This window comes from Haliotis rubra, unplaced genomic scaffold (genome assembly GCF_003918875.1).
Source record: "Haliotis rubra isolate DU_JTF1 unplaced genomic scaffold, ASM391887v1 Scf587, whole genome shotgun sequence".
Classification (NCBI taxonomy): Eukaryota; Metazoa; Mollusca; class Gastropoda; order Lepetellida; family Haliotidae; genus Haliotis; species Haliotis rubra.
The window spans coordinates 359,293-431,381 of record NW_025767287.1 but is presented as its reverse complement, the minus strand read 5'-3'; the positions used below and the strand labels follow the sequence as shown (position 1 = coordinate 431,381).

The 72,089-nt window shown below is 40.1% G+C and overlaps 1 protein-coding gene across 2 annotated transcripts; it reads left to right on the top strand.

The window, feature by feature from the left end:
• Window positions 1-17,040: 17,040 nt before the first annotated feature.
• LOC124254933 (UDP-glucose 4-epimerase-like) lies at window positions 17,041-55,789 on the top strand. Of its 2 annotated transcripts, none has more exons than XM_046688775.1 (10): window positions 17,041-17,136; window positions 40,428-40,560; window positions 41,752-41,849; window positions 45,031-45,144; window positions 45,992-46,168; window positions 46,926-47,106; window positions 47,509-47,594; window positions 48,674-48,751; window positions 49,195-49,309; window positions 55,525-55,789. In XM_046688775.1, the coding sequence occupies exons 2-10, from the start codon at window positions 40,437-40,439 to the stop codon at window positions 55,587-55,589; spliced, it is 1,038 nt and encodes a 345-aa protein (XP_046544731.1). In that variant the 5' UTR covers window positions 17,041-17,136; window positions 40,428-40,436; the 3' UTR covers window positions 55,590-55,789. The 2 variants fall into 2 exon arrangements, with proteins under 2 accessions (XP_046544731.1, XP_046544732.1); XM_046688776.1 differs by having other exon boundaries at window positions 17,044-17,136; window positions 40,431-40,560.
• The last annotated feature ends 16,300 nt before the right edge of the window (window positions 55,790-72,089 follow it).

Below are 72,089 nucleotides of genomic sequence, written 5' to 3'. Positions count from 1 at the left end.
TCAAGAGAGTGCCTGGGTTCTCAACCGGGAGCACAGCCCTTCTGACACTCTGGGTAATGCAGAAGGCTGCAGTGTTGGGGAGCCTTCATATTCTCCGGAAAGTTCTTGGTGGGTTCGACTAGGCAGCGTTTCTTGGGATAAGTCCCATTCGCTGTTTGGGCTGCGTGTAGAGGGGGCAAGGGCCCTGAGCTGATGATGAGCCTTACCAGCCTGACTGTGCCAGGATTACCCGAACCCTCTCTGCTGCATACTATCTTTAATCTATAAAACATAATAATAATAATATGAAATGTCGACTTTGCATTGAATTCACGGAGACCGTCCAACACCTTGTCAGTGGATGCCCTTCCTTGGCACAAACAGCATATCTTAAACGACATGATGGCTTGGCTCGTTGCTTTTACTACCGTCTCCGACATGCCTCTGGCTTTGACTCCGGAGTCCATCCATGGTACGACCCTGAACATGTCCAGGGCGTCATGGGAAATGATGCTTTCAAACTTCTGTGGAATAGGCCCATATACAGCCTCAGAAGAATTCCAGCCAACAAACCTGATCTTGTCCTTTTTGATAAAGCCAATGAATTTATTTATATCATTGAATTTTCTGTCCCTTTTGACACCAATGTGATTGGCAAGATTAAGGAAAAGCATGATAAATATGCGGACCTCGCCTTTGAAATGTCTCGCTTGCATTCCAAGTACACTGTCGTCAGGCTCCCCATTGTTCTCGGTGCCCTTGGTTTGGTACCTCCCGATCTCTTGGCGCAGATCAGGAGAGTGCCTGGGTTCTCCACCGGGACTACAGCCCTTCTGACACTCTGGGTAATGCAGAAGGCTGCAGTGTTGGGGAGCCTTCATATTCTCCGGAAAGTTCTTGGTGGGTTCGACTAGGCAGCGTTTCCTGGGAGAAGTCCCATTCGCTGTTTGGGCTGCGTGTAGAGGGGGCAAGGGCCCTGAGCTGTTGATGAGCCTTACCAGCCTGACTGTGCCAGGATTACCCGAACCCTCTCTGCTGCATATTATCTTTAATCTGTAAAACATAATAAATATAATAATAGCCTGACTGTGCCAGGATCACCCGAACCCTCTCTGCTGCATTTTCAAAACATAATACTAGTAATAAGGGCCTGATGATGTACGCCTCTCTGTGGTGGGCCTAGGGGAATTTTATTCCCTGAACTAAACGTACATCACCCAGTTAGGGCTGATGCCCCGGCGTGTTGCGACCGTCGTAACCCAGGCTTGTTTGGTGGGGTTGTGAGCAGTCGTAACCCAGGGTTGTTTGGTGGGGTTGTGAGTAGTCGAAAGCCTTCGTCTTGGACGTTTTGGCTGCATTTCAAGACTACTTACAATTACAAGCATAAAGTCCCATGCAATTCCCCCTTTTGACGTATACCAAATGTCCCCGTGGCTATCCTCTCAGGTAAACAAATGGCCGTGTCCCACCCGTCGGGCCTTTCTCGAGCACCCCGTTTAATGACAGCTTGTTAATGATTCATCCCTGAAAGGTTGGTTGGGTGCAGTCGACCCGGGCAGATATTTACTGTTATAAGTAGTATTATGTGAAAGTATTTGTAAACTGCTGTACGTAACAGATAAGGGCGGTGTGGTTTTTCATGAGATATATGTATGATTTTGTTCTCGTCTTATGATCTTATCATTTTTTGAAAAATGAGTGAGTGAGTTAAAACTTTACGTCCCATCGGCAATTTTTCGGCCATACAGTGACGAGAAACATTTGGTTTCGCTATCAGAAATATCTGTCGCAAAGGACAGTAAAACATTGGCAAGTTATCACAATTGAATCGAAAAACTAACTATTTCAATAAATAAAAGACTTTATTTAACACGAAGATCAATATTACATGTAATATCACTAAAATACGAGCTATATACCACCAGTCACCAAAGCCAGACCACCTTACTGGGGATCATGGGGACTTACAGTACTTTGGCTTCCTGCATGAACCCCAGCAGGATATTAACCCATAACTTTGACCACTGGCAGTCGTAGGTAAGCTATCCATAAATCAAAACATGTCAAAATATGTGAGCATAAAATACTGGTTATCTGCCAAGTAGCACAATACAATTTAGACTAACATGCTATCATCAAAGGACAATCTGTTTACAATACTTCAACCCCATTTAATAGCACTGCTATAATAATATGAGTTATCAATTACGTCAACCATAGTTAAAATACATTCATTCAAAAGTAATTGTACAACCCTATTTCTTTAAATAACTTAGAATTAAATGAGAATCCAATTGACATTGCTAAAAAGATCTTGTAAGTTTGAGTAAGAGCTTGTAATAAGTGTCCCTCACGAGAGAAAATTCTACGCAGTGAAGCAAATAGTGCTTAACTGTGATTCTCTCATCACAAGGGATACAAAATGGAGGATCCTCTCCCTTCAACAAATACTCATGGGTAAAACGAGTATGACCAATTCGACATCGTCTCATTACAACTTCATCATGTCTGGATTGACATCCAAAGTAGGTATATCCTAAGGTTTGTTTAATTTCACGAAGTTTGCATTAAATGTTTAATATACTTTTTTATATAAGGTTTAAAATCAGAATATGGTATCAAGAGTGGAAAAACAGACTTTTCAAGAGCTGCTTTAGCTGCAGCATCTGCTTTTGTGTTGCCAACTATGCCGACATGGCTCGGACACCAACAAAAAACGATGTTGAACTGGGCAGTTGAAAGATCATTATATAACTCTAAAATATCAAAAACATGTGGATGACTATAAGATACATTTTTCAGAGCCTGAATGCATGACAATGAATCAGAAAAGATAATAAATTGTTTACTATTTGATTGGTGTTCTATATACTTCAAGGCTGTCAGAATAGCCTTAGCTTCAACAGTGAAAATTGAGCTATTATCAGGTATTCTTAAAGATATTGTTTTGGATCCAATGACAGCGACACTTGAAACCTTGCCACCATCCTTGGATCCATCCGTAAATACAGAACGATGAGAATCATATTTCATTCTCAGTTGTTGATATTCTTGTAGATAAACCAATTGATTTGTGTCTGACTTTTTAAATTGAGTCAGAGTTAGGTCCACGTTTAGCCTGATTAACTGCCAAGGAGGAGAAGGTAACAGCTGAAATGGCGCAATTATATCAAGGTCAAGATTAGCAGCTGAAATGTTTGGTTTGAGCCGTATACCGAGTGGAGGAACTAGTTTAGTATGTTCTGAAATAGTGCTTCATACTGTGGATTAAAAACTGATTCATAAGCTGGGTTCGATGGATTCGAACGTAATTTAGTAATATTCTGAAGAGATAATTTGGTACGGCGCAATTTGAGAGAAGGTTCATAAGCTTCCACGTACAGACTGTCACTTGGAGAGGTCCTGAAAGCTCCTATACAGAGTCTCAGGCCTTGGTGATGTATTGGATCTAATATTTCTAAATTACTTTTACATGCTCCACCATATATGATGGAGCCATAATCCAGCTTCGAGCGACTGAGGGACCTGTATAAGTGAAGGAGAGTAGACTGATCCCCTCCCCACTTGGAATTTGACACGCCTTTTAATAAATCCAGTGTCTTCAGACACTTGGCTTTAAGATATTTAATGTGTGGCTTAAAGGTAAGGTGACGGTCAAAGTTGACACCCAAGAACTTGGCTTCTTCTACTACCTAAATGGGAGTACCAGCAAGATATAGCTGGGGGTCACTATGCGGTTTATATATCCGGCAGAAATGAATGCAATTCGTTTTTGACTTTGAGAACTAAAAACCATTATTCATCGACCAAGCATCTATCTTATTGAGACAGAGTTGCAACTGTCTCTCAATAGTCCGCATATTTTTTCCTCGACATGACACATAAAAATCATCCCAAACAAAGACCCGCCAACAGAGTCATTTAAAACTTTCGATAAGCTATTAATGTTTATGCTAAACAACGTTACCGATAATATGCTACCTTGTTGAACACCCTGATCTTGATCATAAATGTCTCACAAAATGGATCGCACACGTACCTGGAAATGTCTAGTTGTTAAAAACTGTGATGTGAAATTAGGCATATGGCCTCTCAATCCCATTTCATGGAGGTCTTTTAAAATTCCATATTTCCAGGTGGTATCATAAGCTTTCTGTAAGTCGAAAAAAATCGATACGGCATGTTGTTTATTGACTATAGCGTTTTTCACAAATGTCTCCAATCTAACCAAAAGAGGGTAAAACGTCAGTGGTCTCTGTAGCTGGAATTTGATCAGCAGTTTGCGTACCAGATTCAGATGTTATGATGGGTTTAGGGCTGACAGAATTCACCCACGTCGAATCTGTCTGACACTGAACAGATACTGTCATTTTTGATACTGTGTGTCCTTTGGTCACACTTGCATACGTATCAAACTGCTCATTATTTGGTACAAGTTTCTTTGCCTCCGTGTACGTGATGTTTTTTGTACATTTTATTTTACTGATGTCCATTTCCCTTTTCCAGACTAGACAAGATTTACTGGAAGAAGAGTGAGAACCAGAACAGTTCTTACACTTATTAAAATCACTGGTACATTCTTCAGTGACATGAGTGGTTTCACTACAATGTGCACAGGTTATATTATCTTTACAGGAATTGACACCATGCCCAAATTTCTGACATTTAAAACACCTCAGTGGGTTAGGGATATATAGGTCAACATCTATTTTAAAGTATCCTGCTCTGACTGATTTTGCTGCAGCGGGAGATGAAAAGGAAAACAGGTATTTGTGTTGACTGTTTCAGTACCTTGATGCCTGGTGAACCTTTTCACAAATGTAACACCTTGGTCCCTCATTTCGTAAACAATATCCAGTTCTGACATATCATTGAATAGTTTATCCCGATCTCTAATAATTCCTCTGCTAGTATTGAGGGATTGTGAGGAGATACACTGACAGGGACAAATTCATCAATTGACAACAAGTTTGTTGCTTGTTGTCGTTTGGCACATTCAATGAGAATTGATCCAGTTCTCAACCGTTTGATATTTTTAACATCACCCGCGATTCCATGAATGCCCTTAGCAACAGCAAAAGGGTTAAGTTTAATTGGGGTTTTGTCAGGTGTTTCCATCACCAAGAATCGTGCCCAGTATTCAAACTGATTTTGAAATGGGATCGATATCGTCCGTCTCAGGATCATTTTCGAGCGTACGTTTGGACTTTTTAAGGGGAGTTTGGAAAGCCATGTTTGTGTGATTAAAGTTTCATCATCCTTACTCCCCACCCGCCACCAAGTGCCAACAAGGGCAGTATCTAACGCATGTGGATGTCCAACACAGATACCAGGGATATAAGGATGATATACACCAGTAGTAAGTTCTACCAGTTTGGCCCATGAGCCATCGCCTTCTTGCACCAGCATCTAGGCAAATTTGTTCAAATTTGAAAATCCATGTAACACATTATGTATACAAAAAACACACAGGTCAATAATATTTCCAAAACAACCAAGCCAAATAGTGACAGAGCAATGAAAATTAGGTGCTCAGGGCTCGGCATGACCAGCCGATTGATAGAAGCGGGCCAGTTTTACCAACCGTCTAGGTGAAGTAAGGGGCGAAGTGGTTTGTTGGGCAAAGGAATACTGTTTCTGGAACCAGTGCCCTCAAGCACGGTTCGTCACATCTTCCACCGTCCATTCAATATAATGTACATATTTCTTAACTCCTTTATTTTTGACAAGCCTAAACCTCTAATTAAACATCTTTGATAGAATGATTTAGTTTCACTGAGAAAATATCCTAAAACATGAAACACTTTCGATTTGCGTAGCGATCCTTTGTTTACGTAGGTTGTACGGCTCCACGTGCTGTCATCGAAGCCGACGGAGAGCAAACGATGCAACCAGTTTGATATCTAAATATGTACTGTCATAAATGTTACTGTCGCAGTTGTGGAAGAAATATATGTAACAATGTGAAACATTGTAAAGAACGCGCCGAAAAGCTTGCGTAAGGCCAGTCTCTTCTTATTATGAAGAGAAAAGTCCGGTCACGTGATATGCAAATTAGCCTGTGGCAGTGATGTTACGCTAAGTCATCACTGCGCCGGAGTGTGGTTTATATTATCTGGATCCAGTTCCGGTTGCTGCAAGTTCGTACACTTCCAAGTTTCAAAGTTTATTGTACAGTTAATTCGTTTTAACAGCCCAGGGTTCTCAACCGAGAGTGGGATACAGTAATGCAAAACTACGACACGGGGACACAGGATGATGAGCAAGGTATCCAGTCACAGTCAAGATGACAGTCGGTATCGCGTTGAGACCTTGTATTTTCAGTTCGGTGCTTCATAAATAAACTCGTTATTGGAAATTTATCTACTTGTTGTGTGATCCTTCTGCTTTTCGCCAGTTTCGATATTAATTATCTGTTAGGTCCTTGTGATATATTTTCACTAAACCTCGTCTCCGAGCTCTGGTATTTATTTTGTCACATTTTGTGACTGGTGGCAGCATCCATTTTCTTTTTGTAGTTTGTCTACTAGTACTTACCGACTAGTCCGTTACAATATAAACCGAGGTTAACATGTTGTTCTAATGTGTGGATCAAAAGGCAGTCTCTGAAATTATATATTTACGTAAAGTATACGTTAAAAGTAACTGCCATTTTTAATCTGGACTTGTAGAGTATTGTAGACTTACTATTAGCTGCCTGCATGTACGCCACTGTACGACTACAGTCATTACTTCAAACACTGTACTGGGCCCGCCTACAATATCACAGTTGATACTGAATACACAGCAATATTGAAGCAATCAGCAACATTGAATACACAGCAATATTGAAGCAATCAGCAACACTGAATACACAGTAGCATTGAAGCAGTCAGCAACACTGAATAGTAGTATGATTATTCTTTAAAAAGGCCACAGGCCCAGTATACAATTACTTCATCAATTCACATCGCAAAAACAGAGGTAGCGTCATGGTGGTACACATTCGATGCATTTATACATTATCGCGACACTGGACGAACTTGTTGCGCTTCTTAAAAGCAAGGAAAACATACTTGGCTTAACAAGTGACAATACTTGCATCTGTAGATGGCCAATGCAACATAGTCCTCTGCTGGTTGCCGGGTCACGTCGGCATAGCAGGTAACACAAAGGCCGATGCTGCAGTTAAAGCAGCTTTTGACAAGCCCTTATGTCCATTGCTAATCCCGTACAGTGATTTCAAACCCACGATCAAAAGTTATACTAGGGACCTTAGGCAAAAAAGGTGGGACACCCAAGTAGGAAGAAATAAACTTCATGAATGGAAGCCGACAATTGGTTATACCTACTTGGGTTGTCAGTCAAGACGTGAAGAGCCACAGTCGGTTTACTCATGACTATCTGCTGAAAGCGGATGGGGATGGACCTCCCATGTGTGTCTCTTGCGATGAAGTGTTCATCACCAAGCATATTCTGCTTGACTGTGTGGACTTTTCGAGTGCAAGGGATTCACATTATGATGAGAGAAATCTGAAAGATCTGTTTTCAGGCGTGATCGGGTATCTCATTGTTAGCTACCTGAGGGATATTGATCTGCATCATAAATTGTAACCAGGATGTGAATGACGGATTGCTTGTTTTTGAATTTGGTTCTGTGACGGTTTCTGTTTGTAAATAATCAACTCATTTGGACTTTGGACTTGAAATATCCATGAATACAGACTTGTTCTAGTCACTATATGGCTGGAATAATGCCGATGTAACGTAAAGCCCAACTCAACTCAACTCAACTGCGTCTGTGAAATGGATAGATTTGGTGGCGGAATCGTTATGGTATGGGGTGGTGCACACACGGAAGGTCTTCCCTTGTTGTCGTTCGAGGGAACTTAAATGGTGCCCAGTACAGGGATAAGATTTTGGAACCTGTCCTGCTTCCATTTATGCAGAGACATGGCCCTGGGCTGACGTTCCAACAAGACAACGCTAGACCGGATGCGGCAATTCTTACACAGACTTTTCTACGGAATGCCAGTATTCATGTTCTAGATTGGCCTTCGCGTAGCCCTGACCTCAATCCCATTAAACACATCTGGGACGAACTGGGTCGAGGTGTTCGTCGGCAAGTCAATCCACCACAGAGTTTGCAAGATTTTCAACGTCACCTCTTTGAGCAATGGTGACGTCTTCCTCGGGGTGTGTTACTAACGTTCTAAGATCCATGGGGAGACGTTGTGTGGCTATAAGAGACACTAGAGGAGGCAACAATCCTTGCTGAAGACCTCAATCGAATTGTTCTCCACCTTGCGAACTTCATTTTGGAGGGTACCTTGACATCATGAACGTTATCGCTGTTAAAGAGTTTCGGAGAGAATGTTTGTTTTCCTTTGATGTCCAAATGGCCAGTACACTGCATACAACTAAAACTATTTTCTTAAACCTAATATTAAAAACCCAGTCCAAAAAAGTGTCGATACACCGATTCGCAGGTGCGTATTTGAAGTCTCGTAATTTTCCCTTTGCCTGGCATTCACAGCTTCATTTTGCCTATCTACAAGTCCAGCATGAAGCAAATATAGACTTCCCGCTGTTCTTGGTCCACTGGCTTACTGGGGCTCAAATGTTTAAATGGAGTTATCGATGGTGACTGATAAGGTCCATCCTATCTCGGCCGACGAGAAAGCGATAGCACCAGATGAGAAAGATACACCATTGTGCTTTCCCGCTTTCTGACTTTCTCGCCTTGTTATATTGATGTCTCGTCTTGTTATATGCCTTCTTGCTCCATGGCTTTCTCGCTCTATCACTTTCTTGTTCTATTGCTTTCTCGCCTTGTTATATCGCTTTCTCGCTCTATCACTTTCTTGTTCTATTGCTTTCTCGCCTTGTTATATGGCTTTTTTGCTCTATCGCTTTCTTGCTCTAACGCTTTTTTGCTCTATTGTTTCCTTATACAAAGATGAGGTAACTCTGAGCGTAGCTTCTCAGCTTACTCTTAACAGGTAAAATTACACAGCATAAAATCAGCGCTTTAGAATCTTGTGACCCACAACAACCAAAAGTTCATTAATGTGACATTTTAATCAACTAAACCACATCCTTATAACAATACAAAACATTCCATTATAATGCTGGTAGACTGCTCTACAATACTACACAATACATTGAGGCATTAGCCATACCGTGACAAGGATGCGTTTTGGAGAAATGATATAAAAGGTATATGTTCAGAAGGTATAAGAAAATATTACATTCTTTGGTAAGAGATTGGAGTATGACCTTTATCATTGCGGGTGTCTTCGTAAACACAGAGATTCTAAATAGCTGATATGCCTGGAAAATGTGTATTCTGGAAGAATTAGAATTGACATGAAGGTTGTCAAAAAACTTTCAGAATTCTTCGTTTCGTCCGTTGAATAAATCCAACCTTTGCATAATTCAAGATGGACACTATAACCTAAGCTGTGATCCACGTGAGTAAATAAAAATATATACTTGAAATAAACAGACGTGAAATCTACTTTTTGTTCTGTTTCTTTCAGAGTGATATGTGATGATATGCCCTGGTCGGATGTCTCGAAGTTCGGATAACTCGATATTTTTTCTTGGTCCCATGAATATCGAAACAACGGTGCTCAACTGTACCTGATATGCTTGGAAATTGTGTATTCTGGATTCATTAGAATTGACGTGAAGGTTGTCAAAAAGCCGAAGGCAGTCATAAGAATGTTGTCTACTTCAAACAAATAACACAATTCACATATTGTTGATATAACTAGATATATAATATAATAGAATAGAATAATACTTTAATGCCTTTTCAGGAATTTGTGTTACATCAGCAGGGCTACTGACACATTAGAGAGATACCCAACTTCTTTGATTTAGGCATCTTCACATTTGTTTAAGAGAGATATGGTACTTGAATAAAGGATGTACGGACTCTCTTAGTTTTCACAATTGGAACTTTGTAGCGGCGGCCTGAAGGGAGGAGGTTGTATTCCGAATTTGAGTGAGTGAGTGAGTGAGTTAATATTTAACGTCACATCGGCAATATTTCAGCCATATCGTGACGAGAACATTCGATATTAGAATGAAATATATGTATATTATAAAAAACCTGCCGACGAAGGGCAGTAAAACAACTAGAATATCATAGATATGAATATAAAACTAGCGAACAAAGCCAAAATATTCCAATTAAAGAAGACAATACAATGTAAAAATGGGCTATAGATCGCCAACAACTGAAGGTAGATCACCATACTAGGAACCATCGGGACTTACATTACTTTTGCTACCTGCATGGACCCTAGTTGGATTTACACCATCCCTTCAGCCATTGGCGACAGAAGAGAAATCTAGACATAAATTAAAAGCACACATATTCTACGATTAAAAACCTGGTACACTTAAATTGACTTTGAAAGTTTTGGGACTTACGTACCCCCTCAGGAGGACAATAATTTTACGTTACGTCAACCCCCTTTGAGGGTACAGCCACTAACAATCTCAGTTACTAATATAAACTACCAACAATAAAATATTTAACTATTTACAAATCAGTCAACAAATCTATTTTTTTAAAATGCAATAACTAAATGAGAACTGACATTATTAAAAAAAGATCCTTCGAGTTTTGATTTGAAATAGATATCCCTTGTGATGGAATATTCAATGCAGTCAAGCAAGACATGCTTGACAGTGATCCTTTCATCACAAGGATACAAAACGGAGGATTTTCGCCTTTTAATAAATATTCATGAGTATATCTGGTATGGCCAATGCGACATCGTCGCATAATGACCTCCTCAAATCTGGACTGACAACCCAAGTAGGCGTAACCAATGTAGGGTTTTATTGCATGTAATTTATTAATACCTACTTGGTGTCCCACTTCTTTGCATCAGATCACGGATATAAGATCTTATAGCAGCTTTGTAATCAGAGTAAGGAATAAGAAGTGGTGTCACAGATTTGTTGAGTGCTGCCTTGGCAGCAAGATCGGCCATTGTATTCCCAGAAATGCCAACGTGGCTGGGTAACCAACAAAAGACGATGTCGCATTGGCCAGTAGCAAGCTCATTATATTATTCAATAATTTCTAATAAAAGTGGATGTTTACAAGAAATATTTTTAATAGTCTGAAGACAAGAAAGAGAGTCAGAAAAGATGATATATTGTTGATATTTAGTGTGTTTTTTAATATATTTTAAGGCTGTTAATATGGCATTTGCTTCAGCTGTAAAAATAGAGCTGTTATCTGGTAAACGAGAGGAGATTGTTCTGGATCCAATGACAGTGGCACATGCCACCGCGCCACCATCCTTGGACCCATCTGTAAATAAGGATTTGTATGTATTATATTTATTTTTTAATTGATTATATTCTTGTTTATATTGTAATTCATTAGTTTGAGATTTCTTAAACTTTGTCAGAGTTAGGTCAACTTCAGGCCTCACCAGTTGCCAAGGAGGAGAAGAAAGAAGACGGGAAGGAGCTATACTTTCCAGCTCAATGCCGGCTGCAGAAATGAAAGGCTTAATTCTGTGCCCAAGAGGCGGAACAAGAGAAGGTTTTTTATTGTATAAATCCTCATAGACGGGATGAAAGACACAGTTAAATGCAGGGTTAGACTCGCTAGAATATAGTTTAGTAATGTATTGTAAGGATAATTTTATCCGACGTTGAGTAAGAGAAGGCTCATCTGCTTCAACATATAGACTATCAATAGGAGAGGTTCTAAAGGACCCAAGACCTTGGTGGTGGACAGAATCAAGAAGTTTTAAGTTGCTTTTGCAGGCTCCACCATATACGATGGAGCCGTAATCAAGCTTCGAGCGGACCAATGATCGATATAGGTGGAGGAGGATAGCTTGATCCCCTCCCCACTTTGAGTTGGAAACAACTTTCAACAAATCGGGTGCCTTCGGGCATTTAGCTTTAAGTGATTTAATATGCGGCAAAAAGGTTAAATGGGGGTCGAAGATTAGACCCAAGAATTTGGCCTCCTTAACAACTTTGATGGGAGTGCCATATAAAGATAGTTCTGGATCTTTATGCGGCTTATATTTTCTACAAAAGTGTAGACAATTAGTTTTGGACTTGGAAAATTTAAAGCCGTTTTCAAGACACCATTTATTTATTTTATTTAAACACAACTGCAATTGCCGTTCAATAGTATGCATATTTTTACCACGACAAGAAATATTTAAATCATCCACAAAAAGTGATCCATCAATTGAATCGTTTAAAACCTTGGATAAACTGTTTATCTTGATCCTAAACAATGTGACAGACAAAATACTGCCTTGAGGGACACCCTGATCCTGATTATAATGATCAGACAGGGTTGAACCCACTCGGACTTGAAATTGTCTGTCTTTTAAAAACTGTGATATAAAGAGAGGCAAACGGCCTCTCAAACCGAAATCATGTAAATCCTTCAAAATGCCATGCTTCCAGGTCGTATCATAAGCTTTCTCAAGATCAAAGAAAATTGATACGGCATGTTGTTTATTTACTATAGCATTCTTAACAAAGGATTCTAAGCGTACCAAATGATCGATGGTACTACGATTTTTCCTGAAACCTCATTGGATATCTGTTATAAGGTGATTGGTTTCAAGATACCAAGTTAATCTGTTATTCACCATACGTTCCATGGTTTTACAGACACAGATAGTTAGAGATATTGGTCTGTAATTAGACGGATCTGTATGATCCTTGCCAGGTTTTGGTATTGGAACTACAATGGCATTACGCCACGAAGGAGGAAATTCTCCAGACGTCCATATTTGGTCAAATATATCTAAAAGTGTCATCAGACATGGTTCAGGTAAGTGTTTCAGTAGCTGGTAATGTATATTATCATCACCCGCTGCAGTGTCATGAGCTTGCTCAAGAGCAGTATGTAGCTCATGTAATGAAAACACTTCGTTATAATCTTCACCGTTATTTGATTTGAAATTAAATTTTGTCTTTTCCTTTTGTTTCTGATATCTCTGAAACTCAGGGACATAATTTGTCGATGATGAATTTTTGGCAAGGGTTTCGCCAATTTTATTTGCAATGTCAGATTTATCAGTTATCAAGTTATCACCATCTTTAATATGGTGTACAGCTGATTTTGAACCTTTGCCTTTTATTCGCTGAACCATGTTCCAAACCTTAGACATTGGCGTGCGCGAATTAATTTTGGAGACATAATTTCTCCAAGATTGTCGTTTGTTTTGTTTAAAGGTACGACGCGCCTTTGCATTGAGTATTTTAAATTTATTTAAATTATGGACAGTTGGATGATGGCGGAAATAACGCTCCGCCTTTTTCCTCGCTTTTCTGGCTTGTCTACAATCTGTATTAAACCATGGTTTTCGTACATGTGGAGTCGTGGAGGACTTGGGTATACACTCACCAGCTATTTCATTTAAAACATCAGAAAAGGTTTGAATGGGATCAGTTATATCACTGAAACATTCAGGTCGCAATTTAGATTGACATAAAGTTCGATATAAAGACCAGTTCGCCTTCGAAAAGTTCCATCTTGTATACGATGGAGAATCAGATGGAGTTATTTCTGAAAGTAAAGTTGGGAAGTGGTCACTTCCACAAAGGTCATTATGAACAGACCAATCAAATTCATTCAGGAGGTGTGAATCTGCAAGAGATGAATCCAAAGAAGAATAAGTGCCAGTTGCAGGATGAAGATAAGTGCTTGAATCATCATTAAATATGCACAGGTCATTATTGGAAATGAAGTCTTCAATTATTTTACCTTTAGTATTAATGTTAGTACTGCCCCAGAGTGGGTTGTGACCGTTTAGGTCACCCATGATAACACATGGCTTTGGGAGTTGATCATAGAGTGATTGAAGATCAGTCAGCTGAAGTGTCGATGAAGGTGGGATATACAGAGAGCACAATGTAAATGCTACACCCAGAGTAAGTCGCACTGCAACAGCTTGGGGATTAGTGTTAAGAGTAACAGGGCTGTGAATTACATCCTGTCGAATAAGGATAGTAGAACCTCCAGTGGCTCTATCACCCAGAGGGGAAAAATAATTATAGGCTTCAAACTGACGTAAGTTAAAATTATCTGTCTGTTTCAGATATGTCTCTTGCAGACAGAACGCTGATGGCGTTAAATCCTGGAGTAATAGCTGTATTTCATTAAAATTTGTCCGGAGTCCTCTACAGTTCCACTGCACGATATTGGTAGATAGACCTATCTTTTAGGCGGATTAATTGGGGATCTACCCTCGCACTGTTTTCGAGGGCGACAAGCCATGTGCCCTAGAGTGGACGTTTTCGGACACGTCCATGTCCTCAAGTGATCCTGTATTTATTAAATAACTTGATTTTATCATCTGACCCCTTGGGGGCTCTGCCACTTTGTTTCTTTGAATCTGGCTTCGGTTTGCCTTTGGTCTTAACAATTGGTTGAACGTTTGACGTTGATTGAGACCATTGAGTTGACTGAGAAGAGGCGCCACGGTCACGAGATGGTTCTGATTGGACTTGGGGCGTACCAGGAAGTGGTTCTGCAGTTTGTGTAGATATTGCAGGTGACAAAATCTGAGGAGAATCGGTTGTGAACCAGGTTAAATTCGTCTGACAGCTCACAGACGATTTGGTTAGTGGAGGAGTTGAATCAGACGATGTTTTGGCTATGGATGCATAGGATTCCTTAATTTCAGATCGTAAGACAAGCTTTTTGGCATCAGTAAAACTAATGTTTTGGGTGAACTTGATCTTATTGATCTCCATCTGCTGTTTCCAGATCGGACAATCTTTTGAGAATGATGAGTGATTTCCTGCACAGTTGATACATTTCTTAAAGTCACTGTCACAATCTTCTGTTGTATGTGTCTTCTCACCACAGTGAGCACACACAACAGACAATGTGCAAGTACTAACCCCATGACCAAACTTCTGGCATTTAAAACACCTGAATGGTTTCCTGGTTTTTACGTGTTGTAAAACGCTTAACGTATGTGACCCCTTGATCTTTCATTTCGGAAACAATATCAAGTTCAGACATGTCAGCAAACAATCGATCTCTATCTCTGATGATTCCTTTGCTGGTGTTCAGTGTTCTATGAGGAGAGACTGACACTGGAATGCCGACGAATGTTTCAGTTGACATCAGGTTATTAGCCTGCGATCTTTTGCTGCACTCAACGAGTAATGCACCTGAACGTAAACGTTTGATATTTTTTACGTCACCGGCAATGCCTTGTATGCCTTTCTGTATTGCAAAAGGGTTCAATTTTAATCTTGTGCTATCTCGAGTCTCAATCACGAGAAAACGTGGCCAGTAATCAATGGATGTGGACAGTCGTTGTTCGTTATCATCTGGATCAGTGTCAAGTGGACGTTTTGTTTTTAAGGGGTTTCTGTATGCCATGGTTAGTTTTTAATGGTTCATCATCCGAGCTCCCCACCCACCACGGAGTATCACAAGGACAATGCTAAACACAAGTGGGTCTCCAACTTGTAGCACCAAGGATACTCGGATGATATACTCAAGCAGAAAACTAAAAGATTAATTTTTCCACCAGATTGGCCCATGAGCCACCGCCTTCTGGGTATAGTACTCTAGGCAAATTACAAAAGTGAAATATGTTCAAATTCAAAAACAGAAACATGAAGCCAAGTCATTTCAGAAAACATTTTGCATAGTGTCTAAAACGTGGGTATCAAAATATACATACACAGGGCTTGGCATGACCAGCCGATTGATAGAACCGGGCCAGTTCTACCACCCGTCTAGGTGAAGTCAGGGCCGAAGTGGTGTGTTGGGCAAAGGAACACTGTTCCTGGAACCAGTGCCCTCAACCACCAGAATCCCGTCCTCCACCGACACAAGGGCGCAACCCACGGCAAACAGGTTGGTGGACCAAATATCCCCCCGGGTCCACAACGGGGGGTTGAAGGGCGCTTAGCGTGACCCAGCACCCACCACGAGGAGGTGGCCCTTCATGGGTGCCCCGAATTTAAGTAGTGAGTACGGTCAGATATGATTTTGACAGCTTGATTCACGATTTGCCGCTCCTAATGATGATAAACATTCAAATCTGACTCCAGCGATTTTAGTTGCAGTGTTAACAATTTTGTCTATTTTAGATTTGAGATACACTGAGAGAGACCCGTACCAACAATGGAAGGAAAATGTTAAAATACTCTGAATAAATGCATAAAAAGATGACATCACAGATGGGTTAACATTAAAAGATCTCAGTTTACGCATGAGATGGAGATTGTCCTCTTTGTACAGTTCTTCAGAATCAGTGTCGTTCAGTTTGCCGACAGTTAATTTGCTGCATCATCTGCGAACTTTACAGTTGAACAGGTTGAATTCGAGCTTGCACAATCATTAGTGTAGAGGGTGAAAAGAACAGGAGATATTACACAGCCTTGTGGTGCACCAGTGTTGGTGGTCCGTTTACTCGATACAGCCCCGTTAACTTTCACGTACTGTTGTCTGTCCACAAGAAAGTTTTCGATCCACTTGATGAGGTATGAGTTAACGCCCATGTCTAACTGACTGACTGAGTGAGTTTGGTTTTAGGCCGCTTTTAGCAATATTCCAGCTACATCACGGCGGGGGACACCAGAAGTAAGCTCCACACATTGTACCCATGTGGGGATTCGAACCCGGGTCTTCGGCGTGACGAGCCAACGCTTTAACCATTAGACTAACCCCCCACCCTCATGTCTAACAGTTTCTGTATCATGATATGTGGCTGGACAGTGTTGAACACAGATGAAAAGTCAAAGAGGATCCTAAGGTATGACTTAGGTGTCTCTAGATGTTTATAGACATTATTAAGGAGTGACAGTGTGGCATCAACAGGCGAATTGAAGCGTGTCCAGTAAGTCGTCAACTTCCTGACGAAGTTATTATATAACTAATAATTCTGACAAACACTAGCTACATGCATATGTTCAACGAAGTGAAGAACATTGCAAAGTATATCATTTCATACAAGATGTCAGTGTGAGGTTTCAGCAGACAGCTGATGCGATACGGTGACAGCCGTTGAATAAAGGATACAGTCACTCCGGTCTATTTAACTCAATCCCCTAAGATTTAGGTTAGCTGACACATCACAGTGAGCTCAAGGCACACGGCACAAGGAGCATCTCTCACTTGACTCTCAACAGATTCTGAAACAGGTATGAACAAATTTTGCATCTTGATTTCTTTGGTCACGAACAGTTTCCCAAATGTCCTGTCCTCAATCACATGATAACAGAACATATAAAGTCGTGTTGATCTCTACTGCTAATAGTATTGGCGCGAAGTAGTGACTTTATCATCAATATCATACACTAGTTACGAATAATTTAATTTATAACCTACGAACATATTGGTGTTCATATTTGTCATACGATGCCCTAGGCCAAAAGAACATTTTGTCACGGAGACGTGACGTCATGAACAAGGCTATGACGTCACGTTTCTTCTGTGACGTTGTGTTCTACAGCGGCGACGGCGGGTAGCCAACCTGTGTTTGAAACTAGATTAGGGTTTATTTTCCTCAATTTTAAAGACTTCGGTAATAAACAGAATATCATATTCGTGCCCAAATCATACTATGCTTACGACACTCGTGCCTAAATATCGGTATATCCCTCGCTCTCGCTCGGGAAAAACCAACACTTAGGCACTCGTGTCGTAAACATAGTAGATTCTATGACATGAGCACTAATATCCTCTATTTATATTCCTCAGTTTGACGATATCGGTAAAACGACTCCCAGATTGTATCACCTATTTCAGCACGGCTCTCTTGGGGGCTGCATAAATCGCCTTACACGCGCATGCCGCGCGACGTTGGATAGATGTGTCCTGTGGCTACACGGAGAATGTTTCCGTTTGTTTTTACGCAACTTTATAGCCGAGCAATTAAGGTTTCTGTGATTTTAAGCTGTGCGTTTTTCTTCCACGTAGGCCCCGGTGGAAGAAACTTGTTCCACCCAGCCTCCGGTGGAAGTCGCCTGCGCCATGGCATTTTTCAAGCCTTCTACTTTCTCATATCTATGCATGTTATACGTTCTTGGAAACCTTGGGAAACGCTCTCTCCAAATATGCAAACGTGAATGTTGTGCTGCCCCTGGTAACCAGTCCATATTGAAACTCCGACGTGATGTTTTGTGTAATTTTACTGAAGTTCAATTCTTCTGTGATATAGCTATTTTCGCCAACATCGCGCAGTCGTGATATAACGGCTACTGTTCTTACACATCACCTCAGAATATACATTTCTATAGCGCGTTTGAAAGCCTATTAAGGCGTGTTTTAGACAATGTATAATACGCACATGTTGCAGATTCAGTGGTGGAGCTATATGAGTATTAATGTGCGAACTGCAAAATATAAGGGACGTGATATAGATTGGCGGAATATAGATGAATTTGTACATCGGCTATACCGGCGGTGTTAATATTTACATCTATAGTGCATATGCAAGATCATTCATGTGGGATTCTGGGAATATGTAATATGTTGTTGTGCGACATTAGATAGTTGAGCAATACAGGAATGAACATGCTTGACATAACTAAAAAAGTACAAGCGTTTGGAATCTAACCATAACAGCATTACCTGTAGTGTTATTATTTATAATGTTAGTGTATCAGAAAGCCCTTGAAAATGCGGTTCTGCCAAGGTATAATGTGCATTCGAGTCACACCTGATAGTCGGGCTCTGCGCGCCGTTATATTTTGCTGAAACCGGATCAAATCTATGATCTGGCGTGCATGCTCCGTCGGCCCGTCGGCGTTATGACAGCTATTCTTTATCACAAAAGCCGCCTCTATTGTCACTTAATTAGCTTTATATCACACTCTTTATATCACATCTACGTATCATCATTGTTTTTATAACGTCTGTTTGACCTGTCCTCGTGGATTCGTTGTACATACATGCACATCTCTAGCTTCCTGTTTTTAATTATCACTTCATTAGCTGTCCATCACTCTGCTGTGTTTATTACTGTTTAGTCTGAGGCGTGGCAGATAATTTCCGGAGATGTACCACTAATCAGCAAATTTAATTTCGTCACCGTGAAGATATCCTCCTTTTTGATAAGCAGCTTTGTGATTTTATAATTTTGTCGCCCGACTGATTTCAACCTTGTGCATAGAATGCTTGGTTTCATTGGCATGGGCAATTCACACCTTTGGCGTGCCCTTGCCCCTCCAAATGGATCGTCATGCATAGCATGGAGATGGGCAATTCACAATTTCCTCCTCTCCCTTTAAAAACATCCGACTTGGTCACATGACAGTGAGCTTCATCTAAACCATTCCATTGGCTATCTGGCTGGGACGTGGTAATATAAGTGAATGCTCACAATATCATCATCACAGACCGAGTGTCTTAGTGGGACGATTACCAGTCGGCGTCGACGATCCCTATTGGCAAGTGAATTTTACTTTTTATTACCTTTTGCTTGTTTTAATAAGTCATCTACGCTGCTCAATATATCAAACTGATACATAGCATAACTGGGGTTCTAAAATATCCAAGTACAAAACTGTGACATCAAGGCCCTTTACTGTAGCCCTGCAGAAACATAGTATTACAGTGATTTTTTTTTGCCAATATGCCTTCCACAAATGTATCAGTGGTTTGTCGCGTGTGCAAAACATATTACAAAGGCGTTGCGCATTTAAAAAATGTTATCCTAACAGTTCTATTGCTGCTATAAACGCCATTCATGCCCAAAATCGCCGCCAAAGCGAGTCTTATACCGCTACTCAACTTGTATCCATGTCGGCTCTATTGGCATTTTGTGGCACATTCACAATAAACAAAACGCAAATCCCTGAGTACATCAGGGTACTAAACACTTTGGCCATACAATACAAGGAGAGGGCGCACCTCGTAGCCTCCTTCAAATAATAATCCAATGCCGAGTACCACTACTGGTTTAACTGGGTCGACCAGAAATGGTACTCGGTATAATTACCAACACAACTCAGTCAGGGCTAATCTAACTAACCCACACTTTCAGGGTTTAAGCAATATTTAACCAATATTCTTAAAAAAGCAGGGCGTAATGCTGGTGACACATGTCGCCGCGTTTCTAAGTTTTTCTATTTTATCCAAAAACAGGTATTCCCAAATAGTAATATGGCTTGTATCAATTTTGATATTTGAGCACGTAGATGAAATACATCATTTCAACATGGTGCATTTTCGCAAAACGGGTTTCGCAGTTGCAATTAAAATTACATGGCAGCAGTCAAATCCTTTCTCACCCACTGTCAAACATATGTTAAAACGTCACCCAGGTTTGCGATAATTTGCAGGTTTGCCAGGTGCTAAATTGTCATATACAGGTGTAAGTAAACAATATAAACGCGAGGAAAGCCCATAAATCTGTTGTAACATTCAGAGATAAAACCTGGCAAACCGCCATCCATTTCCGTTGCTCGCAAGGGTACACAGATCCCGCAAACAGACAGGAGGTGAGGGACATCCTGGATCGGGCCAAGGCAGATCGACAATCCGATGACGATCAGCGCCTGGTGATGCGGTACCTGTCTTGTGGGATAATTCAATCTTGGTCATGCCCAAAGACCTTCGGTGGCATCCTGTATGAAGTTGGCTGACTTTGATAAGGCATCGATCCGTTGGCGGCAGGTACCAAATTTCGTTCATGGAATACAAGACGTCCACGAGCTTCCTGGTCAGCATAACCCTTGTGCATGAGGAGTACAACATGTTCAGGGATTACCCGCCGCGTATATACGTGGTGACATGCCTGAAGATATCCAGCCGGAAAAGTCGCCTTTCTTCAGAAAGTGGACAATGGTACCGAAGTAGGGTAACATGTCCTCGAGCTGGCCCTGCTTCCAGGGCGAAATGAGGTTTCTTTTAAACCCAACGAGGGAAATAAACGTAGGACATTTACAGCCACGCCTGTCTGAAAAGCTTTGGAGACTGAGGTATAAGGCAGCATCCCGATGATGCTGCAAAGGTAAGATGGTTAGTGACTATCGCACATGGCCCAAAACAGTAAATAAATATTATGCTAAAACACCTCTTACAGGCTGCCAGGTGAGTGCATTTAAAGTGGGTGTCATCAAGCAAGCAGCTAGTGCATCAAACGACGGTGAGGGAACCCGCCTCGGCGTCCATTCCAAACAGCGCCCCAGCCATTGTAGCCCCAGCCCCAAACCCCAAAGGTGGGAAAGGAAAAGCGCAAAAATGAGAGGCAAAGACAAACTCATCAAGCCCAAAAAGGTAATAAAATTAGGTGGATAGTGGAAGGTAGGGGCGTGGAAAGGTAAAAGTAACAGGGAAAGATGATCAAACCATAATCAACTATAGGCTAGAAGTAATAGGATATAACCTTGTAATTCCATAACCTACCGTCAGTATTGACGCATTAGCCTTCTACAACAGTAAGGCGTCTGCTGTTCGAACTTAAGCTGTTGTGGGAATGGTGCAGGAAAATGAAAATGGCACCTTTAAAAGAGCAAACTCTGATGGTGAGTGCTGGGTTAATAGCGAATAGCTCTTAAATGTTACTTTTGGGGTGGTTCCAACGGAGCCAAGTGAATCACCATTGTCCAACTCGATGATACGTAGACGTACGGTGCATTTCCGTAAATATTATCATTCATTCATATGACAATGTATATGTATATATATTATATATGTTTAAAAGGTCGCTTTTTCAGCTATAATGTCTATATCCAAATTCGATGTCTCCAACCAATCTACATGTCGCTTGCTATTTTTCCCGCGTCATCCCCACCTATCAGCGGGCGTAATAAGTCCTTCATCCGTTAAAGCGATCCATAATATCTATAATGCATATGGAAGCCTCTTCTAACCGGTTTCCCTAATAACGTATAACACGTACATCTGCGACGATTTCCCATCTGGATTGCCAGTCGCTAGCAGCGAAAACCAGCGTATGTTCGTTTGGTAATTATTTCTATATCTGATGTTGATCCTTGACAGCCATAACATTCATTATGCATGGTTGATTCTTAATATCTATAACGCCTTTGAAAGGCCCTTCCAGTGCGCTTCTAACGATGTATAACATGCACATTTGCGCCAGCTGTGCAAAGGTACTATAGATGTCCGTATATAATGGTAATTTCCGGGTCCCCAGCAAGCTGGGCGGAAGATGCTTTCCAACATAAATCATTATGTAATGTTGGATTCTTAATATCTATAACGCATTTGAAAGCCCTTTATGAAAGTGCGCTTCAACGATGTATAATATGCGCATTTGCGACGTTGTGCAAAGGCACCAGTCTTGTTCAAAAATACAATGGTAATTTCGCGTCCCATGCGCAATCAGGGCGGAAGATGTTTTCCGCATAAATTCATTATGCAATGTTGATTCTTTGATATCTATAAACGCATTTGAAAGGCCTTTCTAGCCCCTCTATCACGTATAACATGCACATTTGCGCTCGCTGTGCAAAGGTCTTGTGGTTCGCGTGCATAATGATAATTTCCGTGCGCCATGTGCTAAGTGGGCGGAAGATGCTTTCCCACATAAATTCATTACGCAGAGTTGATTCTACTTCATCTATAACGCCTTTGGAAAGGCCTTCCAGTGCGCTTCTAACGATGGTTAACATGCACATTTGCGACGTTATGCAAAGGTAAATTCCAGTCTGTGTGAGCAATGGTCATTTCCGTGTCCCATGTGCTATGGGCGGAAGATGGTTTTTATCCCAAATTCATTATGCAATGTTGGGATTCTTGATATCCATAACGCATCTGAAAGGCCTTCCAGTGCGCTTCCTAACGATGCATAACAACATGCACATTTGCGCCGTTGCGCAAAGGTACCAGTCCAGTCTGTGTATACCGGTAATTCCGCGTCCCATGCGCAATCGGCGGAAGATGCCTTCCGCATAAATACATTATGCAATGTTGATTCTTAATATCCATAACGCCTTTGAAAGGCCTTCCAGTGCAGCTCTAACGATGCATAACATGCACATTTGCGACGTTATGCAAAGGCAAAATCCAACCATCCGTGTATAATGGTCATTTCCGGTGTCCCATGCCATGGCGGAAGAGGCTCTTTCGGTCCCAAAATCATTATGCAATGTTCGATTTCTTTTTGATATCTATAATGCATTTGAAAAGGCCTTTCCAGTGCGCTTCCTAACGATGCATAACATGCGCAACATTGCCGCTGCGCAAAGGTACCCAGTCAGTCTTGTTCACGTATAATGATAATTTCCGTGTGCCATGTGCTGGGAAGAAGATTCCACATAAACTCATTATTGCGTAATGATGGATTCTTAATATCTATAACGCCTTTGAAAAGGCCTTTCTAGTGCCCTTCTAACGATGTATAACATGCATACTTGCGCCACTGCGCTAAGGTCTTGTCTGGCGTATAATGATAATTCCGTGTGCGCCATGTGCTATGGGCGGAAGATGTCTTCCACATAAATTCATTATGCAATGTTGGATTGTAAAGACATTCATAACGGGTAATTTTGAAAGGCCATTCCAGCGCGCTTCTAAATTATGTATAACATGCAATAATTGCGTTGCCGTGCAAAGGTCTTGTTCCGCGCATAATGATAATTTCCGTGCGCCAGCGTGCTGCTGGGCGGAAGATGTTTTCCCACAAAAATTCATGCTGCAATGCTGTTCCTTAATATCTATAACGTATTTGAAAGGCCAAGCCAACGCGGCTTCTAATGATGTATAACATGCACACGCAGCCGCCAGCACGGTGTCTGCGTATGCAATGATAATGTCCGTGTGCCATGACACTATGGCAGGAAGATGTTTTCCACATAAACCTATTATGCAATGTTGATTCTTAATATCTATAACAACGCCTTTGGAAAGGCCCTTCTAGTGCCCTTCTAACGATGTATAACACGTACATTTGCGCCGCCAAAATGTCTGCCCCAGCGGCACGATAATTCCGTGTGCGCCATGGGCGGAAGATGTTTCTTCAATAAATCCACATGCGAGTTTAATTTTGAAGCATCTATATCGCATTTGAAAGGCCATCTATGCGCGCTTCTAACGATAACATGTACATCAAGTCGCCGGTGCAAAGGGTAAAAACAGTCTTGTTCGTGTATACAATGGTCATTTCCCAAAGCTAGCGTGCTGTGGGCGGAAGATGGTTTTTGTCCAAATTCATTATGCATACTACGATTCCACATCTATAACGCCTTGAAGCATCAGTGCTCTTAACGATGTAAAACATGCACATTTGCGCCTCAACCAAAGGTCTTGTTCGCGTATAACAGATAATTTCCGTGTGCCATGTGCTGCTGGGCGGAAGATGTTTTCCACATAAACTCATTATGCAAATGTTGGATTCTTAATATCTAACGCGCTCTAGTGCCCTTCTAACGATGTATAACATGCACACATTTACGCCGCTGCTTGAGGAGATTCTTTGTTAAGCGTATAATGATAATTTCCGTGTACTTATATGCTATAGGTGGAAGATATTTTCCACATAAATTCATTATGCAATGTTAGATTCTTTAATATCTATAACGCATTTGGAAAAGGCCTTTCCAGTGGGGCTTCTAACGATGTACTCTTGATGCAACATTGCGCCGTTGCGCAAAATTACCAGTCTTAATTAAGTATATGGTCATTTCCGTGTCCCGTATTGCTATGGGCGGAAGATGGTTTTGATGCATAAAATTCATTACATGCAATGTTGGATTCTTATATCTATAACGCGTTTGAAAGGCTTCCAATACGCTTCTAACTGATGTATGACATGTTACGACGCAGCCGCTGTGCAAAGGGTTTTGTTCGTATATGCCAATGGTCATTTCCCGTGTCCGGTATTGTATGGGCGGAAGATGGTTTTTGTGCATAACCATTCATTGTAATGTTGGATTCCTTTGATATCTATAACGCCTTTAAAAGTGCCTTTCCAGCAGTAGCTTCTAACGATGTATAAAGATGCACATTCACGCTGCTGCGCAAAAGAATTACTTTTAGATGTCCGTATATAATGGTAATTTCATTACTCCAATGCGCTATGGGCGAAGATCATTTTCCGCACAAATTCATTGGTACAATGTTGGATTCTTAATATCTATAACGCCTTTGAAGGCCTTTCAGTAGCTTCTAACGATGTATAACATGCACATTTGCGACGCTGTGCAAAGGTACCAATCTCTTGTTCGTGTATATGGTCATTTCCGTGTCCATGCTATGGGCGGAAGAGATGGTTTTGTCCCTAAATTCGTTATGCAATGTTGGATCCTCTTGATATCTATAACGCCTTTTTCTAGTGCCCTTCTAACGGCCGGTATAACATGCACATTTACGCCGTTGCGCAAAGGTACCAGTCTAGTTCGTGTGTGCATGGTAATTTCCGTGTCCCATAGTGCAATCGGCGGAAGATGCTTTCCGCATAAATTCATTATGCAAACGTTAGTTCTTAATATCTATAACGCCTTTGAAAGGCCTTTCCAGTGCGCTTCTAACGATGTATACGCACACCTATGCGACGGTGCAAAGGTGCCAATCTTGTTCGTGTATAATGGTCATTTCCGTGTCCCATGTGCTATGGGCGGAAGATGGTCTTTGGTCCCAAATTCATTATGCAATGTTGACTTTGATATCTATAACGCACGAAAGGCCTTTCCAGTGCAGCTTCTAACGATATTATAACATGCACATTTGCGACGTTGTGCAAAGGTACCAGTCTTGTTCGTGTACAATGGTAATTTCGCTGTGTCCCCATGTGCTATGGGCGAAGCGTGGCGCTTTCCACATAAATTCATTATGCAATGTTGGATTCTTAATATCTCACCGCGCATTTGAAAGGCCTTTACAGTGCGGCGCAACGATGTATAATATGCGCATTTGCGACGTTGTGCAAAGGTACCCAGTCTTGTTCGTGTAGCAATGGTAAATTTCCGTGTCCCTTGCAAAATCGGCGGAAGATGTTTCCGCATAAATTCATTATGCAATGTTGGATTCTTGATATCTATAGCACTTTGAAGAAGGCCTTTCCTGGTGCCCTTCCTAACGATGTATAACATGCACATTTGCGCCGCTGTGCAAGGTCTTGTTCGCATTATAATGATAATTTCCGTGTGCCATGTGCTATGGGCGGAAGATGTTTTCAAAATTCATTATGCAATGTTGAATTCTTAATATCTATAACGCATTTTGAAAGGCTTATTCCAGTGCGCTTCTAACGATGTATAACATGCTATTTGCGCCGCCGTGCAAGGTCTTGTTCGCGTATAATGATGTTTCCGTGTGCCATGTGCTATGGAGGCGGAAGATGTTTTTACCGCATAAGCTCATTATACGATATTTGGTTAAGCAATATCTATAACGCCTTTGAAAGGCCTTTCTGAATCGCCCTTCTAACGATGTATAACATGCACATTTGCGCCGCTGTGCAAAGGTCTTGTTCGTATAATATTTCCGTACTTAATAATGCTATGGGCGGAAGATGTTTTCCTATAAATTCATTATGCAGAGTTGGATTCTTAATATCTATAACGCATCGGCGCCGCACCAGCGGCGCTTCTAATCGATGTATAATGATGCACGCATTTGCGCCGTTGCGCAAAGGCACTGTGTTCGTGTATAACCGTTAAACTTTCATTATTGCCATGTGCTGTGGGCGGAAGATGGTTTTTGTCCCAAATTCATTATGCGTATTATTACGATTCTTATCACCTATAACGCGCTTGAAAGGTCTTTCAGTGCGCTTCAACGATGTGTAACATGCATTTGCGCCTGTCAAGGAACTTGTTCTGCGTATGGCAAACCATTTCGCGTGCGTATGTGCTATGGGCGGAAGATGTTTTCCACATAAACTCATTATTATGCAGTAATCTTACATATCTATAACGGTAGTTCTTCTAACGATGTATAACATGCGTTTACGCCGCTAAATGCAGATGTGACAGCGTATAGTGAATTTCGAAATGGCATGTAATGCTGGTAAAGTGATCGCGCACGCCGATTCATTATGCGAGCTGGATTCTTCAATATCTATAACGCATTTGAAGGCCTTTCCAGTGCGCTTTCTTCTAACGATGTATATACATGCACATTTGCGCCGTTGCTGAAATTACCTTAGTCTTGTTCGTGTATAATGGTGTTTCCGTATGCGTAGCTATGGAGCGGAAGATGTCTTTTATTCATAAATTCATTATGCAATGTTGGATTCTTAATATCTATAACGCGTTTTGAAAGGCGCTTTCAATGCACTTCTAACGATGTACAGCAGGCGCTTTTTATTTGCGCCGCTTGTGTGGTAAGGGTTCGTTCGTGGGCATAATGGTCGGGCTTCCCGTGTCCGATGTGCTATGCCGCGGCGAAGATGGTTTTATTGCATAAATTCATTATGCAATGTTGGATTCTTGATATCTAGTAACGCCTTTAAAGGCCTTTCCAGTGCGCTTCTAACGATGTATAGCATGCACATTTACGCTTTAACGCGCAAGGTAACTTTAGATGTCCGTATGTAATGGTAATTTCCGTCTCAATGCGCTATGGGCGGAAGATGCTTTTCCGCATAAATTCATTATGCAATGTTGGATTCTTAATATCTATAACGCCTGAAAGTGCCCCTTCCAGTGCGCTTCTAACGATGTATAACATGCGCATTCTTCGCGACGTTGTGCAAAGGTACCAGTCTTGCTTGTTCGTGTATAATGGTCATTTCAAATTGTCCCATGTGCTATGGGCGGAAGATGGTTTTTGTCCCAATTCATTATGCAATGTTGGAATTTCGATATCTATAACGCCTTTCTAGTGCCCTTCTAACGATGTATAACATGCACATTGTTTACGCAGCCGCATTACCGTTCGCGTATATTAATTTCCGTGTGCCATGTTATGGAATGGAAAGAATGTATCCACATAAACTCATTATGCAGAGTTAGTTCTTAATATCTATAACGCCTTTCTGAAAGCGCTTCTGGCGTGCCTCAACATGCACATTTTACGCCGCTGTGCAAAGGTCTTGTTCGCGTATAATGATAATTTCCGGTGTGCCATGTGTTATGGGCGGAAGATGTTTTCCCACATAAACTCATTATGCAGAGTTGGATTCTTAATATCTATAACGCCTTTAAAAGCGCCTTTCTAGTGCCCTTCTAACGATAGACATAACATGCACATTTGCGCCGGGCTGTGCAAAGGTCTTGTTCGCGTATAATGATAATTTCGATGTGCCATGCTATGGGCGGAAGATGTTTTCAACATAAACTCATTATGCAGAGTTAGTTCTTAATATCTATAGCGCCCTTGCTAACAGTGCCGGTGCTCAACGATGTTATGACATGCACATTTGCGCCGTTGCGCAAAGGTTCCAGTCTTGTTCGTGTATAATGGTCATTTCCTGTCCCATGTGCTATGGGCGGAAGATGGTTTTTGTCCTTAATTCGTTATGCATATTACGATTCTTAATATCTGCTACAACGCCTTTGAAAGGCCTTTCCAGTACGCTTCTTAACGATGTGTAACATGCACATTTGCGCCGCTGTGCAAAGGTCTTGTTCGCGTAATGATAATTTCGTGTGCCGTATTGCTATGGGCGGGAAGATGTTTTCCACATAAACTCATTATGCAATGTTGAATTCTTTAATGTATCTATAACGCATACCGAAAGTGCTTTCCAGTGCGCTTCTAACGATGTATAACATGCATTTGCGCCGCTGTGCAAAGGTTTTTCTGCGTATAATGATAATTTCCGTGTGCCGTAATGCTTTATGGGCGAATGTTTTCCACATAAACTCGTATACAATATTTAGTTCTTTAATATCTATAACGCCTTTAGAAGGCCCTGCCCTTCAATTCATGCTGTATAACATACACATTTGCGCCGCCGTGCAAAGGTCTTGTTCGCGCATAATGATAATTTCCGTGTGCATAATGCTATGGGTGGAAGATGTTTTCCACGCAAACTCCATTATGCAATGTTGAATTCTTTAATATCTATAACGCATTTGAAAGGCTCCTTCTGAGTGCACCCTTCTAACGATGTATAACGCGTGCATTTGCGCCGCCGTGCAAAGGTCTTTGTTCGCGTATAATGATAATTTCCGTGTGCCATGTGCTATGGGTGGAAGATGTTTTTTCCATAAATTCATTATGCAATGTTGGATTCTTAATATCTATAACGCATGAAAGGCGCTTTCCAGTGCGCTTCTAACAATGTATAACATGCACGTACGGTGTATTTTACAAACGTGTACTCCACACATCTGAAATTGCCGCCGTCTGTGGTCTTCGTGTCACCTGCGCCATCAGCAGATGTAGTGTTCAGCTATAATTTATATGTCCATGGTCCGATTTTCACTATGTCTAATGCAGTCGAAGCCCTCGAAAGTACGCTCCGCTAACGACGTATAACTCCAGACATGTGCGATGTTCTGTTGAGACGTTACGCACGTCGGTTTATACCGCCGCTTCTTGTGTGGTCGGCCTTCAAATGCGCCCTTGTTCAGTCTTGCCTTATTGCCCGTCCTTTGTTTGTTTCTATCTCCGTTATACCTATCTGCAACAAACCTGTATTGGTATCATTAGAAGCTCTTTCTGACGTCGGTGACGGTGTTGAACACAGATTGGATCTATCCTGAAAATTCAAAATATATATTGTACAAATTGTTTGTAAAATCGTCATATTTTGCAATACTTCACGCACGAAATCCTATATAACTTTTCTGTCCAAAGTCAGAAATCAAATTAGCTTATATTGCCAGAAAGCCCATTTAATGGCGGAGGTGCATGCAAAAGGGCGTTTGTCTAACCCTTCAAATAAAGTATTTATTAACTTTTAAAAATGCATAGTACTCTCAGGCGAAAGTCTAACTATCCAACGTATTTACGGGTATTCTATATATGGGGACAAGAGCCAGGCTGGCCACTGGCTCAGAAATTTGCCTATGTTCCCGGGCAAGACGATGCGACGGGCACGGCGATGTGAAAATTGCGACGCTGCCGTCCACGTCTGCCCACGGAGATCCGGAAAGATGGGGGGACCTGAGGTAGTGCATGGCGGGATAATTCCGACCTCCACCATGATCAAGCTTTCGTTGCCTTGGTGTTTAGCTTTGTGTAACGGCGCGCGACGTTACTCATGCTATTCGTCATTGGTTCTCCCGAAGATGCTCGATGCGGCCACGGTGTAGCAGAACTGAAACACATTGAGTCCGGGCAGGGGCTCAGAGGCGACTTGGCAGTAAGCAAGGGCAAACGGTGGTGGATTTCTCCTGGAAGCAGGACGAAATGCTGGTGTTGCATGGGAGTGAAGGGGCGACCCTAGAGGAGAGGCTATGACGGCGAAACGGTAGCTGGCGCAGGCAAACCAGTTCGAGTCCGGGCAGGGGCTCAGAGGCGACTTGGCAGTAAGCAAGCGCAAACGGTGGTGGATTTCTCCTGGAAGCAGGACGAAATGCTGGTGTTGCATGGGGATAAAGGGTCGCCCATAGAGGAGAGGCGATGGTGGCGAAGCGTTGGCTGGCGCAGGCAAACCAGTTCGAGCCCGGCAGGGGGCTGAGGGCGTCTGGCATGGCAGGCAAGCGCAAACGGTGGTGGTTTCTGCTGGAAGCAGGACGAAATGCTTGTGTTGCATTGGGTGAAGGGGCGACCCTGGAGGAGGAGCGAGGGTGTGAAAACGGTAGCTGGCACCCAAACCAGTTTGAGTCTTGGCAGTGGCTCAGAGGCGACTTGGCGGTAACTGTGCATGATTTGCCGTGTCAAATCTTTGCAATTCCCCTAAGGTGTGGCATATTGGAAAGGAGAGGGTATATTGCTGTAGTGTCTACAGCTATGTATAGTGAGTCACCCAATTGATGGGTAGACGCAATGGCATTACACGCCAGACGGACATTGACGTTTTCTGACGTTTGTTATGCATGTTGATGTAAATTGTAGTATGTATTGTTCATCACGTGTAGCAGCTCCACTGCCATTGTCAACAGTACCTGAAGAATTCACAGAGATCTGATCTACCACGACGACCTTCCTATGTAGACTCCAACTGCGCCATCACAGCAATCGGACTTTAAATCAAAGTTGTATCCTTCCAGGTTTAATGTTTCATATTATATATTGTGCTGACATGTTTGAATTATCTGCTCCATTATGCAATTGTTAGGTATTGAATTCGTGAGCTATGGTTTCATCCATGTGGGTATATGACTGTGATGCACAAATGCTTCGTCATGATCATGTTCGTCTTACAAATGGGGAATGCAAAAATAAAAGTACAAGTTAACACCGTCTCGCTCTAAACTAACACTAACCACAAACCGATGTAACATAAACTTGCGTGAAAAGGCAATCGTCCTTCTCTCTCTAATCTAAAACGCTAACCTAAAACCGAAAAAACATAAATTAAACTAAAAGCCTATGGCCTTCTCTTTAAGCTGAATCCCTAACCCAAACCGCAATGAACTTAAGAGCAAAGAAGGTTAAAACGTAAACCAAAAACCGAAAAAAAAATTAAAACTAAAGCCTACGGCCTTCTCTTTAAGCTGAATCCACTAACCCAAACCGTAATGACATAAACTTAAAACAAAGAAGGTTAAACGTAAACCAAAACCGAAAAAACACACAAATTAAAACTAAAAGCCTACGGCCTTCTCTTTAAGCTGAATCACTGACCCAAACCGCAATGACATAAACTTAAAACAATAACAACAAAGAACTAATAATACCAGTAAATTAAACGGGAAAAAACATCGAGGTAAAGTCGGGCAGGTGAAACTGAAATATAATCCTTGGCTCAAGTGATTTTCTACACTTGGCTCAAGATTTATGAATTGAGTCGGTAGGCCGGCCGAGGCATTGATAGTATTGTTTCCAGGTGAGGGGAACATGCTTTCAATGTCTACGAACTAGCCCGGATATTTGTCTTCAATTCCACCTGGTGTGATGGCGAACTGAATTTTTTGCTATGTTTGCACTTGGTTTGATGTTGTCTGGAAGGATGAATAAAACGATTTCTTTGCTACGTTTAGCCTTGGTATTGTCTTTATTTCCATGTGAAGAGAAAACGGAGACACGTTTTTTGTGATATTTAATTCTTATTGTTTGTTACTAAAGGTCACCTTCACACAATTACATTCCTAAAGTAGCTTCATAGCGAGTTCTTACTCACCTCATCGTCTTCAAATGAGCCTTGATTGGCGTCACGTTTGCAGAGGCACTTGTTGTGGTGGGGCACACAGGCTCTGCTCTGATGTTTTGATTGTAATGCCTAATCCGAGAGTTTCTGAGGAGACATGGGAAGCCAAACCAAGTGGCGGGAATTACGACTGAAAGCGCCAATCGTTGATCGGTTGTTTAATCGCATAAGTGAATGGGATGAGTGAGTCGTGTCAGGTTTAAGCTACCAACCGGCCTTTAATCCATGAATGACTGATTGACTCTAGTGACCTCAATGCAGTGAGCTTAATACAAACACTTTTCAATCGCTCGGGCTATATATACCTAGCAGTCAGATACAAGCATCACGGCACTTGTGCTAACATTGTTGGACACAACTCATTGTTGAAGACTCATTGAAGCCAGGCCTACACACTTTTAAAGGTCCTGTTTCAAAGCCCGTCCACTTTGCCATCCTGGGACATAGCATCGTGCGGCGACCTGATCAAGTCTGTCCCCCTCCACGTGGCATCATCACTTCCGTGCGTGGGATAGGAGGGGCGACTGTCGCTCGGATGAAAGCTGTGGTGGATGCCCTTGATGCAGGTTTCCAGGGCATTGTTTTCTTTCAAGTGGGAGAGAACGACGTGTCGGCGTCAACTGATCCTCAGAACCTGGTTGAGGACTTGCTGGATCTTCTAGACTACCTTCGGTCTGTTCCCGAGGGTAAAACCAAGGAACATGACGGTCTCTGTCTACAAGCGGAAGGTGGAGGAGACGAATCGGCGCTTGAAGAGGATGTTGCGACGCCGTCTGGATGCCACCTTTTGGGATCCACAGCCAGCACATGAGGATGGGACCTGCACTGTTAGGCAAGGGATGGCGTCCACTTGACGTCAAAAGCCAATGCCCAGTTCTGGCTTTCCATTCGTAAGTGTATGTGTAGGTACGTTTAAACGCACATGCCCTGTCCGGTAGATCATCATTTTATCGTAATTCCAAAACTCTATAATTGTCGTTTCGGCGTTTCGTTATGTTTATATACAGCAGTGGCAAAAGGGGATCCGCGTGTGAGACAATCAGTGCAAACGGGACGCACAGATCAGTCAAATCTGAGCGCACGGGCTTAGCTTGGGATGGCTTTAAGGGTGGGAAAACGTGACGACATCCGCACGTGTCGCACATGACGTGCGTTAAGATAATGGGGCTTTCGATCCATAGTAAACAATAAAAAGCCTGTGGTCGATGTACAAAACATAACAAGCATCTGCAGCGTGAAATACTGCCGTAAATCGTCAAAATCGGGCTTAAAGCGCCCCGGCTTCGAACCCGTTAAAGACAGGTCACTTCTGATGATACCACCAGTTGGCCCTGGGAACCAGCTTCACGTCGGTGTGTGCAACATGTCAATGGGTTGATATATTTGTCGTCCACGCGACGTATAAAGATGATCGCAGAGCAAGGCTCTTTTGGTAAAAGACATGTCTATATCAGATGGCCAATGGACGTGGACGTCCAACCAGATGCCCAACGTCGACCCCGCAGACGATCCCAGGTGCCTTGTCCACGTGGCAACATTTTCATATATGATATGCGTGCATATGTTTTTCTCCGGTGCGAGACGATTAGTGCAAGCGGGATGCAGAGATCAAACCCCTTTGATATGAAATCTGAGCTGTTTTGGCTCCCGTCACACGCACGGGGCTTAGGTTTCGGGGGCTTTAAGGGTGGAAAACGTGACGACACCCGCACGTGTCGCACATGACGTGAAAGCTTAGACACGGGGCTTTCGATCCATAGTAACAACAAAACCCTGTGGTCGATGTACGAAACATAACAAGCATCTGCAGCGTGAAATACTGCCGTAAATCGGGTCAAATCGGGCTTAAAAGCGCCCCGTCTTCGAACCCGTTAAAGACAGGTCGCTTCTGATGATACCACCAGTTGGCCCTGGGAACCAGCTTCACGTCGGTGTGCAACATGTCAATGGATTGTGTATAGTCGTCGTCCACGCGACGTTTAAACAACAACACCCACCGTTTCTGGCCCGTGATATAGGGCTCGTGCTTAAATATCGGTATATCCTTCCCTCTCCCTCGGGAAATACCGACATTTAGGCACTCGTCTCGTAAACATAGTATGATATGAACACTCATATATGGACACTCTCCTGGAACCAAAACAGTTAGAAAATATATAAAGAAAGGACAGCAACGCCTTTACAAAACCTTTATTCAAAGTGTCATAACCTTTAATTTCTTGAGTTTGCTCGGGAACCTGTCTGTTCAGAATAAAAACAAACTCTCCAAAATCGTAAACACTGCGTCTAATATTATTGGGCTTCCTATCGAAAGTATCGACAGGTGTTATGAGCATCAAATTTCAAAAAAGGCGAACAAAATTTTAAGTGATCCTACTCACATACTCTTTTCTGAATATTCATCATTAGCTTCTGGAAGCAGGCTGCGACAGGGTTCGCCACTCATTTGTTCCAGCTAGTATTAGATGCATTAACAACAACATCTGTGAATGACTTGTCTTTTAATTGTCCAAATTCTATTCAATATCTATGTTTGTGTACTAAATTGTTATGTATGGCTGCTTTGTGAATGAAAAACTGGAGAACGTATGATGCAAAACAAATTTGCCTTGGGACAATAAAGAATTATCTTATCTTATCGTATCTTATCTAATGTCCTCTATATACCGGTGTTAGGGACATGCAGAACATGCTATTTGTTGTTTACCTTGAATAGTCTGTATGTGCTATTCTACTGTAAGATACTATTTACTCAAGTAAATATGCTCTACAGCCTACACAGTCTGAACATGATTTTCTATCTTTCTGTTTACATATATAAGAGATGGATATTGCACTGCCCGCTATGTTTATTGTGCTATTGTTTATATTGCTTATTAGTCTTCAAGATAATGGGGGTTGATATATGCCAGTATCGAATGACAGTTGGGCGTTTTGCATCTGTTCTCTATGTTAGAAATAGACGCAGTTATGCGTTTGTTGGTTCTGTACTTATGTCACGGGGTTCGTTACTGTTTACCAATACCAATCCTCCTGCTATGCTCTGGGAATAATCACCCACACCTGGGTCCTTTGTTCACTGTCGTACATTTGAATATGAGGAGTTTAAAGGTTGAGGTTGACATATTAGAAGCTGAGTACGGTAATTTTCATATCATCTGCCTTTGCGAAACTTGGTTACATCCTGACATTTCAAAGGACGAAACTATGATACTGGGTTTCCATCCACCGATTCGCAGAGATAGGCTTACAAGGAGAGGAGGGGTAGCAGTATATGTAAATCTGTAGTTTTACCTGTGTTGCCGATCTTGATCTCCCAAACTTAGAAGCTGTATGCATTGAGGTGACTGTTAATACATTGCTTATTGGTACATTCTATAGAGCGGACCTCAGGAACTATTACTGGGATATAATTGATGAAAAGCTGCTGATAAAACACGAAATTATTGCAGGAGGTGACTTAAATGTTAATATAGTCAACAGATGCAACGACAAAACTTAATACTGGCAATTGTTTTACATCTTAATACAACTTGTTGCTGCACCTACACGTGTAACAGATGCAACTAGTTGGTTGCTTGACCTTATCTTTACTTCTGTGTATAGCATTGTACATGAATGAGGTGTTCTCCCTCCAGTATGAAGTGTTCACAGTCCAGTATTTGTTTCCCTCAAGTTTGGAAAGCCACGCAAGGAATGTTGTTAGCGAATTATGCCATTATATCCATGTAGATTATGATGGCTTAAGTGATTGCATTGCTGCTACTGATTGGGGAAATATTACTGACTACACTGACATTGAATTGTCTATTTCTTTACTTACTTCAAAATTATTACGTTCGATAGATCAGTACATAGCCCATTTTGAGGTTGTTGTTAGACCAGGGGGTTACTCTTGGATGAATGGCCACTTACGTAAGCTGATGAGGCAAAGAAATCGTATGCATAAAACTGCTAAAAGAGAAATTTACAGATAGATTGGGGGCGCTTCACAGTAGGGCGAAACAAAGTCAACTCTGAAGTTAGGAACGCTAAACTAGCGTGTGATTTGAAATTTGATGACAGTATTTCTTCAGAATGTATTAATTCTCATTTCTTGTTCTTAGTCCAATACTGGCCCCTCCCAATTACGTACCAGTAGTTATTCAATTACATGTTGTTGTTAATGATAATCTGCTGTTTGTCAAAACATACCATGTATATATGCCTCGCATCATTTGATTGTATTCATTTTTAGCTTGATAACGGTGTAAAAATCTGGTCTACTCCCATTTGTGAGAACTCCCAATTGTGAGACTCTTAGTTGTGAGTCAGTGGAGTAGGTAATTAACAAAGAAAACACACCATACTCCCCTGCCTGATAGAATGGATTGCCCTAGCTAATTACTGATTAGCTATGTAACTGAATCTTTTGGAGGTAACTTAATGAAACTTTATAAGATAAATTGATTAGCATACTCAGGTAAATGTCCTTAAAAAGTAACACTTTGTGTAGGTAACTTCATGATCATTTGAAAGAGAAATTAATTTAGCTACTCAGATGTACTCTGTCTCCGAAACTACAAGCTATAGTTTAAGAAATAACCTTGAAATACAAGGAATTTACAGTCGAACTGCCTCTTATGCCAAATCCTTTTTACCCGACACAATAAATTTATGGAATGCCCTACCAAGAGCCATGTAGTGTCACAGAATTTAAAAACCTAATTACAAAATTTATATTGACCTTAATTATGGATCTTGTTTTAGTCAAATCGTCCACTGCCGCCTCAGGCTCGGATGTAGCGACCTAAACGCCGATAAGTATAACAGACATTTAACAGACAGTCCTTGTTGCTCTTGTCGATATCAGAGTGAAAACGCCCTACACTATTTTCTCACTTGATAAGAATTAATATGTATTTTACACTACCCGTTATAACCTGGGTACCATTTTGAACGGAAACATGAATTTACTTCTTGTGTAAACCAGCAGAAAATAGTTGAATTTGTCCACGATTACATCATCAAGACACAACGCTTCAAATTTTCTCAGGAAAATACTTAAATTAACTCAACAACGTTAACCTTCTAATGATTAATTTATTTTCCTAAAATAGCTTGTTAGACACACACAACTGTAACTCTCTAATTATGACTACTTAGAGAATAGTTGTATTTGATGTAATCTGGATATATTTATATGCAGTTAAAATATATTAATGCAACAGTCAATATCGATGACGTCACATCCTCTATTTCATTTTGTATTTTATGTTGCATGGGAGCGGTGTTAACATAAGCAGTAAAGCTTGTTCACCAATCACAATTATTTTCATAAATGATAATAAAATATGTTTAAACCAAAATGACTTTCAAACTTCATAATAGTCAATAAAAAATGTGTTATCATAATTACATATTCTTCTGAATAAATAAAATATTTAATTAACTATTTCTTCTTTGTAAATAGAATATTTGATAATCTATTTCATTCATCAACTCATCAATGAACTATGCCACCTATGTGCACTGAACCATTAATTAATGTGTCTCACAACTGGGAGTTCTCACAAATGGGAGGACACCAAAAATCTACATCGAAACGTCGCTCTATGCAATTAACAAGAAGTTGTCATCAATAAAGTTGTATTTTCAAATTCTATATTAGTAGTAATATTACAATTTCAAGTGTCTAATGATGACACCTGGGCTGTGACGGGTTACTGGGTATCTGGGTCTGGTGAATAACTTTCACCAACCAGTTTCTGAATACACTCGTCGCAGTCTGATTCATCACGTAATATCATAGAACTAAAGATATGGAGCAAACTTACAGCGTACATTCATTCGAAAATGAGCACAACAAATTCGTTGACGCGCAACGATGTGTGCAGTTGTGCACAAACACTTAGAGCCTCTCATAGCTTCACTAACCGTGCCTAGAATGAAGAGGCAAAACATCAGACATTCAAGACAACGAAGCAAACATCATTTGAACACATCTAGTTCATCCAAGAATAAATATTACAATAATGAAATTAGTCAATAATTATTATCATTATTAAGTATTTTGTGATATCTTTTCTTGGAGTCATGCACCTACTCTTACTTAAGTTTTTCAATGGCAATCACTGTCCATGCCCAAACTAAAGAAAATGTGTGCCAAAACACACTATATAATCTCCAAAAGAGGAAACGCATAAGTGATATTGATGCATGAGATTTCACATATTTTTCAAAATTAGTGTTTGATTGCTATAATTTCACCAATATAATGTTGGATTGCGCATATGGAACGAATGCACGGTGCAAAAAACGCACCTTCGGAAACTTTAATGCACGTTCACGTTCTCGTGTGGTTTGCAATATGCACGTGCAGTTCTGAGGAATTGTGAGCTGGTACATTGCCGTTTTGCATTTACACGTTCATTGTCCCAAAGGTGTTCAATTGGACTTAAATCCGGACTAAGTGCAGGCTATTGTACTGTTTGGATGCCATGATGTCTTGGGAAGTCCAATATTGCTCTGGCAGTGTGGACACGTGCGTTGTCTTGCTGGAAGATGTGATTTCTGTAACGTCCAAATTATCGGCTTTCATGGGATAAAAGCACAGTTCTCAATTGTTGATAACGCCAAGACCGATACTGAGCTGCCCATTTTGGTTGGTTTGGGCGGTGATGAGCGGCGAGGACAGGACTACGATATGATCTGTAACAGCATAGATCACTTCCGCGTAAACATCGACGCACTGTATAGGCACAGATGGGGTCTGTCGTGAGTCCCAATGTTCTAGCGTGCTCTGGGGAAGCGATCATGCAGATGGTTGTGCATAATCTGTCGGTCTTGACGTTGGGATGTTACTGCGTGGACGGTCTAGGATGTTGTTAGTGACCTGATACCACTCCTGCTGTCAGTAGATTGTCCTAACATGAACATTAAAATGATTGTGCCGTCTAGCCAACTTGCAATCGTCCCCAGATTTGGTTCCTCTATTCTCTCGTAAGTCGTGGCATGGTGATTGTGTCAAAACAAAAATGATTTCAAGGTAGGGTGATTGGTAGGGTGTCACGGCATGCACGTGCATTTTTATTTTCACGAATGTCATACGGAACTATTTACCATGTCTGCCTTTTCGGTGCGTTTGGTCGATATGCTTTTTTCATCAGAAACACACTGATGTTGGTAATAACTGTCAATTTGGATTGTAAAAACATGTTAACACAAGGGTACAATCATAATTAAAAAAACACCTTGTAAGAACAAAAACTTGCATTTGATTTTGAAAGGCGACGTTTCTTTCGTGGTTCAGTATATTTTTCACGATATTAAAAGAGACACATAATGCCATAACCGAATTAAGAAATCAGTAATTTTGTATCAAAGCACCTCAATCCCTACGCGCTTTCTGATTGGTTCGTCGTATTTTTGCACATAACAAGCCTCCAAAGAACCTCATAACATTGGTCGAGTCTTCGTGGAAGTTACGGAAAGGGGCGAGTGGTGACGAATAGTTTCGCCAGTGATTTGGGTAACTAAGTTTCCCCAATTAAGTCATGAGGTATAACCTATATTAACTTACACCCAGTGCATGTTCATATTTTGTTGCTCAAAGAACACAGACTTCAGTTGGGAAACAGGCTGATGAGGATCTGACTTGGAGCAATGACTCTCATGACTACACGGACAGTGACTGAATCGAATTGGATGAAGTCATATAAAATGATAATATCAGGCCCAGAGATATTCTGTTGTACTCATCAATATCGAAACCTAAAATTATAGAAAACTGTATATTGAGCAGAAGGTGCAACCCATTTTGATCTTGTGGAAAAGGTTATCACCTAAGGTTGAACCGGGTGCAAATACGTTTCATTTCCTTAATCGAGCCATTCAAGTACCTAGCAGGATAACATCAAGTACCATACTTTAGCATTTTTAAGTATGATATGACAGAAATCTAACCACCAACCTTCCACTTTCTGAATAGATGCACTATCTACAAGGTCGTGGAGGCGGTGTACAGCATTTCCAAGCATCAGCAGAAATCTACCGATATAGGGTTTGATAAAAGGAACGAAGCAGAAGTCAACTGTTAAAAACATCTTTAATCTTCTTTTTGTAATCACAGAACAACTTGTCATAAAACGTGTAGTGGATGTTAGTAAAGATCTTCCATACAGTTTTTGTTTTACGCTTCATGTTTCACAGATTAAGGCATGTTCTGATGCATGTGATACATAGAGAGCAGAAAACTTATGTTACAATGATATTGAGTGTATTTAGGTTACTGTGGCAATGTTGCAGCGAGTACCAACAATGTTGTATTATTTCCAGAAGACCAAGATGTCTGAGAAGTGTATCCTAGTCACTGGTGGAGCAGGCTATGTGGGAAGCCATTCTGTCATTGAACTGATTGCGGCAGGATACTCCGTCGTTGTCCTTGACAACCTGGCCAATGCCAGCATGGGTAAGTACCAGATTACTCTGTAGGTAGTGACTGTCTTGAACTGTCCGTCCGTCAGTCCATTCACCCATCCAGGAGGAATTCATTTGATTTTTAATTTTCATCCATGTTAAATACGCCAACAAGGTTATCACCTAAGGTTGCACCGGGTGCAAATGCGTTACGTTATAAAAATCCAACATAGTCAATTGTTTAAACAGAAGCTTTAATCTTCTTTTTGTAATCACAGAGCAACTTGTCATAATGTACGAGTATGTAAAGTTCTTCCATTCAGTTTGGGTTTTTTTACACTTCACGCTTCACAGATTAAGACACGTTCTGATGTACAAAAGCTTGTGTTACAATGTTGTAGAATGTGCTTAGGTTGCTGTTTCTAAGTTACAACGAGTATTCAAACCAGTGTCACAAAATGTTACAGACTATATAACCCTGTGTTACAATGTTACAGACTGTGTAACCAGATGTTACAGAGAATATCTAAACTGATGTAACAATGTTACAGATAGTATATAAACTAATGTTGCAATGTTACAGAGAGTATCTAAGCTAAGTTAACATTGTTGCAAAGATTATTTGAACTAGTGTTGCAATGTCACAGAGAATATGTAAGCTGATATAACATAGCTACAGAGCGTATATATAAACTAGTGTTGCAATGTTACAGAGAGTATGTAAGCTGATATAACATAGTTGCAGAGCGTATATATAAACTAGTGTTGCAATGTTACAGAGAGTATGTAAGCTGATATAACATAGTTGCAGAGCGTATATATAAACTAGTGTTGCAATGTTACAGAGAGTATGTAAGCTGATATAACATAGTTACAGGGCGTATATATAAACTAGTGTTGCATTGTTACAGAGAGTATGTAAGAGGGATATAACATAGTTACAGAGCGTATATATAAACTAGTGTTATAATGTTAGAGAGTATGTAAGCTGATATAACATAGTTACAGAGCGTATATATAAACTAGTGTTGCAATGTTACAGAGAGTATGTAAGCTGATATAACATAGTTACAGAGCGTATATATAAACTAGTGTTATAATGTTACAGAGAGTATGTAAGAGGGATATAACATAGTTACAGAGCGTATATATAAACTAGTGTTATAATGTCACAGAGAGTATGTAAGAGGGATATAACATAGTTACAGAGCGTATATATATAACTAGTGTTGCAATGTTACAGAGAGTATCCGTCGCGTGGAGGAGATTGTCGGGAAGAAGATCCAGACATACAATGTTGACCTGCTGGACAAGAAGGCAGTGGAAGAGGTGTTCAGCAAGGTAAGTTGAGGTCACATTACATTCAATCTTCATTCAACTTGACAGGAATCCACTCTCAATTGTCCCCTGATTTTTGGGAATGTGTGAGAAGTGTTCTATGGATATCCTGTTTCTAGGGATACGTGTAACTGAGTGGATACAGTTCAACTTTCTACCCGCTCCTTAGTGAATCAGCTGTTGCTATTGGGGTATGGAGTCTGCTAATCAACCAAATATAATATCAGATGACGTTAGACAAGTACTACCTGCTATTCAACAACATCAACAGCAAGAGGCAGTGAAACCACTAACGAGTTCTTTAACAGCTTCGTCAGTGTTTCCACGAATCATCTCGACGCTGCTCCACAGCAATTAATTTAATCGCATCAAGTTTCACTCAAGATGAACATAATCGTCATTCAACGGAGATCGATCGATTCACAGGATGAATATAATCTTTCCATTCATGAAGACCATGAACTACTGGAATCGATTGCAGATGGTTTACCAATTTCATAACCGATGACCCTGATTTGTCAGATTGCGAAGAATCTTGACGCATCCTCATGAGATGCCTACACCTCCTTTCTACGCAAAGAAGTTTATGTTACACAGAATGAAAGATATCTGCAAGACGCCAGGCATTGAGAAAGACTACTTGCTCTTGAGCGATATGAAAGTCCTTCGCTTATGAGGTTGAAGATATAATGTTATCACACCTAGATACTACTTTCAGAAGATCATTCTGCCGTTTCAACTCAATGCAAAAAGCACAATACAAGACTAGATGTCGTAGTTCATAGGGCCGTCGACAACAGTCACACAGCGTTCATGAACCCTTTTTCAATAGAAGTCACGTTAGCATCTCAGAAGACTGCCACACTTTCCCCTGTGCAGGACACTATCACCTGCGCGCAGCAAGCCTTCAAGCAGCTTCAGGCCAAGCACAACCTCTGATCATCACGCAGATGCAAGTTTGCAAGCTTCACGCAGCTTCAGGCCTGTGCGCAATGAGCGAAGTTGAAAAAAACTAGTGGGCATCCTTCAAGAACCTTCAAGATGGCTAAGTCATCATAGGGTTTACGAACCTTTCTTAGAAGACAACATCGAGACACGCACGCAGGCATCAAAGAAGACTACCATACCTTCCGTTGCCCAAGACACCACTGCCTGTGTGCAGCCTAGTCCTTCAGGCAGCTTCAGGCCAAGGGCAGCCCAGGATCTTCATGCAGATGCAAGCTGGCACGCAGCCCCAGATCACTTCAGTTTTCACGACCTCTTCAGCAGTAGAAGAGGACAAATGAGACACGTTCGCAGGATTCTCAGAAGACTATAGCTTTTGTCAGATGTGCAAGATTCGTCTTTCACACAGACCTTCATGCAGACTTAAACCTTTACCAACCACCCTTGATGGATATATTCGGCGTACGAATAAGGAAGTTGTACAAGACTCTGAAGATCGGATGCAGTTGAACTCCAAATACAGACAATCAAAGAAGATGTTTTTTATGGCAAATCGTCTGTGTCCAGGCAAACTATTTTTCGCCTCCGGTCGGACTGCGAATTTAACCGCTAACTGTTCAAGTACAGCCTCCAATGGTGGGTTGAACATAAACAACTCAATGGGAAATTAATACATTCAAGAAGACCAAAGTTGTCAGAAGCCTCAGCTCACTTCGTCAAAGAAGCGGTAGAAATAATTCAACCGGGATACAGCGAATGAAGCTCCTTTTGGCATCATCAGAAATGATGTTAGAATACTGCAGAAGCCGCGTGAAACGAACCTGGTATCCTGGAAGCACAACAACTGCAGTTTACTTGATGCACGAGGTTTTGTACCTGCAGCCACAATCGTGACAGTTGAATGTCCAGTCATCATCAAAGAAATTTCGTCGTCATTTTTAGAAGACTGTAACTGCTAATGTTCAGATCATGAATGATCAGAGATCGTGTGCAGATGAACGAATATGACACCGCTAGAAATAGTGACACCCAGGGCATGGAATCTTCCTCACCGGATTGAAAAATTAACAGAAGAAGTTAAGAGTTCCTACTTCGGACCGTAACATAATTATGTAGCTTTACGAGCAATAGAACTAAGTCTAATCTACCACATTCATGCTCCAACTCATTTAAATGTTATATGGATTTCATCAGAATATAACGATCTATTTGGACAACCAGACATTCTTCATACCCCAACAGTCTCATGTTTTCTTGGATCAGGTGACACTGAAGGCTCGCAAAGACTCGATAGACCGTTCGATATTCAAGCTCTGATCAGAAGCCACACAAGGTATACTATGTCCATTCAGAGCTCTTTGCATTTATCTGCAAACAACAGCTTTAAGAAGGAGTGCGTTTAAGAGGATATCCACACCTCTATCGGCCAACAGGCCTGCGACAACAAGGCTGCAGGACTAGATTCGCCTACGTCATGCAATCCGCTGGAAGTAAGAGTAATAGAATTCACGACAGAGCTTCATGACAACTGTTCCATCACAGTAATTTTATGACGTTTATGGAAATATAATACTGTCTTCGCAAACCACAATCTCAGAGATTTCGTTACAGAAGAAGTTGCAGGCAGTCACCTTCAGGAAGATGATGCTCTATAGCCGAGTCCATTCCCCGTGTTTTATTACATAATTCAGAGCATCAGTGATACGATTCAGTTAAGTTTGCGACCTATTCATAACATATGGATCGACCTAAGATAAGCAGGAATCATGTGCTAGTTTGTACTTATCCTCATCCATACGATAAAAACTGTGGTTTGAAGTATAACAACGAATGCAATATTTTCAGAATGCAAAAATTCTATTTATGCATAGGGGATATGTCCCAAAGCTTAAGTAAGTAACTTTTTAGATACTTGTCGAACTTGTAAACTGGTCCCAAGCGTGATATCAGTTACTGAGTCTAGTCATGTTGCCATGAATCCCTACAATAAGGATCAAGTCACCAGTCACAAGAGGGATTTTTATTTCACAAGAACCTGAATTTCCTTTGTCAAATGCCATGAAACTAGGCAAAGACAAGCAGATCGCTGGTGCCCCTTGATGAATCGTGTTATTGTTATAGACAATATATTGAAGTATTTCTTATGGAAACTCTAGTGTTGAGCAAGTATGTTGTCATTACTTTGTATATCTAATAACTATGTTTCTTCATAATTCCCTGTACATATGTCTGCTTGCAGCACAAGTTCATTGCAGTGATCCACTTCGCAAGTCTCAAGGCTGTTGGAGAGTCATGTGGCCTCCCGCTCTTGTACTACAAGACAAATATTGGCGGAACTGTCAACCTTTTAGAGGTCAGAGATGTGTTTTGCTAATGTACTTGTTCAACCAGGCTAATGCAATGAAATCTGTGATCAGGGGTTTAAATAGCAGTGTTCCCATGTTATGTGTTAGGTTTGTCAATACCATATCAATGCTAATTAGTTTCCCCTAGTGGTAAACCTGTGAGACCTGTATCGTCATCCAACTCAATCTGACATGTTTCAATATAAGGCAAATCTTGCACAAGGGCATTAACCAAGAATCAGAAACTCACTCACTCATGCAGGGGCTTGGTTTTACCGTTGATGCCCTGTATGTATCCTATCTATCTGTAGTACTGGTATAAACTGTTGAAACATACCTCTCAAAACCATTTAGAGAGCATTTGAACTTCTTGTCTATTTCACATTCTGGTTTGATATTAGGACTTCTGCAACATGTGGAAAAGCAAGGGTACCTGCCTGATATCCTGGAGCGGCACATATTTTTTCACTGCTGACTACACCTGTTGCTTGGTGAGGTGGTGGGGTAGCCTAGTGGTTAAAGCGTTTGCTCGTCACGCGTCGATTCCCCACATGGGTGAAGGCCATTTCTGGTGTCCCCCGCCTTGATATTGCTGGAATATTGCTAAAAAAGGCATAAACTAAACTAAATCACTCACTATTGCTTGCAGAGAGACAGACGGCCTGATGTCAGCAATTACTGAGCTGAGACGCATATCTTAGGCCAAAACCTGCGATCATGAGTTTGATTCCAAGTATGCCCTGATTACGTGTCTAGGTGCATGCTTATTGGTAGTAAGGCTGGAACAATAGAAAGCTCCCTTGGAAGGTTTGTTGAACACCTGTCAAGTGACTACCATGTTTATCTTCCTGACAGGTGATGAAGGAGAATGGGGTCAACAACCTAGTGTTCTCCAGCTCTGCAACAGTGTATGGAACACCACAGTATCTGCCTCTGGACGAGAAACACCCAATCGGGGGATGTACCAATCCTTATGGCAAAACAAAATATTTCATCGAAGAAATTTTAAGAGATCTCTCAAATGCAGAAAAGGTTGGTGCAGTATGAATAAAATACAGGTGTAAATGAGCTTAGTGTCAATTACTTCTAACACAATACTCTTCATGTAATGGTATATTTGTTGCTGATACGTAAATATAAACTGTATTTAAAAATAATAAAACAAATACCTTTTCCAAATATTCTGGATGGTGGTGCAGAGCCTATTGCATCATGGGACTGAAGATCTACATCAGCCTTTCCCCATTTCCCTGCATGCTAGTGGAGGTACTTGTGGTGCAGTGTTTGATTTCTCAATTGGTGCCCCCTACTATGATTTCACTGGAATAAGACGGGACGGAATCACACAGGCTGTTGTTTCCTGTACTTCGACCTTGCGTCAGAATATATATGAAGACGAATCCATGCCGTTCAGTTGGCTAGCTAGGTAAATTTTTGGCATTTATGTTTCCATAACCTACACCACACTTCCTCGGAGACTTCCGTGTCCTGATTGGCTGATAGTAACATGGGCGTGGCTTGTAGTGGCAAATGTCCCCGAGTTTGTGTTGTTGTCAACAGTGTTTTGTATATTACTGATTGTATTAGCAGTCTGTGATTTAGATATATAAGAGTAAACTTCAATAGTTTGATTGACACAAAAAATGGTTGGTGTTAATCCCTTTTGTTTTCAATGTATCGAAACTAGGTTTTGTTATCTATGCATGAAATATATACAAGTCAGATCTTCTTCACACCTCTGCTTGTTGGGGAAATATGACTGATTTTGCGTTGCTGTTTGTGTGTGCAGCAGTGGAATATTGTTATCCTGAGATACTTCAACCCGATCGGTGCCCACAAGTCGGGGAAGATTGGGGAGGACCCTCGGGGCACACCGAGTAACCTGATGCCCTTTGTAGCCCAGGTGGCAGTAGGGCGAAGGTCTGAACTGAAGGTGTACGGCAGCGACTACGACACTCCCGATGGGACAGGTTAGTGGAATGGGAGGTCTGTAGTTATCAGCATCTATACCTTTCTTGTAAGTAGACGCATGATAATACTTTCATGGCTTCTAATGAACTCCTACAGAGACTTCCCAGTTGAGTAACAGTACTAAGCAGTTGTGAATGTTTAGTATAATTTGTGTGGATGAACTTCTCCTACCCATAATGGATAGAGCATCAAAGTATTTTCTGGTTAATTACTTCACAAAACATGCTTCTTCATATTTTTAATGCAAATACGAATAAATTTTTAAGATATATCTCTCTATATTATTCTTCCCTTGATTTTGTTCAAGGAAGCTTGTGTGGAGCGTATTACTGTATTTTCCACTGACTGCATGCCAGGATCAAGTCAAACATTTAACACGTGGTTTTTTTTTTTTGTTTTAGCTGTTCGGGATTACGTTCACGTGGATGACGTTGCCCAAGGTCATGTGGCAGCGATTAGAAAGGTCGAAGAGGGCTGTGCTATCAAGGTGAGTTACTTATCATAGCTGGAACATCTTAGCCTTCATGTCAGTCCTCACGGAAGTCACTCAACATCTTCTCAGTCACTGATTGATTGAACCACAGATTCCCACGTCCATGTCGCAGCTAGGGTATCAGGTATACCCACGGGGTCGGTGACATTGTTGAAACATGGCATACTTGTCTATCAGACATAACATGTGTTGCTGAAACTGCCCTTCCTAGATGCCCTTGTATCCCGAGACTCCGGCAAAAAGATCAAACTACCGCATACAGAAACTCCACCCATTCTAACCAGTACATTCATTTTAACTCCAAACCATCCCTTTAAAACTAAATCTGGTATCATCTCAACTCTGACCAAACGTGCCAAGAGCAGCAGCTCCAGGGACATGAACCTAGAAGGTGAGCTTAATCATCTGCAGCAGGTCTTCGCCAACCTCAACCAGAATCCCAACAAGTTAGTCAAGAGGACCATCAAGTCAACAGACTACTCAAGCACCAAGCAGGCATCGACACCATCTTCACTGGCTCCCCATCACTCAGAATTACCCTTCAACCTAATGGTCGTAACCCACCCTCCAAAAGGCAACCAGACCACCAACAAAAAGTCTCCAGTCATCTAATCCAATTCGACAAAATTTAAATCCTATCCACCAAGAATCAGGATATCACAAAAAGAAAACTTTTGAAAGCCATCGAAATCCGCCGCAACAAACATTTGATTAATAGAGACCAGGGGACTACATACCACCGGCCTACGAAGTCCTAATCAAGCTGTAGAATGTATCAAGCAGCACCCTGTCAGCCTATTTTCACTGTTTACACTACTTAATCCCTCCGGCTTTTTGGCTTCATCACCCGCGCTATTTGTTATTCTTACTTCATGGTGGCCTCATTCAAACATGCACCCATGTTTGTAAACACACACTATTACTTATCAGTGCTTGGTTGTACTCGCGTTTAGCTTGACAACGCTGTAAGAATCTACACCTAAACGTCTCTGTGTAGTAGATAAGACGTTGTTATCCACAACCTTGTATGTTTGAAAGTGCTGTTAATGACCTCTATTTGTCTTCCATTGAAGACCTACAACCTGGGCACTGGACATGGCACCTCCGTACTGGACGTGGTCAAAGCATTTGAGAAGGCATCAGGAAAGTCGGTGGGTAGTCAGTGTATCAGATGCTTGTCTACAATGAATTACACTCGCTATGCAATACAAAACGCTCCCCAATACAATGCACTCGACCTGTACAATACACTATACTGCACTCCCATATATATGTAACAAATTAGATTTCCCAATAAAACGCACCCTATAAATACCTCAAACTCCTGTATGCAATACATTGCCCTCACATTCACAAAATACACAAGACTCCATGTACAACACACTAATCTATCTTTACAACACTTTTATCATCCCTACACAACACCACTAAACTCCCCAATACAACAAAAACTGTTTTCCTGTACACTAACCTATACCTCTCAATACAATACACAAGACTCTATACAATGTACAACACACTACACTCCCTTAAACAACAAACGAGACCTCCAGACACTAAGAGTCTTCATGACCCATTCCCTTTCACTGTGCAGATTCCATACAGCAAAGTTGAGCGCCGTCTTGGAGACCTTGGCTCATTTTACGCTGATGCTTCCCTCGCCAAGGCAGAACTGTCCTGGACAGCACAGAAAGACCTGGATGAGATGTGTAAGTCCACAGTGGATGTATACAGACAGACCATGTGTCTATTATGTTATGTAGATGTCTTGGACTTCTGTTGCCCTCATCTAAATTCTATCTCATACCCAATGCAAAAGGTATGTCATCCCGCTAACACAATGCAGTACTCATGGGCAAATTTCTGTAATATTACACGGAAGTTAGCACATCAGCAAAACCATATATCATTACATACCAATTATCTCCCTTTGCCAGTATTTACAAGGAAAAAAATTGTGTAAATCTCATATTTACAAAATTTAAATGACAGTTTTAAGAAAAAACAATTGTCTCAATGGCACGTTAAGATTATATGAATATTTCTGACATATTTAAATCTACATGCCAAACAATGTCTCAAGGCAAGAACTTTCTCAAAGTTTAAAACAAATCCCCCATCTCAAGTATTTAGCGAGCTGAGAAAACACTGATATCAATCAGAGTAAACAGTATGGAATCCATCCATTAAGATTTAACCCACGTTGTGTATGTTGTGTACATCTAAACTCCTAGTTAGTACAATCAGGCCAGTTGTAAACATATTGACGATATAGGTTGGAACACTCGTGGTATTTTAAGAAGAAAATGATTTCATACTTCGAAATGAACTGAAATAGTAACATTGTTCTTGCTATCATATGCAGCTTCAAAATACTGAATGAGATATATGCTGTGTGATGAAATGGATCAGAGAACATTAAAATGGCATACATACAAGCGGTTTGGATGATGATTGAATAGTTGATTGTAAAAGTCCTATCGCTTGGATGATTGAGTGGATTTCGACTTTGTCATACAGAAGTTGATCTACAGATTGACTGCTATTATTTGATCTTACCTCCTGGCCTCGTCCAATTATGTAGTACTTGCTGTCAAGTACCTGTTGTTGTTATTTTTAGTTGTCACTGCATATATGCTTTTCATCACCTGGTTGTAGTAACGTTCAACAGGGAAACGCCCTTCTATGCTATAAACAAGACATTGTTATCCATTAAGTCATCCTTCAAGAATGCCTATCAAACATGCATTGGGCTACAATGGGCTGTCGTGTTCTCACTGCAAGTTTTGACATTTTCTAAACATACATGAGTTCATTATTTCGGATGTAACTGTAGTGACAGTGACGTATTTTACATCAATAAATGAGAAGATAAACATGCAGATCCCGCTTCCCCCATTTAAGACCCGCAGTGAATATACCGTATGTATCATAATATATGTTATGTAAGTGGTAACATTTCCTGCGTATTGAGATCAGATTGGTTTAATAAATCTGAATTTAATGCTTTTCCTTAACTAAATTTAATGCTTTTTCTAACCTAGGCTCTTTCCAATGTATTTTCTCTGGAATCCTCTCTGATATCTCATGAATTCTATTTAACATGATCCTAAAATGAATAATGTATTAACCTTTAACCTGCTGAATTAATAAGGAACAGTAAAGAGGGTGGGTCAAACAGTTGGCGCATCATTAAGCAAGGAACAACTTAAGCAATATATTTAACATTAAGACTTGATAGAAAAATACACATTAGTAAACAGAAATATCATGATATTTTCCATCCGTGAAGATCCTGGTTAGAATTGATCTTCAGTAACCCCGATTCCTATTTCGGGGTATTGGAGTACCATTAAAGTCCGCTCATCACTCATGAAGATCCGGGTTCGATTGCCCATATGGGTACCATGTGTGAAGCCCATTTCTGGTGTCCCCTGCTGCGGTATTGATGAAATATTGCTAAAAGCGTTGTTTAAACCATACTCATTCATTCATATTTCATGAGACAAATAACCTGAACATAACAGTAGGATGGTCAATGGTGTGGTCAAGGGCAGGTGATTCATAACATTATTTGAACAAGCAATGAATCATATCAGGTTTAATCAAGCAGTGTAAAGACAGCCTGCCATGGGCAGGCAAAACAGTGGTCAGTAACATGAACGTGTGACCACTCAGTCCTCATTTAGGTTGTTGTTAAGAGACAAACACTGGGTCCTGGGGATTTTACCCAAGAAAGGTCCGGGTTAGAATTGATCTTCAGTAACGCAGGCTTGTAACGGGACCATGTGGTCAGGCTTGCTGATTGGTTGACACATGTAATCATATCCCAGTTGCGTAGATCGAAGCTCATGCTGTTGATCACTGGATTGTCTTGTCCAGATTCAATTATTTACAGACCGCTGCCATATAGCTGGAATATTGCTGAGTGCGGCGTAAAACTAAACTCACTCACACACCCTGACATTTTCAAACATACGGAACTTAAGGCCAAAGCAAACATAAATAATGTAAATGTTGCTAACCGATCTTAATAATCAGATCTCCCGTGTGATCATCTCCCATCATTTTAACTGAGTTTAAATTTGTATATTTATTTGGCAAAAAACAGCGCGACCGCACTTCAAAAACATTTATTAAAAGTAATGTGGGAAAACGTTAAATGATCGTATGTTCGCTGTCATCACATCTCACGTTCTAATGACTCCATTAGGTGTATTTCAACGGGTCATGTCACGGAATTTGCAGAATATCAAAAATGGTTTATGAAATTCCTAATTTCAAGTGTTATCTTTCTGACACTGAACCACACAAACCCCGTGTCGTATTCCATTTCACGCACGATAAACAAACACGGCACGCTTCACCCAAACTCCTTTAAAATTATTGCAAATATCTACAAAGTTTACACCACTTTCATGTATAAACTTCGGCGAAAGATGAGGAATTTTAAGCTTGATGAGTTTTTCGTTTATTATTTTCAGTTTAATATGAGGAATGAGAAACGAAAATTAAGATCGCAAAATCTAACATATTTTCAGTAATCGCAAAAGTCACTGGGTGTGATGTCACAAAAGAGAGGGGCTGTTGTAGTCTGTCTCACAGACCGTGAACCACATTATTTACCCTACTGCCTCGGCCTCCCTGCAATGCTAAAGTCCTATATGAAGCACGCCTAGATTTCCTCAGGTTCTGAATCTCCCATCTCACACGGGCGCCTTTTCAATTTAAATCGGACTGTTTGTTACTATCAAATTATCTTTTTTCAGAGACTAAGCGTTAGTCTCATTAGATGTGGGCGATTCCGCTCGTGATTCCGGTTTCAGCAATGATGGATACAATTACAAACATCGTGATTATTTTTATCACCTGCATTCCTTAGCCATCGAAACGTGTTGTCAGGATTCTGCTTATGAGCTCATAACTTCAAATATTAGACGTGTTTTTTTCCACCAAAAATATCGCGATTTAGGACAGGCCCACACAACTGGGTCTGAAGGTTTATCAAACGAGATCATTTCCAAATATTTTCAAAGACGTTTAAATTCATCTAATCAATTCTAGCAAATAAGGTGAGATATGTCAAAAAGATCAGAATAGTTTTTCGGTATCACTATGCATGTGGAGTTGTTTATTTACCGCTGTTGCCATGATCGTTCTGGGACCTGTATTTTGTGGGAGGATAGTGATTCCATAATATGATTAGATGATGGTTGCCATGGTGCTAGGACGACCATATCACATAGAAATACCTGCGAACTGTTTAGACGGTAGTAATTATTCTTATACATGATGGTTGTAATGGTAAAAGGACCTTATCCCATTGGGAAATCTTAGGAACTGTTGTTTATGAGATGATAGTAACTCTGTTAATACATGATGGTTGTAATGGTAAAATGACCTTATCCCATTGGGAAATCCTGGGAACTGTTGTTTATGAGATGATAGTAACTCTGTCAATACATGATGGTTGTAATGGTTAAATGACCTTATCCCATTGGGAAATCCTGGGAACTGTTGTTTATGAGATGATAGTAACTCTGTTAATACATGATGGTTGTAATGATAAAAGGACCTTATCCCATTGGGAAATCTTAGGAACTGTTGTTTATGAGATGATAGTAACTCTGTTAATACATGATGGTTGTAATGGTAAAAGGACCTTATCTCATTGGGAAATCCTGGGAACTGTTGTTTACGAGATGATAGTTACTCTGTTAATACATGATGGTTGTAATGGTTAAATGACCTTATCCCATTGGGAAATCCTGGGAACTGTTGTTTATGAGATGACAGTAACTCTGTTAATACATGATGGTTGTAATGGTAAAAGGACCTTATCCCATTGGGAAATGCTAGGAACTGTTGTTTATGAGATGATAGTAACTCTGTTAATACATGATGGTTGTAATGGTAAAATGACCTTATCCCATTGGGAAATCCTAGGAACTGTTGTTTACGAGATGATAGTAACTCTGTTAATACATGATGGTTGTAATGGTAAAATGACCTTATCCCATTGGGAAATCCTGGGAACTGTTGTTTATGAGATGATAGTAACTCTGTTAATACATGATGGTTGTAATGGTAAAAGGACCTTATCCCATTGGGAAATCCTGGGAACTGTTGTTTATGAGATGATAGTAACTCTGTTAATACATGATGGTTGTAATGGTAAAAGGACCTTATCCCATTGGGAAATCCTGGGAACTGTTGTTTATGAGATGATAGTAAATCTGTTAATACATGATGGTTGTAATGGTAAAAGGACCTTATCCCATTGGGAAATCCTAGGAACTGTTGTTTATGAGATGATAGTAACTCTGTTAATACATGATGGTTGTAATGGTAAAAGGACCTTATCCCATTGGGAAATGCTAGGAACTGTTGTTTATGAGATGATAGTAAATCTGTTAATACATGATGGTTGTAATGGTGAAAGGACCTTATCTCATTGGGAAATCCTAGGAACTGTTGTTTACGAGATGATAGTAACTCTATTAATACATGATGGTTGTCATGGTAAAATGACCTTATCTATTTGGAAATCCTGGGAACTGTTGTTTATGAAATAATAGTAACTCTGTTAATACATGATGGTTGTAATGGTAAAATGACCTTATCCCATTGGGAAATCCTAGGAACTGTTGTTTATGAGATGATAGTAAATCTGTCAATACATGATGGTTGTAATGGTTAAATGACCTTATCCCATTGGGAAATCCTGGGAACTGTTGTTTATGAGATGATAGTAACTCTGTTAATACATGATGGTTGTAATGGTAAAAGGACCTTATCCCATTGGGAAATCTTAGGAACTGTTGTTTATGAGATGATAGTAACTCTGTTAATACATGATGGTTGTAAATGGTAAAGGACCTTATCTCATAGGAAATCCTGGGAACTGTTGTTTTTACAGATGATAGTTACTCTGTTAATGCATGATGGTTGTAATGGTTGCGTGACCTTATCCCATTGGTAAAATCCTGGGAACTGTTGTTTATGAGATGACAGTAACTCTGTTAATACATGATGGTTGTAATGGTAAAAGGACCTTATCCCATTGGGAAATGCTAGGAACTGTTGTTTATGAGATGATAGTAACTCTGTTAATACATGATGGTTGTAATGGTAAAAGGACCTTATCCCATTGGGAAATCCTAGGAACTGTTGTTTACGAGATGATAGTAACTCTGTAAATACATGATGGTTGTAATGGTAAAATGACCTTATCCCATTGGGAAATCCTGGGAACTGTTGTTTACGAGATGATAGTTACTCTGTTAATACATGATGGTTGTAATGGTTAAATGACCTTATCCCATTGGGAAATCCTGGGAACTGTTGTTTATGAGATGACAGTAACTCTGTTAATACATGATGGTTGTAATGGTAAAAGGACCTTATCCCATTGGGAAATCCTGGGAACTGTTGTTTATGAGATGATAGTAAATCTGTTAATACATGATGGTTGTAATGGTAAAAGGACCTTATCCCATTGGGAAATCCTAGGAACTGTTGTTTATGAGATGATAGTAACTCTGTTAATACATGATGGTTGTAATGGTAAAAGGACCTTATCCCATTGGGAAATCCTGGGAACTGTTGTTTATGAGATGATAGTAAATCTGTTAATACATGATGGTTGTAATGGTAAAAGGACCTTATCTCATTGGGAAATCCTAGGAACTGTTGTTTACGAGATGATAGTAACTCTATTAATACATGATGGTTGTCATGGTAAAATGACCTTATCTATTTGGAAATCCTGGGAACTGTTGTTTATGAAATAATAGTAACTCTGCTAATACGTGATGATTGTCAAGGTAAAAGGACCTTATCCCATTGGGAAATGCTAGGAACTGTTGTTTATGAGATGATAGTAACTCTGTTAATACATGATGGCTGTGATGATTTTTTGCAGGTGAGGATCTGTGGAGATGGCAGTCTACCAATCCGAATGGCTTCCAACAAGTTGATGGCAAATAATGGCAGCTAATGGGAGGCATTAAATATATTACAAATACTGTGTTCATGTCTTAAATAAAGTAAGACACTGTATAACAAAAACATAGGACATGTTTACTTGTAGCTTCCATTTGTTTTTATTTATTATCATTGCCCAGTCTGTTTCAATACTAATATAGTAAGATTTTGTGTAACAACAATAAAGAACATATTTACCGGTATCTTCCATTTGTCTTTTACTCTGTATGTATTGATAAATATCTCAACAAGTAACAAAACCGGCTAGAATGCACCTTACCGGGCGTAGCCCATTTGTTTGAGCAATTATCACCCCATAGCAATACTGCTGCTAGTCTACGATCCTTAGGGTTAGAGTTTAGGGTTAGGATTTAGGGTTAGGTTTAGGGTTACAGTTTAGGGTTAGGGTTTAGAATTTAGGGTTAGGGTTTAGGGCTAGAATTTAGGGTTGGGGTTTAGAGTTTAGGGTTAGGGTAATCTTAAGTATTTCGATTACATCCAAATGGTTTGAAACACATTTCGTCACACCAGGACTCGTCAGTGGAGCTTCTGTTTGCAAAATGAAACTGCAGACGTTTCGGTTGTTGTCTTATATGGCCGAAACACGTCGGAATGATTGTCAGTCTAGTTGTTCTTTGGCGTCAGTGGTTTTCGATCTAATAGTTCTGTTATCCGATCGAGGTTTGGACAGTGCACATGTTTTACAGCGTCAAGAAAGGCCAAGTACTTATCTGGAGCCCCCAAACACCCTCGACCCTTTTCCCACGGTGGTATTTCTTCTTCCCACACTTTGATTCGGCAATCTCCACCGTGGTGCCAGGGTCGCCGATTTTCTCACTGTCTGCCTCTATCACCCTCATGTATGACTCGCGACAGAACATTGGCAGAGAAAGAGAGAGAGATAAATATTCTATTTCGGTGTCACGTGTTCATACAAAATTGATACATAGTATAAATCGCATGATAAAACATATTACAAAATACAAAATATTGCAGGTAACAAAGAAAGCACCCCACCCGACCTATATATAGAGAATCTCACCCGAGTGTCTTTTGATATCAAATATATCACCACCAGTTAATAAAGTAACACATATCCGAGGCTTGCCGAAGATATTTTTACTTTTATCAACGAGTGTTGATATATTTTATATCAGAAGACACGAGGGTGAGATTCTGTTTATCATAAAAAATCACTCTTCATTAGTTTTCAATGAAATATGTACATCTCTGAACACAATACTGCCATTAGATTTGCAGTGCAGCGATGTCATAACATTGTGACCTCAACAAGTTCATGACGTCATAGCATTGTCAGGGCATTGTACAAAATCTACCGTCAAAACGATATCTCTGATCTCACACAAGCGATATCTACTGTGGAACACAGTTTTGGATGAAGCCTATGAGACATCACAATACGTTTGTAATATTCATGTAAACATTTTGCTTCCACTGTAACGCTCATCAAAATATACAGGTCTCAATTTTAGTAACAAAAAGCGTACTAGTTACACATAACATGGCCATAACACTATGAACATCAATCTTCGCAAGTGGGATACGATGGCATGCATCAAACAGTTACATATAATCACTATCAGAAATTCAATACACGCATAGAAGTTGGTATTGACGTTGGCAGGCGAGTTAGATGCTTTAGAATTAAATTTTGCGCTATAAACCTTGACAGTTGTGGATGACCTCGCCTAGATGGATTTTAAAAGACCAACTGTCGTGCCTTTCAGAGGGAGGCAGGAGAGAGAGAGTTGATACATGAGTTCAATCAAACATAAAACACATTAGTATTTACATACAGGACAATGTTATTCATAGTTGACAATTGATATGTACGGAAAAATTCACAAAGGGATGGCGTCACTTGTGCCTCCATTAAGAGGGTTGACAGCATTTCGTCGTCTTCCAACATTTCAAAATTAACATAGGTTTTAACATCAAGTAGATCAATCAGAGATGAAAAAAAGTTATTTCGGAGACCTAATAATTTTTCACAGTGTAGTATCACATGGCTGTCATAGTCATAAGCGTGCTTGTTACAAAGCAAACATTCTTTTGAGATTTTATTTCGTGATGAAATTTTCAAACATAATTGCTAGGCTGCTCTGTGTTCAGGGTATATAAATGCTAAGTTCAAAAGTATGTGATATGTCAGTGATGTATGAGCTCGCATGTAACGAGACAGTCCTGCATTAAGTGATACTTTGTTACGCCACATGTGTTCTTCATATTCTTGTACGTGTTTGTTTATAATTCGTCTCCACTGGTGTTTGGGGGGAAATGAACCACTGAATAGGTAAGTATGTAAGTAGTTTCTAAGGTTGTATTTGCACAAAACAGACTGAAGATCTCCACAAATAGTTGATTTTCGGGGTGTATTAGCCATGGAAGCACAGAATATGTGTTTTATGAGATTGTCACAACTAGTGTTGCATAAAGAGCCAAAGAACTTTTATCAATGTAGCCAATCATGGTCCACAATCCTAAGTTTGCAATAGTGGATTCAGACGGAGATCTCTTATCTAGTCCCTGGACAGTGCGGGCAAAGTACCGCTGTGTGTTTTCTAGCAACAAAGTTGCTGCCCTTTAATGTCAAACAATAGTTCACAGCTATAAAAACTTGTTTTCAGAATCATTCTTTGCCATATCTTAACACTGGTAGCTGGATGTAGGTCAGAGTTATTTAGCCCCAAGCACTTAAGGGAATTAACACTCTGTCTTGCTTTCTGACAGCACTTTTCAAATCTAGATTTACATGTTAAATCAGACGTTAGAAGTGTACCGCCGTAAGTAGTGGAATCTGCTGGTGCGATGTTTTCATTGCCAAGAGTGTAGTTTACAGTTTAAACTTTACGTTTACTTTTATTAAAAATGATAACTGTGCTTTTTGCAGGATTGTATGTTATGTTTTACTGTCCTTCGTTGACAGGTTTTTATCATTTTCCTTCAATTTTTATTACTCTATAACTTGATTTTGTATCGATATGGATAAAATATTGTCAACGTGACTTTAAATTTGAACTCACTCACTGATACAATGATAATGATGTGTACTGTATAGCGTTAACTTCCATACACCAGGTACATGCTGAAAGCGCTGACAAATTAAAGATCTGAAGATGCCTGAAACATGGGTCTTGAGCTGAGTCCTGAATGAACTAATGATGGGGTATGACTTAAGTTAGAGGGCAGTTCATTCCACAATTTTGCTGACAGGACAGGGAAAGATTTTCAACCAAAACTTGAAATGTGGAACTGTAAGACGATCAAGCTGGTTTGTAGTGTTGGAACGGCCTGATCAGGTATGATGGAGCTTGACCATGGTGTGACTTGTAACTTGAGAGTGAAACTGAATCCTTGGTTCTACTGGGAGCCAGTGCAAGGACACCAACACAGTGGTGATGTGATAAAATCTGGTTGTATTCGATATGAACCTGGCTGAGACATTTTGAATTTTCTGGTGCTTTTGAATTGACGATTTGGTAATGCCCAAGAGCAAGCTGTTTCCGTTGTCCAGTCTAGACAGCACCAGAGACTGTACCAGAGTCAGTCTTCGCAGCACTATGGGAGATAGATGCCGTATCTGACCAATGCACCTAAAGTGATAGTAGCAAACCTTACGCAGGTTTTCTACTTGTGCCGACATGTCAAGTTGTGGTTCAAGGTACACACCGAGACCCCTCGGCTTCCTAACCCCCGTTGTACTGTACAAACATCTGCTCAGACTTGTATATATGCTCCTTCATCCTTATGCTGGTCATCACTTGCTTGATAACAGTGTTAGAACCTACACCGAAACGTCGCTCTGACAGCAATAAAGAAGTTGTTCATCCATATATTGTTATCCTTCCTTGCTATACTATATGCTGCTTCTGTGTAGTTACATAAAGTAATGCAAAGTCTATATAATATAGTACTATTATGGTGGAAAAATTCCTCCCCTGTATGAATTGTTGGGGGCAGAGCTCCTAGTGGGCCAAGTTTCGTACACCTATCATGTCTCCTTCTAACATCAGCTGAATTGTTGTTTCTGCTAGAATGTCGATAAACGGAAATTTGTATGACAGTCCAACAGTTTCTTCGACATGTTTGGTATTGTTGATACTTTGTAAAGCATTGAGCTGAAATTATGTACTATTTTGCTGATCTAAATACAAAGTACCAGCTTTTATTTCCATGTAATGTCTTTTCATGCATACAGTGCCAACCAAACGTACATATGATCTTCAAATGATATAGCTAATCAGAAAAACATTATTTCGGTAAAATATTTTTTGCGATAAGCATATATGTAATATTATTGTCCACAATTGTAACTCATGATCTAAGCATTTCAATACTTCCATTTTGATGAAAATTGGTCAATCCAAACCAGTGTTATTAAATTAAACCGTCCAGTTATCGGTTAAAATATTGCCAGAACTCGCATGACATGTTGCACCTTAAATGGGCCCCTGCACGGTAGTCACGCACGGTAGTTGATGACAGCCGGCTTTAAATCAAAGCTAAATCATTCCTGATTGGGAAAAATCACATCCCGTTTGGTTGCCAGAATTGTACCACATTTTCATCATTTTGGGGTCTGGCTTCTAGACCATATAGGTTCAATCACAATACTTTTCTTTTTACAGCTTCTTTTCTCTTAACATGCTCACGTCAAAACTGATCTAAATTCTAATCGCAGATTAAAAAAATCAGATAATAAATAGTATGCCAAATTATCGTTACCATGACAACCATGTGATATTTCATCCTAAGTAAGAGAGTAATAAATACGATGCTAGGTATGGCAGTACTACTGCAGATGATAGTGCATGTCGTAAATTTTAATAAGTTGCTTCAACGCTATCACTAAACCCTGGGTATCTATACAATTATATGTGTGATGTGTGATTTCCTCAGTACTCAGAAAGCATGTATGTAGCGTGAAACATACATATACATATAGAAGAAAGTGTTTGCCCTCCCTGTCTATGAAAGGGATGTAATGTGGGGATGAATGACATGTACTTTTATCTTGGCCCGTTTATGATGATACACATTGCGATCTTTCACAATAATCTCTCTGGCAAATGTTAAAACTTACAAGCTAGTTATAATTATATGTGTGATGGAGGAGAACTTGCGTAGCTACTTTTCTCAATAATGTGAATGCATGTATGTAGCGTGAAACCAGCAGATGCCTATAGAAAAAAGTGTTTGCCCTCCCTGTGACAACGATGTCCCGTGTCTATAAAAGGGATGAAACGTGGGGATGAATGACATGTACTTTTATCTTGGCCCGTTTATGATGATACACATTGCGATCTTTCACAATAATCTCTCTGGCTCATTTTAAAACTTACAAGCTAGTTATAATTATATGTGTGATGGAGGAGAACTTGCGTAGCTACTTTTCTCAATAATGTGAATGCATGTATGTAGCGTGAAACCAGCAGATGCCTATAGAAAAAAGTGTTTGCCCTCCCTGTGACAACGATGTCCCGTGTCTTTAAAAGGGATATAATGTGGGGATGAATGACATGTACTTTTATCTGGGCCCGTTTATGATGATACATACTGCGATCTTTCACAATAATCTATCTGGCTATCAGATTGGGGGCACTTTTTAAACATAACCGGTATTTCTATTATTGTATTTATACAGTAATATTCTTCGAACTTTCTCCATATACCTCCGTCAGATACATCGTGCACTACCCCTTTCTCTCTTGACCTTCTCAAAGGACTGTTACAAGTTCGAAGAATCCTGGTCAAAGTAGAAAAGTCTATTCCTTATAATTCTGTAACAAACACATTGTACACTATATGGGTAGAGCTTCCGTTTGGGGGAATATCAGATGAACAACGATACAGTTATCTCCAATGTTGTAGAAAGCACTCCACTTACTTAGGAAAACAATAACCCACTGAGATATTGCATTCATGTCGGAATCAATATTTTCGGCACCTATCAGATCTGAACTTGAACATGCGAGGTCTGCGTCAATGTCAGGCTAAACGTGAGGTGAGGTGAGGTGAAATTGGGTTTAATGTCGTGCTTGAGAATATTTCGCTCATATGACGACGTGCATGCGTGTATATGTGCGGCTGCTTGTACTAGCCCAGACTTAAGCTGGTTTTATAGTGCTAGCCCACTGAGATACCATGCCGCAGTGAAGCATGAATACACCACTTAGACACATTATACTCACTCCGAGCAGACCAGTCCTTGTTGTACCCATTAATTCCGAGCGCCAGGCAGGGACCAACAAGTACCATATTTTAACGTCTTTTGGTATGACGCGGTCGGGGATCGAACCCGCTACCTTCCGCTCTCCGGGCGGACGCTCTAACCACTACACCACGGACGCGGTCCAGGTTAAAGGTCTACAGCCCCGTTCCCCTACAATTAATTAAAACAACACTCGGCATTTACCTGTCTGACATAATGAACTGACCCAAAGGAGAGATTACAGGATACAGTATACAGTGTGATGATTACTTACGATGAAATAATATCATGTGTTAAAAATCTTAAAAATGAAAAAAGCCGCTGGAACTGATAATGTTGTAAATGAATATATTTCTTGTACGATTGAAGTATTTCTAGATATTTATGTTAAACGTTTTAATATTGTACTTGACACTGGTATATGTTAAAATTTGCAATAAGAAGGTATATTCCCCTTTATCGACTTCCCAAAAAGCATTTGATACCGTCTGGAAATGAAGGCTCTGGCAAAAACTTTTACGAAATAACACATCTGGGAAATGTTTTTAACATGTATCAAAATATAAAATCATGTGTTTGCAACGGCGGTAATTATTCTAATTTCTTTTTATGTAAACAAGGTTTCTGCCAAGGAGAGAGAACTTGTCTCCAGTTTTGTTTTAACTATATCTCAACGATCTTGAAAATGCTAAAGCTTCAGATGCATGTTGTGGTTTACAAGTTAAACCCGGTGGTTTTCACAACCGCTTAGATACGCTTGTTACACTTTTTGTATTGCTATATGTCCTCAGATCCTTGTGATTTACAAAATATGTTAGATTCTTTTCATAATTATTGCAAAAAATGGAAGCTTAAAACAGAGAGATTGAGCATCGCATGTGTCGCCTCAAGGAGCAGCTTGATCTTGAATTGAAAACACCGCTCCAGCTATTTGTTCAAATATTTTTGTTATCATTCATTAAAACCATTCTCTCAAACTCTTAGCTTTGTTATTGCTCATTAAAATCATTCTCTTAAATTCTAAGTGTTTGGGCGGGTCCATTGTATAAAATAAGTAACAGGCAAGAAATTAGCAGTGCACTGGACTATGAACTTTGTTGCTATAAGCTGTAGGGGGTTATGGGCTGTTGGGGTTTTGGGAGGTTACCTCTCACAATGCTAAGGCCACTGACCGCACGTTTCTTTATCTATTTTTCGTTAACACACACTTACCAACATGTAAGTTTTACATTTTACAGGTGTTTTATGAGACAGTGCTTTTTTATTCTCCTATTAACATGTAACCCGGTTCTTTATGCTGGAGCTTCTCTTCCAGGTAGCAGCTGAGCAGGAACAACCAATTTCGAGATTCGTTAACTTTGTTAAATTGAAACAACTATACTGACAACACAGGCACTTAACCAACGTTCTGTAGGTAACCCTGTGTGTCTGGGTTACCTCTGACCTATATAGTTGTGTCCTACAAACCATTCTCTCAGACTCCTGATTCCCCCTGTAGTTTTATCCCCCAAACTTTCCCATGTCAGAGTTAGTTATACATCCATCAAATGTCAAGATCGTGACCGTTTGACCGGACCGTCCTAAGATGTCCTAAATCCTACCTGATTATTAATCCATGATTAACTATATGCCCATCTGATAGTGACAGTGCACAAGGTCCGTACCTTGTTGCCCATGCCACTTAGCCCTACTAATGCCATACTATATTCATCCTACAATGTATCTGTCCATTGTTACATGGTCAGAGTTGTACCTCAACTTTCCCTTCAAGTCAAGTCAGTTACATGTACCTTGCCCCAAAACTCACTTACAGTCCCCCTACACTGCCGCACGCCATTCAGTTCCAGACAACAAATTAAGAACAGTACCCCGTGACTATCTGCGCTCCCTGTTCCCACGTACAGTTTTACTTTCTGGTTATGTAAACAGTTAATATACAAATTATAAATATATACAAAATAGCGCACCCACGGGTTTAAACAATATTAGTTATTCATTGCTAAAACAGATCTTCACCATTATTAAATCGGGAGGGTAACTCCTGGTTACAAATAGGTTTATTACGGGTTTTTTAAGCACACCTACCACGTCGATTAAATAGGCACTGTATGAAGTCGATAGTTGGGAAATGAAACAGGCACTGTCTAAAGTCGATAGTTGGGATATGAAATAGGCACTGTCTAAAGTCGATAGTTGGGAAATGAAATAGGTACTGTCTAAAGTTGATAGTTTGGAAATGAAATAGGCACTGTCTAAAGTCGATAGTTGGGATATGAAATAGGTACTGTCTAAAGTCGATAGTTGGGAAACGAAATAGGCACTGTCTAAAGTCGATAGTTGGGACATGAAACAGGCACCGTCTAAAGCCGATAGTTTGGAAATGAAACAGGCACTGTCTAAAGTCGATAGTTGGGACATGAAACAGGCACTGTCTAAAGTCGATAGTTGGGATATGAAATAGGCACTGTCTAAAGTCGATAGTTGGGAAATGAAATAGGTACTGTCTAAAGTCGATAGTTGGGAAATGAAACAGGCACTGTCTAAAGTCGATAGTTGGGATATGAAATAGGCACTCTCTAAAGTCGATATTTGGGATATGAAATAGGTACTGTCTAAAGTCGATACTTGGGATATGAAATAGGTACTGTCTAAAGTCGATACTTGGGATATGAAATAGGCACTGTCTATAGTCGATAGTTGGGAAATGAAATAGGCACTGTCTAAAGTCGATAGCTGGGATATGAAACAGACACTGTCTAAAGTCGATAGTATTAATGATTGCCGGTGTAACAAGTCGTAATATTACATATTGTAAACAGAAGAAATGGCACACCATAATGTCACTTGCAAACCTTCCATTAGGATGTCATATTATTATCCATCAGCTTTAAGGGTTTCACGGAATGTCAAAATACAAAATATTCAAGATAATGCTGGTAGACTGCTCTACATTACTACACAATACATTGATGCATTAGCCATACCGTGACAAGGATGCGTGTTGGAGAAGTGATATAAAAGGTATATGTTCAGAAGGTATAAGAAAAACTTACATTCTTTGGTAAGAGATTGGAGTATGACCTTTATCATTGTGGGTGTCTTCGTAAACACAGAGATTCTAAATAGCTGATATGCCTGGAAAATGTGTATTCTGGATGAATTAGAACTGACATGAAGGTTGTGAAAAAAACTTTCAGAATTCTTCGTTTCGTCCGTTGAATAAATCCAACCTTTGTATAATTCAAGATGGGCACTATAACCTTCGCTGTGATCAACGTGAGTAAATAAATATATATACATGAAATACACAGACATGAAATCTATTTTTGTTCTGTTTTCTTTCATAGTGATATGTGATGATATGCCTTAGGTTGGATGTCTCGAAGTTCGGATAACTCGATATTCTTTTGGGGTCCAATAAATATCGAGACAACGGTGCTCAACTGTACCTGTGTGCTTGGAAACTGTGTATTCTGGATTCATTAGAATTGACGTGAAGGTTGTCAAAAAGCCGAAGGCAGTCATAAGAATGTTGTCTACTTCAAACAAATAACACAATTCACATATTGTTGATATAACGATTAATAGAATAGAATATAATAGAATAATACTTTAATGCCTTTTCAGGAATTTGTGTTACATAGGCAGAGCTACTGACACATTAGAGAGATACCCAACTTCTTTGATTTAGGCATCTTCACATTTGTTTAAGAGAGATATGGTACTTGAATAAAGGATGTACGGACTCTCTTAGTTTTCACAATTGGAACTTTGTAGCGGCGGCCTGAAGGGAGGGGATTGTATTCCAAATTTAAGTAGTGAGTACGGTCAGATATGATTTTGACAGCTTGATTCACGATTTGCCGCTCATATATTGATGATAAACATTCAAATCTGACTCCAGCGATTTTACTTGCAGTGTAAACAATTTTGTCTATTTTAGATTTGAGATGAACTGAGAGAAACCCATACCAACAATGGAAGGAAAATGTTAAAATACTCTGAATAAATGCTGCATAAAAAGATGACACCACAGATGGGTTACCATTAAAAGATCTCAGTTTACGCATGAGATGAAGATTGTCCCCTTTGTACAGTTCTTCAGAATCAGTGTCGTTCAGTTTGCCGACAGTTAATTTGTTGCATCATCTGCGAACTTTACAGTTGAACAGGTTGAATTCGAGCTTGCACAATCATTAGTGAAGAGGGTGAAAAGAACAGGATATATTACACAGCCTTGTGGTGCACCAGTGTTGGTGGTCCGTTTACTCGATACAGCCCCGTTAACGTTCACGTACTGCTGTCTGTCCACAAGAAAGTTTTCGATCCACTTGATGAGGTGTGAGTTAACGCCCATGTCTAACAGTTTCTGTATCATGATAGGTGCCTGGATAGTGTTGAACGCAGATGAAAAGTCAACGAAGAGAATCCTGATGTATGACTTAGGTGTCTCTAGATGTTTATAGACATTATTAAGGACAGTGTGGCATCAACAACTCCTCTCCTTGACCTGTAGGCGAACTGAAGCGGGTCCAGTAAGTCGTCAACTTCCTGACGAAGTTATCATATAACTAATAATTCTGACAAACACTAGCTACATGCATATGTTCAACGAAGTGAAGAACATTGCAAATTATATCATTTCATACAAGATGTCAGTGTGAAGTTTCAACGGACAGCTGGTGCGATACGGTGACAGCCGTTGAATAAAGGATACAGTCACTCCGGTCTATTTAACTCAATCCCCTAAGATTTAGGTTCGCTGACACATCACAGTAAGATCAAGGCACACGGCACAAGGAGCATCTCTCACTTGACTCTCAACAGATTCTGAAACAGGTATGAACAAATTTTGCATCTTGATTTCTTTTGTCACGAACAGTTTCCCAACTGCCCTGTCCTCAATCACATGATAACAGAACATATAAAGTCGTGTTGATCTCTACTGCTAATAGTATTTTCGCGAAGTAGTGACTTTATCATCAATGTCATACAATAGTTACGAATAATTTAATTTATAACCTACGAACAAATTGGTGTTCATATTTGTCATACGATGCCCTAGGCCAAGAACATTTTGTCACGGAGACGTGACGTCATGAACAAGGCTATGACGTCACGTTTCTTCTATGACGTTGTGTTCTACAGCGGCGACGGCGGGTAGCCAACCTGTGTTTGAAAGTAGATTTGGGTTTATTTTCCTCAATTTTAAAGACTTCGGTAATAAACAGAATATCATATTCGTGCCCAAATCATACCAGAGACCATATAATAATATTATATGGTCTCTGATCATACTATGCTTTCGACACTCGTGCCTAAATATCGGTAAATAATATCCCCTATTTATTTTCCTCAGTTTGACGATTTCGGTAAAACGACTCGTGCTTAAATATCGGTATATCCCCCCCTCTCGCTCGGGAAATACCGACATTTAGGCACTCATGTCGTAAACATAGTATGATATGGAAACTCATATATGGACACTCTCCTGGAACGAAAACACTGAGAAAATATATAAAAAAAAGGACAGTAACGCTTGCATTTTTTTGTAGAAGTTGAAACATTTTAAAATCGACCAAACTATCATGATTTTATTTTACAAAACCTTTATTCAAAGTGTCATAACCTTTAATTTCTTGAGTTGGTTCGGGAACCTGTCTGTCAGAATAAAAACAAACTCTCAAAAATCGTAAACACTGCGTCTAAAATTATTGGGCTTCCTATCGAAAGTATCGACATTTGTTGTGAGCAGCAAATTTCAAAAAAGGCAAACAAAATTTTAAGTGATCCTACTCACATACACTTTTCTGAATATTCATCATTACCTTCTGGACGCATGTTGCGTATGCCGATAGGGTTCGCCACTCATTTGTTCCAGCTAGTATTAGATGCATTAACAACAATTTCTGTGAATGACTTGTCTTTTAATTGTCCAAATTCTATTCAGTATATGCAAATAATAATCTGTATTTTACCTGTGTTGCCGATCCTGATCTCCCAAACTGTATGGATTGAGGTGACTGTAAATGATAATACATTGCTTATTGGTACATTCTATAGAGCGGATCTCAGGAACTATTACTGGGATGTAATTGATGAAAAGCTGCTGATAAAACACGAAATTATTGCAGGAGGTGACTTAAATGTTAATATAGTCAACAAATGCAACGAGACAACTTAATATTGGCAATTATTTTACAACTTAATACAACTTGTTGCTGCACCTACACATGTAACAGATGCAACTAGTTGGTTGCTTGGCCTTATCTTTACTTCTGTGTATAGCATTGTGCATGAATGAGGTGTTCTCCCTCCAGTATGAAGTGTTCACAGTCCAGTATTTGTTTCCCTCAAGTTTGGAAAGCCACGTAAGGAATGTTGTTAGCGAATTATACCATTATATCCATGCAGATTATGATGGCTTAAGTGATAGCATTGCTGCTACTGATTGGGGAAATATTATTGAATACACTGACATTGAATTGTCTATTTCTCTATTTACTTCAAAATTATTATGTTTGATAGGTCAGTACATACCCCATTATGAGGTTGTTGTTAGACCAGGGGGTTGCTCTTGGATGAATGGCCACTTACGTAAGCTGATGAGGCAAAGAAATCGTATGCATAAAACTGCTAAAAAGAGAAATTGACAGGTAGATTGGGGGCGCCTCACAGTAGGGCGAAACAAAGTCAACTCTGAAGTTAAGAACGCTAAACTAGCGTGTGATTTGAAATTAGAAGACAATATTTCTTCAGAATGTATTAATTCTCATTTGTTGTTCTTAGTCCAATACTGGCCCCTCCCAATTACGTACCAGTAGTTATTCAGTTACATGTTGTTGTGAATGATAATCTGCTGTTTGTCAAAACATACCATATATATATACCTCTCATCATTTTGTTGTATTCACTTTTAGCTTGATAACGGTGTAAAAATCTACATCGAAACGTCGCTCTATGCAATAAACAAGACGTTGTCATCCTTAAAGTTGTATTTTCAAATTCTTTATTATTAGTAATATTACAGTTTCAAGTGTCTACTGCATTTTGTTGATGGCACTTGGGCTGGGACGGGTTACTGGGTATCTGGGTCAGGTGAATAACCTTCACCAACCAGTTTCAGAATACACTGCCCGGATCAGTTTCGTCGCGGTCTGATTCATCACGTAATATCATAGAATAATGAGCCTAGAATGAAGAGGCAAAACATCAGACATTCAAGACAACGAAGCAAACATCATTTGAACACATCGTACAAGAATAAATATTACAATAATGAAATTAGTCAATAATCATTAAGTATTTTGTGATATTGTTTCTTGGAGTCACCTACTCTTACATAAGTGTTTCAATCGCAATCACTGTCCATGCCCAAACTAAAGCAAATGTGTGCCAAAACACACTATATAATCTCCAAAAAAAGAAACGCATAAGTGATATTGATGCATGAGATTTCACATATTTTTCAAAATTGGTGTTTGATTGCTATAATTTCGCCATTATAATGTTGGATTGCGCATATGGAACGAATGCACGGTGCAAAAAAACGCACCTTCGTAAACTTTAATGCACGTTCACGTTCTCGTGTGGTTTGCAATATGCACGTGCAGTTCTGAGGAATTGTGATCTGGGACATTGCTTATATAAGGCCGTTTTGCATTTACACGTTCATTGGCATTTCGTAGCTAAATGAAAGAATATCTTTATGTCGCAACTCACTGCTGTACATCGAAACATTGTCATTGGACGTCTGGAGACTGAAGAGTCCCAATCTGCAGTTACACGTCACCAGAGTACCATTAGTCGTGTATGGGACTGATATCAACAAACCAATGTTAACCCAAAGATCGGCTAGAATTCAAATTACCACTGCAGTGCAGGATAGGTACATCCGGGTACTTCATTTGCGGAATCGATACTGTCACAGAAACTATAAGTGCAATGCCTGGTTTGAAGAGAATGTCGGTGCCTACTAGTCGTAATCGTTGACGAGAAGCTAGACTTCGAGCCAGAAGACATACAGTGATGTAATAACGTTCGATATTGGAACCTACAAAACAACTACATGCATGGTTAGGTGACGAAACACGCTTTCTGCTTCAGCGCCGTGACGAAAGAGTGTCTATCGAGGTCATGTTGAACGTTTTGCCCAGGATGTGACAACTAGGTTGACTGATATGGTGGTGGGAGTGTCATGATGTGGGGAAACATTTCCTACACGCAGAAATCTAAGTTTGTGTGCCTTCAGGGCAATTTACACATCGAAACGAAACGCCAGCGAATTAAAACTGTAGAGGCTTTCTCGCTTTCTGACTTTCTCGCCTTGTTATATTGATGTCTCGTCTTGTTATATCACCTTCTTGCTCCATGGCTTTCTCGCTCTATCACTTTCTCGTTCTATTTCTTTCTCGCCTTGTTATATCGCTTTCTTGCTCTATCGCTTTCTCGTTCTATAGCTTTCTCGCTCTAACGCATTTTTGCTCTATTGTTTCCTTATACAAAGATGAGGTTACTCTTAGGGTAGCTTCTCAGCTTACTCTTAACTGGTAAAATTACACAGCCTAAAATCAGCGCGTTAAACCCTTTTGACCCACAACAACCAAACGTTAATTAATATGACATTTTAATTAACAAAAACACATCCTTATAACAATACAAAATATTCAAGATAATACCGGTAGGCTGCTGTACATTACTACACAATAGATTGAGGCATTAGCCATACCGTGACAAAGATGCGTTTTGGAAAAATGATATACGAGTATGAGAAAAAATTACATTCTTCGGTAGGAGATTGGACTATGACCTTTATCATCGGCGGCGCCTTCGTAAACACAGACTTTTCTAAATAGCTGATATGCCTGGAAAATGTGTATTCTGGATGAATTAGAATTGACATAAAGGTTGTCAAGAAAACTTAAGGCAGTCATATGAATGTTGTCTACTTCAAACAAATAACACAGTTCACATATTGTTGATATAGCGGGTTATATAGCTAATACTTTTGACAAACATTAGATATATGTTCAACGAAGTAAAGCATATTGCAAAAGTATTTCATTTCATACAAGATGTCAGTGTGACATCAGACAGCTGTGCGATACGGTGACAGTTGGTGAATAAAAGATACAGTCACGCCCGTCTATTTAAGCCAACCCCCTAAGTTTCTGGTTCGCTGACACGTCACAGTGAGCTCAAGGCACACGGAACAAGGAGCATCACTCAAATGACTGTCCAACAGCTTCTGAAATAGGAATGAACAAATTTTGTATCTTGATTTATTTTAGTAAGTGATATTAGCAAGGCGTTTGATCGTTTTTGGCATGAAGGTTGTTTACCAGTGAAATTGACGTCAACAGGGATAAGCGGTAATCTTTTCGACTGGTTTGGGAGTTACCTTAGTAATAGAAAACAAGCTGTGGTAATTCATGTCAAATGTGTATGTCAAATTATAAACCTGTTTTAGCCGGAGTTCCTCAGGGCTCAGTTTTAGAACCTCTGTTATTCCTTGAATATAATAATGATCTCACTCATGAGCTAACGAGTAATATTAAACTTTTTGCTGATGATACATCCTCACCTCTATTTATTGAAGACCCTGAATCCACAACCGCCATACTGAATAGTGGCTGAGAACGTTTATCAGACTGGGCAGGTAACTGGAAAGTGAAATTTTGTCCTACCAAATTGTCTAGAATATAAGCTAAATCGAAGAACGCTTGAAATCGTGTACAAATCTTTTATCTTACCCATATTTGACTACTGTGATAACTTTTGGGATAATTGTTATAATGAGCAAGTAAATATATTAGAAAACCTACAATTAGATGCTCTTCAAACAATATGTGGAGCAGTATGAGGAACCAGTCATGAAAAACTTTACAGGGAAACTGGGTTTTGCTCACTGTCTGACAGACGACATTACCATAAATTATGTATATTTTATAACATGGTCAATGGGCTGACTCCTAAATACCTATCTTTATGGGTCCCTCCTAATATCTCCAGCATAACAGGATACAACCTTCGTAACTCTAACGACTTCCTGACCATTGCAGGGTGCCTATCCCTGTTTTAATTATCTTTTCTGCCATCTGTTGTTCAAGGTTGGAATACACTTGATATTAATATTAGAAATGTAGTTTCCTTATCTAGGTTTAAGAAATTGATTTCCAGAGAAATTAAGCTTTCCTCAAAGTTTAGATCCATTGCTATAGTTATGGCCAGCGTCAATGCCAAGTGATTCAATCTAGAATTAGGATAGGTTG

What these genes read in the sequence shown, in the direction of transcription:
- LOC124254933 (XM_046688775.1), top strand. Translation starts at nt 40,437, where the DNA reads ATGTCTGAGAAGTGTATCCTAGTCACTGGTGGAGCAGGCTATGTGGGA. An exon ending in CCTGGCCAATGCCAGCATGG is followed by an intron (nt 40,561 to 41,751) that starts GTAAGTACCAGA and finishes GCAATGTTACAG; the next exon opens with AGAGTATCCGTCGCGTGGAG. An exon ending in AGAAGGCATCAGGAAAGTCG is followed by an intron (nt 48,752 to 49,194) that starts GTGGGTAGTCAG and finishes TTCACTGTGCAG; the next exon opens with ATTCCATACAGCAAAGTTGA.